The sequence below is a fragment of the Leptinotarsa decemlineata genome, unplaced genomic scaffold (genome assembly GCF_025532065.1).
Source record: "Leptinotarsa decemlineata unplaced genomic scaffold, Ldec_3_MD MMD2_tig00078422_RagTag_RagTag, whole genome shotgun sequence".
NCBI lineage: Eukaryota > Metazoa > Arthropoda > Insecta > Coleoptera > Chrysomelidae > Leptinotarsa > Leptinotarsa decemlineata.
This window is the reverse complement of record NW_027412747.1, coordinates 7,842,360-7,914,448: the sequence shown is the minus strand read 5'-3', so window position 1 is coordinate 7,914,448 and position 72,089 is coordinate 7,842,360. Positions and strand designations below refer to the sequence as shown.

Genomic DNA, 72,089 nt, shown 5'->3' with positions numbered 1-72,089 from the left:
CTTGGAACAGGTTGGACATGCCCTGGTCCGAATGCAGCTCCAATGGGACACCGAATCGACATATCCATTCCTTTACCAGGTCGTCAGCGACGGTAAAAGCTTCCTGGTTGGGGCGGTTGCTGAAGTAGTCCATGGCTACCAGGATGTATTTGTTTCCATGGTCGGACTCTGGGAACGGGCCGGCGATGTCGATGGCGATTCTCTCGAAAGGACTACTCACGTTATACGGAGCTTTCGGTCGTATCCTAGGTCCGTTACTGGCAGCGCATACAGTACACTTTCTGAACCAGTCCTCGACGTCGGCTTGCTAATTAACCTAGTAAAACCGTTGTCTTACTTTCTGGAGCTACTCCTAGATGTCCTCCAGTGAGTCATCAGGGATTCCTTTGAGCACCTCCCATCGTCTGCTCCTGGGTACCACTGTCTGGCGCCTTTCTTCTCCACCGTCTTTAGACTTCAACACACGCTTCAGGACCCCGTTTTCCAAGGTAAGGTAGTTTCAGTGTGCCCAGTAGGACCTTTTCTTCTGCTCGTCGGCAATGTGAGCAGTCATCGAGGCATGGTCTCCGTGATAGGGCATCTGCGTTTTTAAGACTAGTCCCAGCTCGATGTTCTATTTCGAAGTCAAATTCTTGTAGTCTCTCAATCCAGGGCGCTACTTGGCCTTCAGGATTTTTGAACTGCAGAAGACATTTGAGAGCCGCATGGTCCGTTCTTAACAGAAATCTTCTTCCATACATTTATTTGTAGGAATGTTCTACACCTTTGACAACAGCTCTCGCCTGGTGACACAATAATTGCGCTCTGGTTTACTGAGCGTTTTGGTGAAGTAACCAATAACTTTCTCGTGCCCATCCTGGATCTGCCCATCCACGTGCCCATCCACGTTGCTGGCGTCCGTATCTAAAATGAACTTTCCGTCCGGTAGGGGATAGCTCGAAACAGGATCGTTGATCAAAACTCTTTTCAACTTCTTGAATGAGTCTTGGCATTCCTCAGACCACTGGAACTGGATCTGCCCTTCTGTGAGTCGGGTCAAAGGTTTGGCGATGTTGGCAAACCCCAGCACGTACCTGCGGTAGTAGGTGCATAAACCAAGGAAGCTCCGAAGCTCTTTTGGAATAGACCAATCCTTAACTGCTTTGATCTTCTGTTCGTCCACTGCCACTCCTTCCCCAGAGACAACGTGGCCAAGGTAACGGACTTCTTTCTGGAACAGATGGCATTTCTTGGGACTAAGTTTCAATCCAGAACTCCTCAGAAGCATGAATACCTCCTCCAGATTTTTCAAGTGATCGTCGAAGGATTTTCCGACCACGATTATATCGTCGAGATACACTAGACACGTCTTCCATGAGAGCCCCTTGAGAACCATCTCCATCAATCTCTGGAAGATTGCTGGAGCATTACAAAGCCCGAATGGCATAACCGTGAACTGCCACAATCCTGAGCCGATGGTGAAAGCTGTATTTTCTCGATCTTCTGGGGCCAATTCAACTTGCCAATATCCGCTCTCCAAATCCAAGGTCGAGAAAATTATGGAGCCGGCTAGCGTGTCTACGTTGTCGTCGATTCTTGGAAGAGGGTAGCTGTCTTTCTTTGTCACGTGATTTAGTTAGCGATAATCCACGCAGAACCTTGTCGAGCCGTCCTTCTTCTTCACTAACACGACTGGGGAAGACCAGGGGCTGTCAGAAGGTTCGATGACTCCTTCTTTTCCCATATCGCTGACTATCTTGTCTGCATCTTCTCTCTTGACAAGAGGGAGTCTTCTAGCTGATTGCCGGATTGGTCGGGCATTCCCAGTGTCGATTCTATGCTGAACCACATTCGTTCTGCCGCCTTTTCCGTCTCCAATGTCAAAGATTTTCTGGTACTTCTTGACTAACTCCCTCAGTTTTGATCGGTGAGATGGTGGTATGTCCTTGGAGAAAATGTCAATTAACTTCTCCAACTCTTCAGACAAGTTGTTGGCTTGGCTAACCGAACTGCGTACACTCCATATCACCGAGGAAATGGACGAACAGTGCTCCAGCATCGTTCCTTTCTTCAAGGTCACGGGAAAGTAGTTGAAATTCATGACCCTGACCGGCACAACTTTATCAACACGCAACAGGATCTTCCCCAGTGCGATTCCTCTTCCAATTTTCTCATCGTGTACCTTGGGCTCGAACATTACCGCCTTGCCGCTGCTCGCACTTCCGTCCAAGCGAGCCTTCAGGAGATTTCAGCCCTTTCAGGTACGCACACATCTTCAGCCAATAGGACACTAATCATCTCTTCGCTTCTTCCATGAAGCACCAGCTCTTCTCCGCCGACACGTAGGACGCCGTCTTGAAAATTCAGCTCGAAGCCTCTGGAATTCATTATGTCCATTCCAATGATCGCACCGTCCTCGATGTCCGCCACCAATGCATGATGTTTCAATTTTGTGCTGCACAACACCAATTCAATTGGCAGTTCTCCAAGTACATTGGCTGGCTCCCCTGTTGCAGTGCGTAGCTTCCAGTTCGACGGTTCAATTCTTGCCGGTGTTTTGGCAAAGGTTGGCCCAAGAATGGTTCTCGTCGCACCTGTATCTAGCAGCATGGTGCAAGGCTCGTTGATGATGAGGCCGTCTACAAAAACACCTTTGTCTTGTCGTTGGAGAACGGCAACATATGCGTTTGTTACGGGGGCTTGCTGGGTACAGGTCGTCGATTGCCCCTTCTCATCGACCCCCTCTAGTTTTCCTGATTTGGTGTCGATTCTTTGAAACCTGGACATTTGCTACGCACATGTCCAATTTTCCCACAGTTCCAGCATCTTATATTTTTCCTCTCAGGCAAAACTTCTTTCATTACTTTTCTGATGGTGGCCTCAATATCTGCAGGCACTTGTCCATCTTCCTCGATAGCTCGAACTTTGATCTGGCTCTTGCAGGATTGTTTTGCAGCCTCGAACTCCAGAGCGCTTGCCAATGCTTCCACGAGATGTTTAGGATGAGCTAGCATCAAGGCCTGCCTCGTTTCTTGGTCGCGAAGTCCGTCTAAGAATGCCTGAACTGCTAACCGCTCCATTACATTTTCGGGTGTAGTTTATCCCGTTATTTTCGAATTCTTGGGATACTTATGCTCCGGTTGCTCTCGTCTGGTGACTGGGTCGTGAGTAAGTCTAGGAAAATGTCATGAAAAATCAGTTCTCCAATTCAGAATTCTTTTAGTTTCTTTTTTTGTTTTTATGGGCGCCACCCAGCTTGTTTTCTCTAAACTGGGAAATATAAAAAAACACTTTCACGGACTTTCGGAGAAGGCAATAAAGCCACAATAAATATTATATTGTGTATTAATAATTGATATATAAAAAAATATCGGTACCCGGAGTAACGTTACCCTTGGCTTACACTTCAAAATTAACACTTATTTTCTTTCGAACGACCCCAAGGGTCACAATAATAGTACGTATATGTGGGAACTAAATATTTGTTAGGATTATCTTTTCTAATCCAGAGCTAGCCTTTTGCAAAATCAGGGAGGGAAGGGATATATGCTGGAATTCTAACGGTACACGGGGAAATTTCTCCTACGACCTTGCACAATTTCCATATGAAATAAAAAATAGATTCGGTCTGACCTTAGGATCCAACTGATTGAAGTCCAAGGTGAAAATTATTCATTCATCATTTCCTATCCAACTGCACCAATGAATTATTGTGATTAATAGTAATCTCCGTGTTACCAATTTATATGTAAAAACGGCGTTATTGATATGATAAGGTATGGAGGCCTGACAGATCTTCTTCCCAGAACAGCCTCCAAAATTCCTTTACATATCAACAGGTACAGGAATGTGATTTCGCTTCTTTAGATAAACCAACGAAAAATTTTGTACCAGCTAATCTTCTCGACTCCTTCGTTCTCGATCTCTTTACCGTTCTGTTAGTCGGGACATGCGCAAATTTGAATTCCAATATTTAAATCAATTAATCTTTGAATTAGCATATGGTATGCAACCTTCCTTACCCTAGTAAATATGTTTATTCCAAATATCTACCGCGTTACTTGTTGATTTAGTAAGGTCATTTCGATTCTCTCTGAGGGATCTAAACCCAGGTTAACAAAATTATCCCAACGTTTCTGAAGTGTTCAAATTTTTCATTACAAGTTGGATATGCCAGACGGACCAATCGAGCTATGTTGGCTTCAAACTTCTTTAGGGATTCTCCTGATTTCTGGCAGCGGTTCTTCAGCTATGAATGGTTAACGTGCTCTAGGTGGGCGTGTCCATACCGCAGCTCCAGATGCTTTATGCGTTGGTCATAATCTTCCTGCTCTTGCGCTGTGAGGGTTTGCAAAATATTCGTTGCTTCTCCACGCAACGCCAATGTTAATGCTACCGCCTTTTCTCCTGCATTCCATCCATTCGCTCTGGCCGCAGCTTCAAATTGTCGGCGATAATTTGCCCAAGGAGTTTTTTCGTCGAACTGGGGCGGCTTCATGGAGAGCTTTCCTGGTTCAGAACTGAGTTTGACATATTTCAGTTCCGGAATTGAGTTTTCAGTAACCGTTTCTATGGGGTGGGCAGAATTAACGATTTGGTTTTGCAACTTGCTAATTGTTTCCTTTATCTCGCTGATTTCTGCCTCGAATCCACCTTTGATTTCATTGCCTAACTTTTTTTCCATTTACTTCATTTTTGCTTCGATTTCATCTTTGATCTCCCCTTTGATTTCCTCTCTGATTTTGTCTATCTCTGTCTCGATGGTTCCTATCCTTTCTTCGAGTAGGCTTGCCACACTACAAAGCTTTTTCTTCAAGCCTTCTGCATTTTCTAGAAGTTCTTCCTTCAAGCTATTTAAATTCTTTAGAAATTTATCTTCCAAACTCTTCGAGTTTTGTTGAACTTCATCTTTCAAACTCTTCGAATTTTCCAAAAGCTTCTCCTTCAGGCACTTCGAATTTTCAAGAAACTTCTCCTCCAGACTTACCGAATTTTGTTGAAATTCATCTTTCAAACTCTTCGAATTTTGTTGAAGTTCATCTTTCAGCGATTTGGTGTTCTCCTCGAGTTTGCTCATTATTGAACTCAAATCACCCCCAAAAACTTATAATATGTTTCGAATAAATATGTTTCGGGATCTTCTCCTGATTCAATCAAGTTATCCCGTAGTCTCTTCTAGAATACAGATTTCTTTCCGGAAGAATCTAGCTCTCTCTCCTCCAATTCTTGCTTCAACTCAGCAACTTTGAAGTCCACTAGGCGCACTTTCTTTGAACACTTTGTGTCTTATACTGTCTGTTGTCCACAAAACTGAATATGTCCACTTATTTCAATCGAGTCCGAAACTCTTATTTATTTTCACAAGTCTATTTTTCGCGAGAAAGGTCTATCAGTTTATGTTTCCGTAGTCCGGTACTGTCCACTTCGCGAAACACAACGAATCACCAGTCTATCTGCGGGAAAGTTTTATAGTCAATTTCACCGTTATACAAAATTTGTCCACCAAGCGCTCACAAATTTATTTTAAAAATTCACTTCTGATCACCACTTGTAACGAATTAAAGAATTAACTGTCCTTAACAAATTTATTTTTAACAATATTTCACTTTCACAACTAATTTTTATACAACACTTAGCAACTAAAGCTTAATTTATCTTTACTGTTTGTTAACCGCTCGATTCGCTTTCTTGGTACAGACTCCCTCTATGGACGGAAAGCAGGGCTTATATACCGCTAACGAGCTTTCTAGATTTATCTAGAGGTCTCTGCACTCGCCTAGTATTTTCCCGGCTAGTCAGACCGCTTCCTTCGCGGTGATGTCATGCGTTTGGTGTCTGAGGTAACGGTCAGGGCCGGCTTCAGATTCATTACAATATACATATAATATCCCTCCGATTATCAACTAAACCAACCGCCACTGTTTCATGGTCCAACTTACTTCCCGTAAACAAACAAAGGTATGTTGCCTTCGATGTAAGGATGGAAAAGGCCTCTCTATTGTCTTTTGTTACTCTGAGATAAAACCATTCGAAAAAGAAGTATGTCACTCTCCATCTGACTCATTGGAGGATGGTGGAGAATGGTATGTGAAAAATATTCTCAACGTATGTTATGAAGTGAATCTTGAAGGGTTCTAAAATGTACGATAACTTTTTGAAGATAACCTGTATCATTTTATGGAGTTTATAGGAAAACATTTCAGCATTGACTTGAATTATTCCGAAAATGTATTGTTGACAAATATTATGAAATGGACATTTTCAATAAAATATTATTTACTTCCATTTTCGATGGTTTTCAGATCAAAACTTGTCCTCCTTACAAAAAAATTGACATGCTTTAGGTTGCAAAAAGCACCCTATGCCTTGCAGTATGTATCTGCATATCAAAACAATACCTTTGGAGTCACAGTTCACTAAGGCTACTACTAAAGTAGAAACCTAAAATAAAACAAAACAAATTTAATTTTTATGACGCCGGTTTATTCGAAATGATCCACTGAATGTAGAAGTGTATTTTTTCTAGTCCTATGAAAAACAATAGCCACAAATACTGCGCAATATAAAAATTTAAATTATCCCTGGGGCAACGGATAATTGGAGTTTTAATCTGCTATATCGGGTGTTACAAATTAGATGAAAATATAAACGAGGTAATGGCCAGCTTGTTTATTCAGCTGAAGAATAATTAAATTTTTTCATGTCTAGGGATGTTTAATTTACATCACAATTCTTTTTCCTCCCTGAATACTCTTATATATCTGTTTAAAAGTAGAACCATTAACATTTCTAGCGTTTCTTACATGATAATCCGATATTCAAATCGAAACATAATTATCCCTTAGGCCAAATGAGTTATGAACGGTCGAGAGGTTATACTGAAACAATCAGAAAATTAGCACGCCAGAAATGCGGCATATTCCTATTATGTAAGTCTATTTGGGTCAGAGTGTCGGAGAGGGCGAAACCTTAATTTAATTCCGGCAGCCCTATATGACGTTTAATTATTTTATTACGGTTACAGTTTATTACAAGGTTGTCACCAGAGTCCTGTGGCACTTGAATAGTTCACAATCCAACTAAATAAAACTCAACGTGGAAAATATTTCAATCGAGAATTCGAAAAATAATCATGTTTTTCAAGTGAGCGTGTCTGTGTCTATTTCAACGGCATGACTGACTATCAATAAACTATTTTGAAATTCGATTAGTTTGATTGCCCAGTGTTCCATGTATTTCAATCAAATCTATTATTACCTGTCTTCGAAAAGGTTATCAATTCAACCATACAAAAGCTTGAGGCAATGTCATCAATATCACAAAGTACAATTTTTTTTCTTATCATAGTCCTGTTAATTTAGCGATTAACCTCGGAACGAGAGGTAATGAACTAAAGATTTGTATATACCTTAATTATGGCGTTCTAAAAGCTGTCTCAAAAGTCTCGTATAATCTCGTGTCTGCACCGGAAGTTATACGAGGTCAAAGGTAAAAAATAACAGTTTTTCGTGGTTATCTCAGTTTCTATTGTTCCAATGATGTTAACATCCATAATAAAAATTGTATGACATTAAATTTAGGGTAGATTTTATTTGAACTTTTTTTCATGCGTTCAACCGTTTTTGAGATAGAGGGCGGTAAACGCGCACCGTTTTTGAATGATTCGTATTATTTATCAGCTGATATATTATATTTAACAACATTTTACAATTCACATATATTAATATAATAATACTTACCTATTTTGTGTGATTAAACACTCATTATGAAATAATTATTGTACTTTTTAATGTATTATTAAAAATACATTTAAAATATAAAAATTATTAGGTATTTTATCTTAGAAAGGTATATATTTTTTGATGTTAAATAATATATCTTACATTTATATTAATTTATTCAAAGGAAATTTTAAAAAAGTAAAGTGAGTTAATATATTTTGTTTTAATCTGTTTTCAACTGCTGTACATTTCTGACAATAAAAATGAAATTTTTGTGAAAATCTTCAAATTTTTAATAACGTAAAAAAGAATGCTATTAGTTTTCTTCTTCTTCTGGACGTTCAGGAATTTCTGTTTCATCGTCATCATCTTCGTTGTCCTGAATCGTTGTTTTCAGACCTTCCAGAATTTCAGGGTCAAATGTACTCTCTTCTTTACTGTCACTTTGCAATGATACAGCATTGAGGCAAGCTTGTCCATTATACTGACCACAAGCTAAAGTGCATTGCAAACCCGATTTTCTATATCCGCACCATGGACCACATCCATTTTTACAATTACAAAATAAAGTATTAAATGTTTTTGAATATAATATATTGGCATTATCGAAGTGCCAGCTATTCTCCTAAAATCACATCACGCCAAATTGGATACTTTTGAAGGGAAACTCCTGTTTTCAAACTAGATAGATAAAAACTGATGGCTGTGTCTGAGGGTCAAATTTTATGAAAAACTTGATGGAGAAAACCGCATATCGATATCTATCATCATTTCCGAGTTTCAGCATGTTTTTCGAAAATGTGCATTTTTGAAAAGTTGCTGTGACTTTTTTCCTGTCGAAAATTTATTGTTTTTATGAAAACATTTCCAGAGAATTTTTTTACGTAGAAATGAATGTTGTAAAAAACTGATTTTTTCAAATGAGATATTAAAAGTTATACATGGAAAACTAATTTTCTAACGAAACACCCTGTGTATTCCTGCATATTTCAATAGAACTTAAAATTACCTTTCCATTAATGTAGCACAGTTGATGTTTTGCTAGAGTCATCTTTGAAATACAAAGCTTTTAGGTTTTTTCATGTAGACTTTGCAACACACACTTTGATCAAAAGTAGGCTTGGACGACGCGGCGATAAAACAATGAAATTATTCAGTAGTAGCTATCAAATATTGAGAAAGCTTTTCACAGCAGATATTAAAACGCGTAGTTTCAATTAAACTGATAACAATTTATGCTATATTTACTACTAATAAATGAAACTTCAACAATAATAATAATGATAAAGAACAAACAATGTATTATATTTCTTCAGAGAAGGTGTTCGAAATAACAACCAGCTTCTCCCACAAACAGGCTACACCTTTCTGAACGTTTTTTGCTGAATTAATTAGTTCACTGTCGCATTCAATTTGTATCTAGAATTGGTCGGCAATTTGAAAAAAAGATCTTCCAATCCTCCCTACAGGTGACGACTGGTCCGGTAACGTGGCCGGCCAATGGTTGGGATCTTGGTTGGTTATCCAATTATTACCAAAATTTGCACTCAAAAAATTGGTGGCAATTGCAGTGTTATGAGGCAAAGCCCCGTCTTGTTGAAAATATATTTTTCTGAGCTCCATGAGTGGCAATTCATCAACAAAAAATTCAATATTTTGTCTTGAATAAATTGATGGATGTAGCCGTTACTACGTGATAGGAAATCACGATGAAAAAAAGAGAATTGAAACTTTCTATGTTTTTACGTGTTTTTATGTGGTAAAAAAACATTTAAGTTTCAATTCTCTTTCTTTCATTCTGTCTTGGAATTTATAAATACCTCTCAGATGTGAGAGTGTCATTAAAAATAAACGGGCTGATAATTCTACCCCTGAAAACACATGCTCACCCACTAAATCCAAATCTCCCTCGACTTCTCTACTCCACAGTAGAATGAGTATTATGTTGTGTCCAAGTATAAGAATTGTTGCAGTTGAAAATGATGGCACTGCTCACATAGGCTTCGTCTGCCCAAATACAATTCAATGAAAAATCGCGCACTTGGATACAACTCTCCAGGAACCACTGGCAAAAAGCCATGCGGCGTTCAAAATCTCCTGGTCTGAGTTGATGAACTCTTCTGATCCTATATGGCTTGAATTTGTGGTTTTTCAAAATCCTCCAAACGTTAGTTTTTGGTAGGTCTGTTGATATTTTCAAATTTCGCGTTGACGTTTTTGGATTATTTTCAACAGGTCCTAAATCGACAATTTCTTCCAACTCCTCATGCCTATTTGTTTCATATGATTTTGCCTTTTCTTTTCAAAATGACCACCATCAATTAGGTTGTGTTCCAATCTTGCAAAAATGTTGTTGCAAGGTTGTCTTCTCTCTGGTTACCTCTCTTGATACAACTTGCTTGCTGCTTCTGTATTTTCCGCGGTCTGTATAATTGTCCTACTTTGAGTTTTTTACACCAATGAATTCTACGTGAGAAAGTGCTCTGAAAATGTTTTCATTTCGAAAATGCACATTTTCGAAAAACATTTTCCACAACGGGTTCAATATCCCTCAGAGCATATAGCAACACCAGTGTCTCGTGAATACCGTATGAGTGCCGAAGATGGTAATATAGCACTCATAATCCTGCGTTATGTCGATAGATATAGGGTGATATGGCATAAGCTGAATAAGCCAATAGAAACGACATAAGGGTCTGGAGCACCTCGGGTAAGGCTCTGCATCTGTTTTCAGGGACCTCTATTTTCATCACGCAATCACGAGAGACTGAGATGTTGAAGAAACCATCTTGGCAGTCCACAAGCAACATTCAGTTTCCGGCACTAGGCCATATGACATAGGGAAAGCAAAGGTCAGATGCTTTGATGAGCCAAGGTCTTCAATCTTGTTGAAGAAGATACGCACGCATCGGCTTATTTTTGTGTGGCTGCAAAAGTAAAATGATCTCTGCGGCTTTTATGAGGACCATCTGCTGAACGGGTTCAAACTTGGTGAAAGTTGTTATCACTTCCTTTAGTGTCAAAAACTGATGCAAATTCTTTAGTCGTTCGGGCAGCTGCTTTGAAAAGGAGTGCAATAATTTTTGCACTTTCATAGTCGTAGACCATGCAGTGAAGGTGATCCGAACTCCTGATGACTTCACTGGCTCTATCCAGTACCATTCTGTCATGGAGACATTCCAAATTCAAGAGTCACAAAATCTTCCAAGTCCATTACCTACTCCAAAAGAGAAGAGTAGTAACATCAACTTTGTTCTTCCCCGACAGTTCCAATGACCTGATCTGTTGGAATTTGTGTCGATTCCTGTCACTGAGAAAGTTTTTCACTGAGGTTACCGCTGTGACATCTCCCCGGCATCCAGATGATGCAGGCTGCTTCCGTTTACGAGCTGTACATCCTATTCGTGATCTCTGCTTCGGCCTCTTTTGAGATGAGACGTTACATTTTTTTCTATTCCCCATTCAATACCGATAGCATGTGTCTACTGTCTCACCATTGTTCAGAACTGATGGAGATCCTTTTTTCTTGAGGCATGAAGTTCAAGATTATCTATATGAAACAAAAATAGGTAACTGTATGCCTCAGGTTTTCGTAGCTGTCACAGTTGCATCCATGAGTATTTCTGAGCGCAACGGACAATAGCAATAGTGCCTTACAGAGAAAAAGGGGAACATCGCCGCTGTCTGTGAGATTGTGCAGGAGAAACCGTGGCAGTCGATTTCGCGTCACTCACAGGATATAGGCCTTTTGCAGACCACAACTTGACGAATATTGCGACGTGATTTGGCCTGCTCTCGAACAAAATTCTTCAGGAACTGAAGGTAAACGACTATAGACAACGACGTTTGTTTATTGAATAGGCTCTGAAGCAGTTGACAACTGACAACAATTTTCATTGAAAAATCATCTTCAGCGATGAGGCCAATTTCTGGATGAATGGGTACATGAACCAACAAAATTGTCGAATTTGGGTCAATACCAATTCACATGAGATCCAAAAGCGTTCAAGGCATCCCAAAAAAGTAATAATTTGGTGTGGATTTTGGGCTGGCTGTTACACTTTTTCTTGAGGGGTTTTCTCAAGTTACAGATCTATGTGAATAAGCCACACACCACAGCGGTCCTTAAAGCCAACATTACTCATGTCATCGGTCAAATTCAGCCTGATTTATGTGCCAGAGTCATGGAAAATTGGACTCCTTGGATGCTCTACATCCAGAGAAGCCGTAGTATATATAAGTATTTCGAAAATGAATTACAGTCACAGGTATGAAAATTGGGTATCATACTCCTTTGCTCAGAAACTTCAAAGTTTGGCAATCATCTTTGGTATAAGACTTGTTTTTGCATTTGTGATAGTCACGTTTTACGGTACGTTTTTGTTAGCCTACTCTGTAATTGTCAATTTCGGGACTATTTGATCAGCGTTTATTTTGAGTGAATATCTCATAGTTTCGCGCTACAAGAGCTGTTGGAATAATTAATAGCCACTAGCGTTCTTCCCTGATCTTCAAAACATCGATATTCAGATGCTACACTTATTGCCTATTATGATAAGTCGAATTGATTTCAATTGCTTTAATTAAAAGATCATAGCAATTCTACTGGTACCGTTTCTATTGAGATTGTAGGATGAGTTCAGCGGAGTGCCACGTAGCGAAACGACGTTGCGAAAGGTAATTTTCCGTTGTTTTGTGCACAGCCGAGTGAACACAGATCATGTTTTGCCGGCAACTTTAGCAATTAAACGCTTCACTATTACATGAGCTCTGAAATATGTAACCAACTTTATTAAGTAGTATCAGCCATTTGTTGTGTTCTAAGAGATCAGTAGCTGAATGTATCCAAGCAACACCAGAGGAGGATTACGAGAAATTCCACGTGGGAACGGTTGAAATAAATATCAGAATTCAATACAGTATTTATAACTCTTTGTTTCATCCTATTGAAGATGAATTGAAGGGGTTATATTTTTAGGAGTGATTAATTTTTTGGGAAAGAAAGTTTTTGGCTTTCTACTACTCCATCTGATACAAAAAAAGGGGATGAGAGAATCTTCCAAAGAAAGGAAGGAAGTAATCAATTTGAAACTCTATACATGAATGTGTAGATCATGCATGATCTACACATTCACATCTACACATATGTAGATCATGCATGATCTACACATTCATGTATAGAGTTTCAAATTGATTACACATACACATTCACATCCACACATGTGTAGATCATGCATGATCTACACATTCATGTATAGAGTTTCAAATTGATTACTTCCTTCCTTTCTTTGGAGGATTCTCTCATCCCTTTTTTTTGTATTTGCATGATCTACACATTCATGTATAGAGTTTCAAATTGATTACTTCCTTCCTTTCTTTGGAAGATTCTCTCATCCCTTTTTTTGTATCAGATGGAGTAGTAGAAAGCCAAAAACTATTGAAGATGTTTGGCACTCAAAAATGAGCTTTGGAAGGTTGGAAATATCGAGGCTTTCTCTAGGTCATATGACTGCAATCCTGATAATTCTTTTCGCGAATCATGAGTGAATGCATTCACGGACTATTCATTTGCTTCAGATACAGGTTGTTCGACAAAACCGATTCGATGGCACCATTTTGCCCCCATCGGAACCTAGGAATTTATCATACCTATCGTTAGTAATGCTCTTTTTTACAGGGACAACACACCGCAGAAAAATCCTTAGGGCACTCTAAGAGCCTGTGCGAAAATAGCAATACACGTTAGATTTGAGACGCTGAAGAATGAATTCATTTGGAAAAGCGTTCTCGAGAAGTATATTCCACATAATCGCGGTTCTCCAAATGAAAGAGTTCTTAAACAGTGAAGTTCGAGATGCAATGAGTTGAACCTCAAAACGACGAACAGCCACAGTGCATCGAGTATTTCTGATATGTACCCCTCTTGGTGGAATCAAATGTGCCAAGTCACAACACCTCCCGTGAAAGTATACATAAAAGAGAAACAAATCCCAAATTTTTCTTCGCTGTTCCAGACGATCAAGGTTGTAAGTGATGCTCGTGTCTTCAATCACTCGGATGGCTCTTTTTTGTATGGAATCCAGCAGCTTAAGGGTATGTTTGGGGGCGGAGCTCCATACATGAGAACAATACTCCAAAGAAGGTCTGATCTGAGTTTAATAAAACATTAAAAGTTGCTGAGGTGTGTACAGTTTTCTGGTTCGGAACAGTGTTCTAAGCTTTTGCGAACCAGCCTTTGCAATTCCAGTGACATGATCGTGCCAAGACATATTGCTGTCCATTTTAACCCCCAACAAACTTAGCACTTCCCAAAGGCCAAAACTCACCAAAAAAAGACCATGTCTACTCTATGGTGATCAGCGGCTGGTGTGATTTACTGTCATTATCTAGAACCGGGCCGAACCCTCACAGCAGAGTCCTTTGGTGAGGACATAAACAAATCATAAAGAAAATTGCGTTATAATAGGGATTAGTAAAAAAAATTGATTAGCAGAAATTCTGGAGCGCGTCAGATTGAGTTAGGGTGAGTTAATTACCTGCTAAAAAGTGTATTCCAGTAATCTGACAATTTGAGAGTAATGTAAAGAAATGGGAGGGCAGCAAAGTTGTAAAAAAACGTCACTTTGACATGCTCAAGCGTAGCTACTTTTTTTTTGAAGGAAATAATTCAAGGATAACGAAAAACATATAATATCACTATTTCCGCAAGCCGAAATAACAAAAATTCGTTGATGAAGTTCAATGCGTGCAGCTGTGTGATATCTATATTTTCCACTCCGAGTTTGTATTCTTCTATTCTCTATTCACTTTTTCTCTATCTATTACTCTCTCACTCCGTGCCCACTCTGAATTCTGTTGCCATGACGCCATTACAGCTGATCACAGAGACTCGTTGGTGATAAAGATGATGATTAATTAATCAATTAATTGATGGATGTAACCGTTAATACGTGGTAGGAAATCATAATGAAGAAAAGAGAAATTAAACTTTCTATATTTTTTACCACTTTCATTTGTAACTACCGTTACTGCAGTTTCGTCCTATAACGTCATTTTCAAACTTATGGAATATATGACGACATTTTCAAACTTATACAATATATAAGTTTGAAAATGTCCTCATAGGACTAAACTGCAGTAAGGTTAGTTACAAATAAAAGTGGTAAAAAACATAGAAAGTTTCATTTCTCTTTTCTCCATTAATTAATCAATTGATTATAAAAAATTAAATTTTTTTGAGCATTTAAAAAAATATTTTTTTTATAAATACATGTATTCTACTTAAAAAATATACACTTATTTATTTGCATGCTATTTCCTGAGCTTTCCAAGTAATTAAGTTCGATGAATTAAAAAAAAAAACTTAAAAAAATATTGTTTATGTCTGATTAAGCGAATCCCTCTAGATAATCGTCAGATTATGAGACAGCACGTCTAAAACATAAAGATGAACCATATATATCTTAATCTGACGCGCTTTAGTATTTCAAAATGACGATTTTTTTTGCACATTATAATAATGGCCGCGAGTTTGCGTCAGATCGAAATTGTCAGATTATTGAATGAGAGCTTTTTTTTGTTGCACTCAACACCCCCTTAGAAAATCTGACGAGCTGGAATGAATTTTTTTTCTTTTCACTTTCAACCCTTACGTACAACCACCCACATCATGCAAACGATCAGATTAACATACCAACATTATCAAAAATACGTAGGACATTGATGCTATCAATATGTGACGCGCTCGAGTATGTTCATGCAACAGTATTTTTTACATATTTAAAAGGCTATAGCCGCTTCCCTCACCGATGAAAAGGTATATATATATTATATAACATTTTTTTCTTCTTATCATCTTAGCTTTGCAACCTAATATGTCTAAATGACGCTCGAGTGAATCCCCATTTCGTATCGGGGGCTCCCCTGCTATTAGCAGCACCCGACACTGGCCAACAGAAAAGGTTCGATCCTGCAGTGATTCAAATGACACTTGTTTCGATTAAATTGAATGAGCATTCACTAAGATATAGAAATTTAAAATAGACCCACAATAACGGACAAAACTTTTGCAATTAAATTTAATGAAGTTTTCAATATATGCCTGCAGACTTGTAAAACGTTATTACAAAATCACGTTGAGCAAGTAGAGAAATATACCAACAAGGTAATGAATTCATAAGTTGCTTTCATTGCTTGAGACGATAACTCAGGCAATGAATGAATGTCAGAAATGGAAATAATTGCAATTGAAACTATAGCAATATCTACCAAAATAAATTCTTCAATAATGTACTAGTCATTAAGAGCACTAAAATTAGTCAATTTTCATGATATCACCTATAATGGTTAAATTGGAAATCAATGCATAATGGAATGATATTTGATAATATGTGATAGGTATCCCAATCATTCAGAAACATATTTTCAAAAATTGAATATTGAAGAGTTAATTCAATTTTCTGAATATAAGTGATCAATGCCAGATAGCGCAGAAGTCTACTATATTTCGAATAATCATTCCTATGTACATTTTTCCTACATTGCATTCCTATTTGATTATTTGATATGTAGTAGAACTCATATACAGTGCATTTCCTTAATGCTCCCCCTTTTTATTTTTAAACGGGTCAACTCAACAAATTTGAATTTGGGATAATTAAATTAATGCATGAATACTTTATTTTGAAGTGAAATTGACAGATGAAACTTTCAAGATGGCGACTGGGCGCAACTGGGATAAAAATTTAATGGAAAGGGGGGGGTCTGGTGACACATCTTTTTAAAGTTCTTGACAAATGTTTCACAACCTTAGAATATAATGTCAATATCTTCAACTACTACAAAATGGCGGAACTTTTAATAATTGCCTGGACACATTGACATTTAACTACATAATATGTACTTTTTGACATATGAACAGCCTATCTGATATTTCACGCCGAACATTTTAGATTTCAGTAACGTTAATATTTCTACAAATATTTATTATTCTCTGCCGTATATCCAATATTGAAGCAGGTTCAGTTTCGTACACCTTTTGCTTCAAATAGCCCCATAAAAAAGTCCAAGGGTGTAAAATCTGGCGAGCTGGCTGGCCATTCTGTAGGACCTCGACGGCCAATCCAACGACCGGGAAAAGTAGTGTCCAAATCGTTTCTTACTTGTCTAGAGTACCTAATATGGTGGTGCTTCATCTTGTTAGAATACAATATCCATATCGAATTCATTGGGATTCGCTTCGACGATTTAAGTGATGAGAGGGTCAACAATAGTTGCATATTCAAATACATTTCCTCTGTTGAATTTCAATCAATAAATGGAGGTCCTACAATATGGTTTCTCAATATTCCTGCCCAAACGTTATTTTTTTTTGGTATTGCTTATATTTTTTCCAGAAAACGTGAGGGTTGGTGTCACTCTGATAACGGCAATATTGTCTGTGAACATTGCCGTTTAAAAAAAAGTACATTCGTCACTAAAACAAATATTGTGGAAAATGGTAGGATGCCTTGCAATGGTTTCCGTCATTACTTTGCAGAATTCTTTTCTTCGATCCGGGTCATATTCAGTTAATTGGTGTACCATTTTAATTTTGTATGGATGATACATATTCCTCTTCAAAAGTCTCCACACAATAGAAGGAGAAACCTCATAAATATTCGCGACGGAATAAGTAGACTGTTCAGGATTTACTACCATCTCACCAATTATTTGCACTTGCTGTTCCTCCGGAATGGACGGATGACCTGGGGGCTTTTTGTTATGTACACTACCGGTAGTTGTGAATTTGGATACAAGTTCCCTCAAATATTTTCTATAGATAGGACGATTCGTTAAACGTTCATTGAAAATCCTTTGGGTCTTGTGAAAGTTACACGTCCCACCGTAAATAAAAATCGGTTCAATTTTTCTTCCAATGGACGAGAATTGACAATTTTAGAAATTGTTGACGTGGTACCATTCTACTAGTAAAACCGAAAACTAAATGAGAATATTCCAACTGAACAATGATGTTCATTGTCGTACTGATATTTTTTGTCGTTTTTATAAACAAAAAAAAACTTTACAAATCTCATCGGTTTGTTGGAATTGCCATGTGGCAGATAAAAAGGAATATTTTTAGAAATATCGATATTAATGTGATTGTCTTCAGGAAATTATTAAATGTTCTGCCATTTTGTAGTAGTTGAAGATATTGACTTTCATATTCTAGGGTTGTGAAGTATTCGTCACGAGCTTCAAAATGATGTGTCACAAGACTCCACTTTCCATTTAATTTTTTTCCCAGATGACGCCCAGTCGCCAACTTGAAAGTTTCATCTGTCAATTTCATTTCAAAATAAAGTATTCATGAATTAATTTCATTATCCCAAATCTCAAGTTTTTGAGTTGACCCGTTCAAAAAATAAAAATGGGGGGGGGGCATTAACGAAATGCACTATATAACGAATTCGCTTTTAACGACTAACCGTTTTTAGTGATGATAATGTTTACTCAACTTGAATTTCATGCTTAGGTATTGAGAAAATATAACTGTTTAGTGCGACTCCGGTTTGAGCGACCAACTGCTTTTAGCGACCATTTTTGATGATAATACGTCAGGCTAAAACGTCGCGCAATGTTTTGTTTACACAAGCTACGCAACAATACCAATACAGTTGAAAAAAAGTGCAATATTACACCGATTAGAAGCCAGTGAATCAAATGCAGCCCTCTCATTCTACAATATGCACAATTAAACATATTAAAGATCGAGACACTGTTCAATGCCAAAGTATTTGAAATGCAAATGTGTAAGGACCTCCACTCATGGAAAGTTGGATAAGGCATTTTACAGTGGTTCAAGCTTCAGCGCGACCAGGGAATACCCGTTAAAGGACCTCTGCTACAAGAGAAAACAAAATTCTTTGCTAGACAGTTAGACATGCAATTTTTTACATGTTCCATGAGTTGGATAAACCTTTTTAAAGTAAGACACAGCATTGTCAGTGGTAAGATTGCTGGCGAGTCTTTGTCAGTTCAACAGAGTGATGTAATCACTTGGTTAGAAAGAGTTCGGCCAACTCATGCAGATGAAACCGGTCTGTTTTATAAATTAACCCCGGACAAGACGTTAAAATGATCCAGTTTCTAGACGGCTGCGGAAGCAATAATAAGGAGTATCCAAAGACTGTTCTTGATGCTCTTCTAATCAATCAACATGACTGGAACCAACTCAAGCATGAGACAATTTTTAACTGTTACAAATACGCTGATTTTGCGCAAAACAATGTAGAATGTAGCATAACTGCAAACGAATATGATTTTAACAAAGAAGACGACATACCGCTGAGCATTTGGGAGAGGGCTATTGATAGGCATCAGTTACCCATAACAGTCAAGGACATTGAACAATACGCGTGTGTCGATGATGGCCGATAATGTCAATCCAAACAGCTAAATACAAGACTAATGAACTAATGTACTCTTTACTACTAATAACAACAAATAAAAATAAAATTAATTACGAAAAAAAATCAAGTCACGCCGCCCATGCCATACATTGTAACCGCCGACATTCAGTAACAAATCAGTTTTAATGTCATTTGAATTGACTTCTAATATCCTACTATACTTGAGAAATAATCTTGTCGTGTTGTGCGTCGACTGGTTAGTACGACATAGTATATTCAGTCCCTTGAAGGTCGTAATATCAAGATTCTACTGTACTATACAGGGTGGGGCACCGAAAACGAAACAGATCGAATATCTTCAAAACACATGTTTTTGATACAAATGCAAAAACACGTCGATTTCATACTTCATTTGCGAACTAATTGGACATAAATTCGATGACAATGTATTTTGGAATTTTCCTAAGGGAAAAACTGAATGGCGGCTTCACAATGGCGGACAAGATTTACAAATATGGTCCGATTTGATTCAAAATTGATGAGTGGTAGTTTTCAGGGTCGGAAATTATGATTTGTTCGTCATTGCAAAAAAACAATATGGTGGCTCCAATATGGCGGACGAAATTTGTAATTATGGTCCGATTCGAATCAAAATCAGCATGTGGGGATTTTCAGGGTAGGAAATTATGATTGTTTGGTCGATGCAGAAAACAAAATGGCGGACGATATTTGTAATTGAGGTTCGACTCGATTTAAAATTGGCATATGGGGTTTTACAAGTTTCCAGTATGACTAGTGAGACATAGGTTATTCTTTGTGCAACAGAATCAAAATTTTACCACCCAAGAATACCTATTTTGTACTCGTGCAAGTTTTTCTTTTTCTTCTCATCGCATTTAAAAGCTTTTTATTCAATTTCATTCAATTCATTTCAGTCATGCTGAAAATCTGTATCCAAAATCCCCACAATCCAATCTCATCCGCCATCCTGGAGCTGCTATTTTATTGTTTTTTCTCTCATAAAATTTCCATAATGCATTGTTATCGCAATGATGGACATCTACCAAACATTAAGTCTCTGTTTAAGTTGATCGGACAATTAGAAGTGGGTTAAAAGTCAGCTGCAAGATCTTTCACACACATATACAGGGTGTTCCTTAAACACATGCTAATATTTAAGGAGGTAATTCTTAGACCTATTTTAAGAAAAACACTTTCCATGGACGTATGTCCTAAATGCCTTAACTTTTGAGATACAGGGTGGCAAAGTTTTCAAAAATAATCAGTTTTTTAATAATAACTGAGATAATTTTGTAGAAATCTTTGGCATATTTGGTACATATGTTCCATGCCTCAAGGCGCATTTTCTCATGTACACAAATTTGTATTTTTTCAAACAGTGGCATCCCTACGGGTTTCGCATTGAATATTTTTGGGGAAAAAGTACTACGCCAATGCTTTCTTTTCAAAATAAAATCATTTTTAAAATCCTCATTTATTTTTGAGAAAATTTGATCTCCTGGTATTTTTTTGTCCGACGCATGATTTTCACTCAAAAAAATAAAAATAGACAGAAAGCAAATTGAGAAATTAGATCAATTCTAAAATGAATGAGAATCTGAAAATTGCTTCATAACGCATTACCAATTCCCTAATAATATTTGAAAACAGAATCTGCAAAAAAATAAATTTTTCACAAAAACGAGTTTTATTTTATTTTGTGACAGTAAGTCTAAACGAATAGCACAAATTTGTTAATTAGAAATAATACCAAAACTGATTATAAAAATTGTTGGAAGTGGCCACCTGCACTTAGTATGCATGCTTCCGCCCTTCTACGCATGGAATTACGGACCCGTTCAAATATTCCCGGCGTATTTCGTATAGTTTCACACGAGGCAACTATTCGCTCTCTTAAATCTTTTAAAGTATTAACGGGAGTTTTATACACAAGAGTTTTAAGGTGAGCCCATAAAAAAAATCTAAACTGTTGAGATCGGGGGATCTTGCTGGCCATTGCTGATCTCCTCCGCGACCTATCCAACGATTAGGATAAACTGTATTTAAATGGTTTCGGACAATTACACTGAAATGAGTAGGGGCACCATCGTGCATGTACCATATTCGATTCCTTAACGCAAGTGGCACATCTTCCAATAACCCAGGTGAGTCTTCTTCGAGAAAGTGTAAATAAGAACGACCATCAAGGCGTCCTGGTAGAAAAAATGGGCCTATTAGATGATCACCTATAATTCCTGCCCATACATTAACCGAAAATTGGTGTTGGAAATGGGTTTCGGTTATTGCATGGGGATTTTCTTCAGCCCACACATGATTGTTATGGAAATTTTGAATGACATTCCGAGAAAAAATTTGCTTCGTCTGTGAACAAAATTTGTGTCTCAAACTGCGTGCAATACTTTGTAGATACCACTGACTGAAGTTCACACGCTGTGGAAAATCTCTGGGGAGTAATGCCTGCACTCTTGAAATATGGTATGGGTATAACAAAAAATCAACCAAAATACGCCAAACAATTTGATGAAAAATATCCAGAGTTCTAGCGATCCTCCTCGTACTCGTCTCAGGATGTTCCTCAATTTCTTGCAGCACCGCTTCCTCAATTTCAGGAGTTCTTACTACACGAGGTCTACCTTCCGGAGCCCCTTTCTTGAAACTACCACTTTCCCCAAGTCGACGATGAATATTTGAAAAGGTTCGGCTATCTGGTAAGGCACGATTAGGATATCTTTCCTGATAAATGCGCCTGGCTTCTGTTGCATTACCATCGGCAAGGCCATAAACGTAATGCATTTGCGCCATTTTCGCATTCGTATAATTTACCATATTAACTGATATTCAGAAAAACAGCGGACTACCAAAATAACTTCAATAACACTTCAAAATCAATCAAAACGCGCTGTGACAGTTTTTAACACCAATACCTTACTTTAAACCAACATCAATATTAGCTACTGACGTTTGTACATACAGAGAATTCGTTTTTTATTGCTATGGTGGGTACGCTGTTTTTTCTGCTTTTAATCTTTAAAAGAAATCACATATCGACAAACTCCATATTTCCAAGAGGTGCAGTAAATAAATTCTGCTACACGTCATTTATTCCAGGATAACTAAATTTATCGTTTGTTTGAAGGTGATTGACAATGTTTCGTGATGAATTTCACTAGTTCGGACTTCCATTGTCTATTATATAAAATGATTTGAAATCCCTGAAACAAGTAAAAAAGAATAATTAAAAAGAGAATAGTTGAAAATAACAATTATATTAAGCAACAATAAACCTGAAATGAAATGATAGTGAAATAACCTACAAGTAAAAATATAATAATTGAATAAATAAAAATTAAAGGAATGCAAAAAGAAAATAATGAAAAATAAAAAATAAAAAAGTGTAGAGATTCCAAGTCACGTTAGTTCACGACGTTTCGATTGTTGGTATCTACAATCGTCTTCTGGTGATGACTGGACTGATTCCTCCGAGAGATGACTATTTTATAGGTCGTTGAAATACTTTCAAAGTAGAGGAAGTGAAAGTAGAGGAAGTGAAAGTATTTCACTACTTTCAAAGTAGAGGAAGTGAAAGTAGAGGAAGTGAAAGTATTTCAACGACCTATAAAATAGTCATCTCTCGGAGGAATCAGTCCAGTCATCACCAGAAGACGATTGTAGATACCAACAATCGAAACGTCGTGAACTAACGTGACTTGGAATCTCTACACTTTTTTATTTTTTATTTTTCATTATTTTCTTTTTGCATTCCTTTAATTTTTATTTATTCAATTATTATATTTTTACTTGTAGGTTATTTCACTATCATTTCATTTCAGGTTTATTGTTGCTTAATATAATTGTTATTTTCAACTATTCTCTTTTTAATTATTCTTTTTTACTTGTTTCAGGGATTTCAAATCATTTTATATAATAGACAATGGAAGTCCGAACTAGTGAAATTCAACTAAATTTATGTTTTCAATAATTATTAAGCGGTGCTGCGTTATGACGTAATTTTAATTGAGAACAGTGCATCTGATAACAAACAAATACCTTTTAGATCCTCAATCATTTTGCAACAAATCTGATCTCTTAGTTTGCTTTCAGTCGATGCACGATACCGCATCAGATTTTTAAGGAATGTATCCTTAAGTAAAGCGATTTTTAATTTTTTGAGCGAAAACCATGCGTCGGACAAAGAAAACCCAGCAAATCAAATGTGCTCAAAAATGTATGGAGATTTTTTTTTTAATTCAAGATAAAGCAGTGGCGTAGAATTTTTTTCGCCAAAAATATACATTTCAAAACTCGTACGTAAGCCACTGGCAGAGAAAATTTAGAAAATTGTACATCAGAAAATGCGCCTTGAGGCATGGAACATATGTACCAAATATGCCAAAGATGTCTACAAAATTATCTCAGTTATTATTAAAAAACTGATTATTTTTGAAAATTTTGCCACCCTGTATCTCAAAAGTTAAGGCGATTAGGACATACGTCCATAGGAGGTTTTTTCCTTAAAATGGGTCTAAGAATTACCTCCTTAAATATTAGCATGTGTTTAAGGAACACCCTGTATACATACTTACTATCCGGGAGCAGTTTGAATTGAAAATTTTGGAGAAAAAAGGAAAACCTTGCATGAATTCAAATCCAATCATCCCAAACTACATTAACTCACAGTAGATGCTCAAAGAGTTCGCTATGAACTGCCATAAATGAGTATAAGTTATTCTCGAAACGCCGTCTGACGTTTTTGTGCATTTCTGCAGTTATTTGGCGACATTCGTACCTTTGGAATAAAATCTGACTTTCAACGCCTATTTATGTATTGGTATAATAAGAAACCTTTGGTTTCACTGCTTATGTGTGTTAGTTTCTTGTCAGTAGTACTTCAGGTCCATTAACGAGTAAAATAAAACAATGGTTCATTCTATTCAGGATAGGGTAGAAATATTATTTTAAAAATAATGAATGTGCCAACACAGCCAGTATAATTTTCAATGTGCAACACCCAAACAAAAACGTAAATGGTAAATACGTTTTGGAACTAATTTCAAAATTTTGACGAACGGGATCTGTGGCAAATAAAAAACGTCAAATTGAAAAAGAAACGAAGCTGTGGAGGTAGCCGTTTTAGGACAGGTTGCTGTGGATCCAACTCTTGGTACACGAAAGTTTGCCGAATCATCTGGAATAAGTCGACATACCGTCGGTCACAGATTCCATCCATATAAAATTAAACTGGTTCAGGAACTTAACGAAGATGAATTTGACCGTCGCATACAATTTTGTGAAACCATGAGTGAACGTGCCAAATTTCGTTTTCAACATTTGTTTTTCGAATGAATGTAGTTTTTATCTCAATAGGATTGTCAATCGACATAATTATCAGTACTGGTCAGATTGTAATCCAAGAGTGTTTCACCAAGTACATACGCAGTACCCACAAAAGTTAAACGTTTGGGCTGGAATATTTGGCGATCATATTATTGTTCCATTTTTCCACCAGGTAATCTGACTGGGGACATGCATTTGGAATTACTCGAAGATACCGTTGATCCAACGTTAACGGATATAATAGGAAATGATAACCGATACCTTGAGGATCACGTAATATTCCAACAGGACGAAGTTCCTCCACATTTTGCTCTACCAGTACCTGAATGAAGGATTTCCTACACACGGGATTGGAAGGAGAGAATGCATTGAATGGCCTCCCGATCTTTAGATTAATGCCCTTGGATTATTTTTCGTGGGGTCATTTAAAAAGTAAAATATATGCCACTCAGCTAGGTTCGTTAGAAGAGTTACGTCAACGTATTGAAACCGAATGTCGTCAAAAAACCCTAGACATGCTCCAAAATGTCAGACAACGTTTTAAGACGAACTTAAACTCATGTATGGCAGTGAATGAAGCATTTCGAGCATTTACGGTGAATTAATGTAGTTTGGATTGATCTTAAATAAATTTATGCACAATTTTACAATTTTCAAATTCATGCAATGTTAATTTTTTCAATGTTTGTTCTTTCCTCTTGAATTGTCCACATTACCTTTCAAAAACAACATTATAAGTTGGAATACGAAACAGTTGTTTTTCCCGCAATAGGGCGCCAAAATGAAAAGTCAGGTAGCGAACACTCACATGTCTGAATGCCTTTTGGAATTACCTTTTCAATGCTCTGTCGCACTTAGTATTTTTCCCTTCAAATTGTATGAGTGACCAAGGCTTGGGGAGAGAGGTATAATAGTTGAGGTTGTGACGAGAAGATGTATTGTACTAATCTTGATTCGAATCAGACCATAATTACAAATTTCGTCCGCCATAATGGAGCCATCATATTGTGTTTTGGCATCGACAAATAAATCATAATTTTTGACCCTGAGAACGGCACTTATCAATTTTGAACAAATTGGACCATAATTGCAAATCTTATCCGCCATTCTTGAACCCATTTTGTTTTTCCCCGAGAAAGTTAGGTAGCGGAAATTGACATGGCCGGATTCCTTATGAAAGTACGTTTTAAATGATGAAGATATTCGATCTGTTTCGTTTTCGGTGCCCCACCGTGAATATTACTGATAGAAAGTACACTCTTGATTTTAAAATGAGAATAAGAGAGCAAATATTGGGATATTTCACATTCTGATGACGAAAATGAGTTTTTGTTCCCAAATAGTTCAATGATTTTTGAAATATTTAGCTTCTACTTTTATAGGCAAAATTGAATTTAGGGTACTGATAAATAGTATTATGAATAGTCTGACCCGTTACTTGATGAAGCTACCGTGTAGCGAAACGCGTTTTAAATGAAATTTATCGTGAAAATTCTTTAATTATTATTATGGATAGATAAATAGTATATTTTTCATTGAGACGCGTATACTGGAATTTGAGCAATAATTTACCATATTGAATTGAAAGTTTGCCTTTCTATACCACGTTTTTTCCATATTATAGAAGATAAAAGTTGCCGATATCAGTCGAAATTCGAGACAACTAAGCATGAAACGAAATGAATGGATTTTCAACATACTTCTGTTCACAATCTGTTAGTGATTAATCAACTTTTTATTTTCATTTCGTAGAAAATTACCGGACGATATCAAATAGTATAATGGAAATGAAATTATAAAATAATGAAGAACTGAAAAAATAATTCATATGAGAAAATATGAATACGGATAATTCCTCATTATTAATAAAGCAAGCGATGTTGAAAAATTATTCCGAGTCTGGTATTTCCTCAATGCTGATTACAAGTAGAAAACCCAAGAAAAAAATCATCAAGACTATATTTGCCGAAGAGTTGTTCACCGTAAACGAAAATTTATTTTGCCTTCTTCCAACAGGAGCAGAAATATCTGACGTAATGGATTCATTTGAAAATTCTAAGTCAATAGACGTTTACAAATGAATTAAAAATCACTGAAGCCATAAATATTACATCAAAAATAATAAAATCCTTGGGTGTAGTATTTACATATTGATTCAGGTTACGCTATGCCCTACGATTTTATTATTTATTTATCTGATTAATTTTCATCAATTATTCAAATCACTTGAGAAAGCTACTGTGCTAGCGAAACAGGTTGTGATATATTTTTCAAATAAAGTTTGTGGAGATCAAATCGTAAGGTGTAGTTTTTGAAAAAAAAATCTGATTAATGCCGTAGATTGATGAGGCGAGTGGTGTGATGACTGCTACCTAGGACTTAACAAATTATTTTTCAGCTGTACATCATCTACATCATTATTTCTGTTTTTTTTAATAATCTAAAAGAACAATTTTTTCAGGCCAGTCTCAACTCCCTATACTGTACGTTGAGGACTGACACCCAGCAGAAAACAACTACTCCCCTGGCTAATACCACGAAGGACATTGGATTATATCCGACAAGTGTCAGTGCAGGATTCTTGACTGAAGTTATTCCTGCATATGATGTTGGCGATACAACTGCCGTAACCGGGCCAAACAGCCCGGCTACGGGCTGTTTGGCCACTCGTCAGTGCAAGGTAGTGTCTATCATCAACATAAAGTCGATGATTTCCGATAATTGAAAATCGAATTCCTTCAGAGTATCATTCCTCAAACTAGACTGAAGTGGACATCAAACGACAGGTTTGTCATCGCCCCATCTGCTTGTGAAGGAGGTAACCAACCGCATATCCAAAATTTGCCAATACCTCGTATAAGAAAAAATACTTTTCATATATAGTCACTGGGCACACTTGAGAACTGGCTATACATCAAATTATCTAAAGGAACAATTCGTTCAGGCCAGTCTCAACTCTCTACACTGTATGTTAATGGACTGACACCCTTCGAAAAATAAGGCTCTTCGTGGTATTAGCCAGGGGAGTAGTTGTTTTCTGATGGTTGACAGTCCATTAACCTACAGTGTAGGGAGTTGAGACTGGTCTGAACGAATTGTTCCTTTAGATGATTTGATTTATAGCCAGTCTTCAAGTATGCCCACTGACTATATGTAGAAAGTCTTTTTCACATTTTTCTACCTATGTTATTTTCGAGTTTATCATAGTGTTCTACTATAGCACTAGTCGAGCCCTGTCATTTGATACCGATAGTGAGGTGGTTGTGAAATAATATGTAATCCGCCATTTTGTAGATGCGGCCATCTTAAATTTGCATCTTTTTCAAAGTGTACTACTTTTCTACTAGTCAATCCCTGTCAGTGGATACCCATATTGAGGTAGTTGTGGCAAAATATGCAATCTGCCATTTTGTAGCTGCGGCCATCTTGGATTTACAATGATACAGAATGTATTGAATTGTATTGTCATCAGAACTAAATGTGTGTACCAAATCACAACACAACAAAAAAATATTTTTTGAATGTTTCCTACACTAAATTAGTCAATTTCTACTAATTTTGGGGTGATAAAAACGAAAATAACAATGAAAAATTTTTATTAGCTCTGGTTTTCGAGATACACAGTACTTAATCTTAAAGAGTAGTTATACTATACGTGAAAAGTGAAAGTACATAAAACAATATTGTTATGTTTCTTTTAGAGTATTTTAAGTACAAAATTAATAAAAAAACATTATTCTTAGTGTTTTGACAAATAAAAGAAGTTTGTACCACCAAATTTCAATTAAGTCCATCCGATTCATTGCAAGATCGCTGTCGTTTAGCTTGTCTTTTATAAAACACTTCTGGAGCATCCCTACACACAGACCAGCAGTAGTCTGCAAGCATTGCTTCATTCCAACGGCCCTGATATCTCTGTTCCATTAAGGCAATGTCTTGATGGAATCTTTCTCCATGTTCGTCACTCACAGCTCCACAGTTTTGTGGGAAGAAATTAAGATGAGAGTGAAGAAAATGAATTTTTAAGGACATGTTGCATCCAAGTTGGTGGTAAGCTTGAAGAAGCTCTTTTACCAATGCTGTGAAGTTATCATCTCTTTTGTTACCTAAAAACCCATGTACAACCCCCTTAAAGGCTTCCCAGGCCCTTTTTTCATTTCCTGTTAAAATCATGTCAAAAGCAGGATCATTTACGATTTCACGGATTTGAGGCCCAATAAAGATGCCTTCCTTGACTTTAGAATCACTCAACCTGGGAAACTTTGCTCTCAAGTACTTAAAAGCTTGTCCTTCCTGGTCCATGGCCTTCACAAAGTTTTTCATTAGTCCCAACTTAATATGTAATGGGGGAAGGAGAACATCCTTAGGATCTACAAGAGGCTCGTAAACTACATTTTTCTCATTAGGGTTTAGGTCTCGTGTAGGCCAGTTCATTTTTTTATAGTGAGATTTTCTATCCCGACTGTCCCACAGACACAAAAAAAAACAGTACTTGGTGAACCCTAATTGCATTCCTAGGAGTATAGCAATGACTTTCAGATCACCACAGATGTGCCACTTGTGTTGTTCATATTTGATTGATTGGAGAAGTGTTTTCATATTTATATACGTTTCCTTCATGTGAACTGCATGACCTATAGGAATAGAGGGTAGCTGATTTCCATTATGCAGAAGTACAGCTTTTAAGCTTAGTTTTGAAGAGTCTATAAACAGTCTCCATTCAGATGGAGTGTGATCCAAATTCAAGCAGTCCATCAAACCATTAACATCAGAACAAACTACGAGGTTTTTTTTTTCTCAAAAAAAGGAAGCAAATCTTTTTGACGCTGTCTGTACTGAGATATTTTCACATCATGTTTTAGAAGATTCCACTGTTGTAGTCTTGACCCTAACAGCTCAGCCTTTTCCTTAGACAAGCGAAGATCTCTTATAAGGTCACTCAACTCTGCTTGACTAATTCTGTGCGGATCACTAGACCTATCGCTTACCTCAAAATCAGGGTCATAGGATGTAGAAGGATGGGTTGCTCCTTCTAAACAGTCTTCATCACCTTCCTCTAAAATTTCATAGTTTTGGGGTGGAGAAGGGACTGGCAAATTGTCTGTGTGTGGTACAGGCCGAAGAGCATATGGGAGATTAGGGTATTTAACCGTTCCTCTTTTCTTCATAGATAAACGTTGCTTAATGGGAGGAGTTAAGCAGAAATAACAGTCGTCTGTATGATTGGTAGGCTCACGCCAAACCATAGGTACTGCAAAAGCCATTGCCCGGTTTTTATTTTTCAGCCACTCTCGCAATATGACGGAACAAGAATTACAACATATATGAGGAGCCCATGATTTATCTTGGTCCCCAACTTTCACACCAAAATAATGTTCATAGGCTGTCTTAACGATAGGTATCATTTTACGTTTCTGAGCCTTAAATGTTATTTCACCACATATATAGCAAAAGCTATCGACAGAATTCACACACTTTCGAGGCATTTCAGATCAGCACTTAAATTAATTTGAAAATCAACTTCACACGATAATTTCAATAGCAACCACGTGCGTACAATTGACAAACTCACATAGGTTATGTTTACTACTTAAGAACAGCTGATGAGAGGGGTGTTATGTAAACAAACATGTGTACCAACTGTTGGTGATGAAATATTTCATTTGTTGAAAACTCAATATACATATATATAATATAATGATACTATATCTGGAAAACAAGAGCTAATATATAATTTTTATGGTCACTTTCGGTTTTAACACGTGGAAATACATTAAAATCATCTAATTTCAACCCCGAAACAAAAACTTTGTTGTGTTGTGATATCAGATCGATGTGTTAACAGGAAGGAGGTTAAACTTCAAATACTAAATTTGACCCAAACGAACAAGGCAAGCTAAATAAAACCATTTATTAATAATAAGAGCAATTGTAGGTCTGAACAAATTGGAAAATTATGAACATAGTTGACAACTCAATTGAGAGATACACATTTGAATTTACTTGAGAATAAACCAACGAAAATACTGTTGAAGGGAACCTATTATGGCATGAATGATTTCAAGTTGACCTGAATTGAATTATTCAATTCTAATTTCATTTTGAACTGTTTGATTTGTTTTACATTGTGTTTTATTAACTAGTTTTGTATTTTATTCATACATTTCTTATAAAAGTGTCACATATTGAACGAAAGGCCTTTCTGTGGAGGAAATCAAGATTTATTATCGACCAAATTTTTTATTTATTTCAGATTATGGAAAGTGAGAATACCCAAACCGAGTTTCACTTTGTGAATAATTCGTATTAATATATATATTCGTGTGACTTGCTTCAACATCAATGTACAATTGTGTTTATTGAATAATAGTAATTAATATCAATATAACTATTGCCAGGCGTCCAAAAGATTCAAAACACCCTAAACATTCATATGATTTTATTTACTCCAGTATCCAGCAGTCTCCATTGCTGATGCCGAGTTCAATACACCCCATTTCCATAATTTCTCTTGATACAAAGTCGGAAAACATTTAGAAACTAAGAAAATATACATATAAAAGAAAAGTTACATAATATATGGCTGGGGATCGCTCGGACGATTCTTTGCTCTGAAAAGGGGTAGCATGCCGCTTTGGCAACTCATCTCGGCACCCCGTCTCTTCGGCATTGGAGCCGTTTTGGCGCCAGTAACGTTCCAATCGATTGCGGACTCGTTTCAATTTCCACCCTCCGAGATGACTGCGGTGCGGGGGGTGGTTCGATTGGGATAGGTCTTCTTTTCGGCTCTATTGAGAGATTACGAAAATATTGAATGCAGGTTTTCCCAAATCAGGGCAAGTTGGATGATACATTCCATAAATTTGGAGAGTTTCAAATACGGATAAGAAAATTAATATGGAAATATTTTGCTGCAATGAAAATTTAATTTGAATTGAAAGGGATATATTTTTAGGAGAGATTTTAGAAAAAAAAAATGTTTTGGATTTCTACTTCTCCATCTTGATACAAAAAAATACGGTAAAGAAAGAAAGCAATCAATTTCAAAAAAGTATCTCTATATGAAGATGTGTAGATCGTGCGAAGAAGTAACTTTCAGACACAAACTGGAAGGAGAAAACACTCTCAAAACAGCTACTTCCATATAAACATTGAATTACACGAAAGAAAAATACTTTTATATGAATACTGAATAATAACTATGAATATATTGACGAAACAAGGTACATGCAAGAACTTAACAAAAAAAATAAATAATAGTTGTACAAAGAAACTTTTCCTCGGTTAGCTTAAAGGTGCAATTTTGTTCCATCCTTTACATAAAAGAGGACGTATGTTTCTCCACTCACAAGCGATTTTGGTGAAATTCGTGACACGTGTGAATCGTTGTATTTGTGCCACGCGCCAGTATACGGGTGTCTACAGTATGCTGTATAATGCCCTCTGTTAGTTGTCCCACTGTGATTTGAAAGTGCATATAGATTATAACAACAAGTAGCTACATTTTCTGCTGCATATCCAATATCCATATCCAATCCTTCTATATCGATGACATCATTCAATTTGCCTCTACTTTTCGTTAGAGATAATCTTTTAAAATGTGTTACTGAAATATAGGGAAACTTGTGGATTGATGGGGACTTTGTGCATTTTCTCTTTTCCTTGCATTTCGAACACGTCGGTTTTTCATTTCCATCCAAAGTTTCTTCTCTTGTAAACGAATCCAAGCATTGCCACGAACTCAATTGGTCGGTTCTTTGTGGTATGGAGAGAGACAAATCCCAGAAAGGATCAAATGTTACTGATGAGTGTCCACAGTGTGTGCTTTTCATCGTGGATTTCACTTGACCAACGAAATTATCTGCAATCTTAGAGTTATGCATCCTCAAATATGTGACCCATAACTCTTGTGCATTTCCGCTGTCGCTCAATTTTTCGTCAATCTCTGTTAAAATTGGTTTAGGTTTCTCGTGAATTATATTAACGTCTTCATGTAAACCTTCTGAAAGATAACGAAGAAACTTCTGGGTGCCTTGATAGGAATTACTCATGAATCGAGGAGCAAAAGTTTGAATCTGATTTTTTAAGGAGGCTGTATTTACTACTTTATCAAATGAATCTTCTGACCACAACTCCTTGATGACTTCTGCAATCGTTTTGATCAAAGCACCCTTCATACTAGAAATACTAGTAACCTTCTTCCGGTTTTTTCCCTTTTCTTATTACCTCTCTCTTTCCTTTCCCTCATTTTCATTTTTAAAATTCTTATTCATTTTTTTACTATTATTTTTTCTATCTTCACGGTCCAAAATTTCCCAACTTTTTCCTAAGTCAAAAAAGCAGGGGGGAGCTCCCCCCATCCCCCACACGGCGACGGCCCTGCTGGTACACTCAACTGCTCACAGGTTGCTTTGCCTACAGAAGGAACCGAAATAATGTACAATGTCCTCAAGTTGTTGTTGACTACTGAATATTGCACAATGCACTCTTCTAAGCAGTCTTCCGAGGAAATGTTCAAAGTTGCGATAACAGTTTTAACAAATCTTCCAACTATACCACTTGGAAATCTAGCGCTGTCAAGTTTATCAGGTGTGAACGAGCACGTCAGGAATTTCCAAAACGTGAAAAACCGAAAACCAAATTTATTATTAGCCTCTCAGGATAATAATAAAGCAGATTCTAACGTTGCACTTGGAACCAATTCTTCTTATCCTTTTTGACAATCCTCTGACGTAGGGAAGTTCAAGCACTGGTTGTGACGGCTTCTCTTCCTTGCGAAGCTCGTGCTTGTGAAGGAGTTGCTAATGTGTATTGACACAAATGTGCATTTATGATAAGTTGGCAACACTGAAATAAAACAGTATGAAATTGACCTTTGTTTACTTGACAGTGCTGTCTTCTAGCCAAAGTCTGTTCCAACATCACTTTGGAGTAACTATTCCGCTAAAGATCTTTTTTGATAATGCCTAAATCCTTCTCGAGAACTTCCTTCGTATTACCGCACCCGAAAGCACGATCCACTAGAGTTTTGATGATTTCTCTTTTGATAGATTGATTATAATGTTTGATATTATAATTATGATGTTAGTTTTTTTTATTTATTCATTTTTTTTAAATATTGAACATTTTATTAAAACAACGATAAAAATAAAATAAAAACAATAATAAAAATTAATTGGCAGTCCGGGGCGACTTCATTGATTCCAGTGGCGCATTTGCTTTTTCAGCTGCAGGAAAACCCGGAAAAATCTGCAGCACCACATCATCTGAAGATCTTGATCTAACAATGTCCTCTCTCTTATAAAACAAAATGTAGGGTGTCTCCAGAGGCTCCAATAAATTCAATGCATCGCCAGAACACTTCGTGACACGACTATCGTCAAACTTAAACCAATCCGTTTCTTCTTTGACCAAGGCGTAATAATGACCAAATTCAACGCCAGAACCACAGTGAACAATGACTGCATGAATATTATAATAGTGGTCTGCTAGGTTGAAATGTTCATCTATTTCGAACCTTCCAAAGAGTTTTTTGCTTCCGTTAGAGGTTGAGTCTTGTTTGAAAATCATCAGTGTTATTATTAGATTGCCTCAGATATACTTGTTTCCTTATTATATTTATTTACTGTGTTAGTATTATGTCGTGGTTTATATGATCGATAGAGAATTTTGAAGTCTATAAATCCCGAGCACTCAATTTTCATGCTGACGGAATTAATCGACTTGTGTTGCGTTGGCAGAAGTGCACTGATTCAAATGACTCCTATTTTGAATGAATTGAATAATCAAACTGAGACATTAAAGTTTGAATCAGACTCGTAAAAATTGACAGAACTTTTGAAACAACCTAATAAAATAATCATTTCTTTCGAAGTGATCTTCCAGTGTCTTTAGAGATATTTTCAAATTAATACACTAATTGTTTATGATGTTTCATGGAAGGTGACTCTGTATATTCCCCTTTATCTATGAAACCACTCAGAATTCATCACAAAAAATAATTAATCTGTATAACATGAACTGTCCTTGAAATTTACATTGAGGTGTGTAAAATAGAACAGAAATAATGAACTATCTTTGACTCTGCATAATCAGATTTCAATACTAGGTGCCTTATCTTTTACCAGTTATACAAAAGAAGAGAATAAACCGTTATAAAGTTCAATATGTCGGGAACTAATGGAGTGTAACTTGATAAATCTTTGAAAAAAGTGCATATAAAAGATTTATAATCACTGCAATAGTTTCTTAACGACATTATTGGAATACATTTGAAACATTTGTTTGTGTGCCGAAGATTCATGTTGACTCCAGTCAAGAGTAGTAAAATTTTGTTTTGTTTGGAAGCGAATCTTAGTCAGTGTATATTTCGTTAAAGGTAATATTCATATCAAAGTTTGTTTTTCTACATAAGAAATATCGGTTATGATAGAGCATAAGACGAACTCCTTATGCTCATTAACGCAAAGACGAATCAAACACGGTCCCAACGAAAACGGCAGCATTTATTTTTGCGTTACTGATAATTAAATATGAAAAAGGCATAATAAACTAATTGTTATTATTCAGGAATGATGTAAAATTCAAAATTTATTATTGTGAATCACTTCCTTAGAAACTGACATCAAGTGATGCTTTTGAAAAATATTTATATTTACATAAAAGTGAGGTTAACTATTTTTGTACGAAACTATAAAATGGAAATGTATCTAAATTCAAGAGCCAATGTTAAATTAGTAGAATAGATAATTTTCCTGAAAAAGAAGTTGAAAATTTGTATATGTGAATATTGATAGATGGTAACTAGGGGAACGAGATAGATTTTCAATTTTTTTATCAACAACGGGATTCTTCTTGAGGCAACGAAAGAGACGCCACGCTAAATTTTTCTCTCCTTAAAATTCGAAATATATAGTGTATAAATTAAGAAGTAAAAATAGTAGTCAATACTGATTTGTAATAATAAATTCAGTGAAAAAACCTACCTGTCCAGCCAAGTCTAGTAAGATATCCATGAGTTCCAGCTTCGCAGAAAGGTATTTACCTATACCATTTCTAAATAATATATGCATATTTTAACGAAAGTATCCAAGAACTGAACAAGACCCTCAAAATTAAATTCTGAATCAAAAACTCGAGTCTGCAGAAATACAGTGACCTGCAATAGTAAATTGACATTCCAACATAAGAGTCGAGCCGAGTAAAATTTTCATCACAAGTAATAATAATAATAATAAAAATTAAAAATTTAGATTTTTCAAAACCCAAATCAAACTTTAAAATCATTTAACAACATCATCATCTTATAATAATATATATATATATATATATATATATATATATATATATATATATATATATATTTTGATTGATGCAACTAATTTTCCTTTATTTATTAATTATCTGCGAGCGCTTTCGACAGTTGCTAGTACTGTCATCTTCTGGCACTCCTCAAACTACTCTGAATCTGAACCTGAAACTAGAGCCAAGAACGGGTAGTCTGGTTTTCGCGTGCGGTACGTCAATCTGACACATAAAAAAAATTAAACATATTAAATATAAAAATTAATGAATCCAAAAATTTATGTAGTTTTAGAATACATCAATGAAAAATAATACGTGATTGAAAAATTTTTATCTCAATTTATTAATTGATAATTTTTTATAAAGTCAACATAAAAACCCTGATAATTAACAAACTAGAACTCTAGAATTTTTTTCACTTCGTGTAGTTATTCTCGATAGACTAATGAATAGATCGCCATTATAAAAACTACAATATTTTCATTTCTCACTTTTTTATTAACAATTGAAAATTAGAAATTGAAGAAAGTAGAATCTTGATTGTTTCTATGTCTAACGGTTAAAAGTTATTCGAAAATATGTTTTAATTTTTTTTACTGTGATTGTTAAAAATTGTTATGAACAAATACATTGTTTCTGAGTGAATCTAAGTTTTTTTCTGCAATATACTCAACAACTTAGGCATACAAATTGAGAATAACAAATATAAAAGTTCAGTTTCAGAAAAATCGGGAGTGTATAAATTATCGTGTGGGTCATGTCCTATGTTTTATATAGGTCAAACTGGAAGAACGTTCAAAGACCGCAAAAAGGAACACAAATATGGTTTCCAGAATGGAAAAAATAAATTCCACATATTCCACTCACTTGATCACAGAAGGACATGAGTTCAACCATGAATACAGCCCCTCCATTTCCAGAAGAAAGGTTTGAAACTTAACCTGTTGGAAAGTATGGAAATAAACAAATTTAAAAACTCTCAACATCTAATGAACGATCAAACTGACTTGAATAATTCGCCATTATTTAATCTGTTCATTTTAATTTTTAATCTATTGTTGACAAATTAATTTGCATGTAGTGGTTCCACTAGTTAATTACCGAAAAATCAATTAGGATAATCATCATTCAACAAACAAAGTCCACATCGGACCAAAAAACTTTAGGAATATAAACAGCTAACCCTTGTCTTTAGATTCAGTATTAATTTGCTTCTCCTGAAGATGCTAACCATGTTAGCGAAACGCGCGTCGAGTGCAAAAATATCAGTTTGGTGTTAGGGTGATTGATCTCTAGAAAAAGTTTTCAAAAATCGGTTTGCAAAACCACTCACTACCTCACCTAACTCCACGAACACACGGCACTGATAAAGAAATATTGTGAAACGGACAAAAAATTAGTATTCAGCCAGTCCAGCTAGCCGAGCCTTTATTCCTCGACTACATTTGATAGCATGTTCACTAACTATCTGGGAGACTAGGGGCCACAGGCAAGAAATGTTTATGACTGTACTCTTATTTTTATTGCCGTTCCAATTGGGAATGGATAGACTATACTTCTTGCATGGTTTTTTTTTCTGGAGTACCTCAACTTTGTTTAGATGACAAGTAGGAATGCTCGTTTTTCTAGAATGACAGTGAGCTACTTTCAATTGAAACCTGTGTTTCTCATCCGTAAAATTTGATGAAAACTCTTAGAAGGTAGGCAACCAGGAATACATCGCATAGCAGAGCTGTTGCCATCATCGATGAAACGAGAAAACTTTTCGTTTTGTAGCGATTTGAAATTATCGGGTAAAAAAAATGGAGATTTTTTTTCAGAAACTGGCTCGATTGTCTTGAACGCTGAAGTCTGTCGATTGAATATTTTACGCTACAGGCGGATTTAATTAATCAGTGTTCTTCTCGACAGTGATATTCTGTTGGTTAATTCGTTGAGTTACATTATCAACTGTCGCTTTGTCTCTCCGGAGGATTTTAGATATCGGTCTTTTTTTAGGAAAAATTAAGTTAACGTCTCGCGATTATTAGGGAATCGGTATTCGGAGGTGAGTTCTTACAATTCCACAATTTCTATATTTCCTGCAGCTCATATTTCTCTAATAAGATCCCAACAATCATAATAGTTATTTATGTATCAAGGGAATTAGGAGGGCCTTAATTACCGATGGCAAAGTTTGCGTCCCGAGGGCCTCTGGCCCGAGGGACAGCAATTGCCTGAGGTTATTAAGGCTCATTAATTCCCGTGGTACATAGATAATTTTATTTCTGACCGATTTCAATAAAATTTTGTTCATTTTTGAAACGGAAAAATGTACCAATTCATTAACTTCCCGGTATATTTGAATCAGGTACCGTTGATTATAGTAGAGTTTTCTTGTTGCTAGGTTGATGCTATGTTACTTGTTTATAAACAGAACTATGTTATCAAGCTGTGTTTGCGGTGAAAACGTGTTTTCTACCCCAAATATAATGGAGGATATTTTGAAAAAAGCTGAACAAGCAAGAGAATCATTAATTCCATCGAAAAGTGAAGCCGTATACCAAAAAGAATACAAGATATATCTGGACTGGCTGACACGGAAAAATGTTATGCCAAAAGATGTCACTGAAACTGTATTTCTGGCATATTTTCAAGAACTGGTAAGGAATTTTCTATGATTTAGGTAGATTTGGTAGTAATTGTGTTTATTCGTTTCAGTCAGAAACGTATAGTCCGAATTCTTTATGGACTAAATGGTCAATGCTAAAATCGATGGTGACTATACATGAGAAACGAGATATCACCAAGTTCAATGAACTACAGGCTTTTTTGAAACGGAAGAGTAAGAGTTATAAGCCGAAAAAGTCTGCTGTTTTATCTCCGAAAGTAATTTTCAGGGAACATTTCAAAATTGTACATTTATTATTTGTAATGACGTGAATAAATAAAATATGGTTCAGTTTTCATTTCTATTTATTTTTACTTGTGAAAGGTAGAGGGAATTATAAAATCTATAATGTCCCAAGGGAGTTATGACCCTCTTTATTGATAGCGTAACTATGACGATATAAGCTTATAATATCCCGGTCAGAAATAAATATGTTTTTTTAGTCGCAATTTTATAATATAAATGATCGGATCCTAGTAGTGAAGACCCGTTTCAGGAAGTGTATTACTCCGTACAATCCAGCAGCCGGGCTAAGTATAGCATATCGGAATTTGTTTTTGGTCATTTCTTTTGCTTTCCGTAACTTCCACGGGCCAATATCTAATCGAAGTGATCAGAATTGTGAGTCACTATCAGCAAATATTGTTTACCTCAAGTGTTTTCTGTCCTTAGTAACTATACGTTATATGTTTGGCGTAATATATGTCTTTAGAGAACTGAACAAAGACCTCCAATACAGTTCTCATCCACTCGTCCTCCTCCCTCTCATGAGATTTTAAGAAGTGCATGAAACCCCCAATCATTTCATTTTTTTTGTGATGATATTCAACGTTATATATCAATAAATAAGTTAGTATATAATAGATTTCTATTAAATTGATACAGCGGTCTCCCATATCGTTACCTACCAAAGTTAACTATCAATTGGTTACCTATTTATTCGACGAATCCCATACAATGTATGTTGTCAAGTGGATAATGAAATATTACTATTATTATGCTCAGAGTAGATTTTATAGATTCAATTTCTCTAATTTCATTATTTTAAGTCAGGGTTAAATATTTGAATCTAATGACGCCCGTAAGAGTAACACCCAGTATTTGTGGAACTTACCTCTCCCTGTTCAGGCTAGCTGTGAGCATAACCCTTCACTTCACCTTGTTAACGTAACCACTCAATATAGTTTTTTTGTATTTTACAACACTGCTAAATTTATCAAGTAACAACTATACTTTCACGGTCTCAGCGGGCTGCAAATCGTTGTAGGTACATAAAAAAACAGTTGAATGAAGCAAGCATCCGAATTAAAACTTCGTCCATCCAACAAAAAAGTAACTTAAACAATGATAGATGCGTGGGCAAAGCATGATCACCATGGACATTTGCATGTATTGGATAAAATAAACAAGCCTTCTCACGCTGGCCAATCAGATTTAACTGCAATAGGCTGCCAGAATTCATCGTTCCATACCTAGATGAAACGTGATTAAACGCTGGCCACACGAAACCAGATCCAAAATTTTTGTTGATGAATCAATAACTTTACAGATTGCTACTCAACTGGTTTGAACAACCCTTCAAGTAAGAATCACATTATTATACTCTCAAGAAACCGTGTATGATTGTGAATGAGATAATTTGCTATTGTTATATGATGTTCATATGAAAAGAAACGCTTCTCCTGTTTCAATTAAAACAAAATGAATCTCTCTTCTTGAAGCGAAACCGGTTTTTTCCCCGACGCCTTGTGGGCCGAAATGGATGGCATATCTTTTGATAATTGGTTCAGGAACATAGTTCCGAAACTAGAAGAGAACTGTGAAATTGTTTTAGACCACATAAAAGCTGAAAAAATTTCTACTACACCCATAAAAATAGCTGTAATTCAAGACTGGTTGCGTTTGAAAAGTATACCATTTGAGGATAACATGGTAAAAGCAGAACTTTAAATATAATATATATAATAAAACCAAATATAATGAAAACATTGTTGATGAAATTGCGAAAGCACATAATAGAGTAGTATAACATCTTCCCACTTACCACTGCGATTTCAACCCAATAGAGATTATTTGGGCGGACCTAAGAAACTATTTTACCAGAAAAAAAACCATTCTTGAATTTCATAATCTTAAAAATATTTTTAGTGAATCTGTTTTCGTCTATTCCCGCAGAAAAATGAAATAATTGCGTAGTACATGTGAAAGATAAAGTAGAAATATAAATGCTCAGTAATACCGTTTATCGTATGATTTACACTATAAAGGGTTTTACAAAAACCGCGACACGTGTTTTGCTATTCAATAGCTTTTTCAAGCATGAAATAATAAGTTATTTTTAAATCACAACTATTTCATACACTTAAATATTACCTACCTGAGGACAGGTATAAATTCATTAACTATATAAATAAATTAAATTTCTGAAAGTACCTTGATTATACTTAACGTTTCTTACCTGGAAATAAACAGATTTAATAATGGCGAATTATTCAGTTCAGTTCTATCGTTCATACGATATTAAAAGTTATTAAATTTGTTTATTTCCATACTCTCCTCTTTAAACCCTTCTTCTGGAAACGGAGGGGGCTGAATTCATGGTTGAATTATTCATGTCTCTCTGTTATTGAATGAGTGGTATATGTGGAGTTTATTTTTCCATTCTGTGTTCCTTTATGCGGGCTTTGAATATTCTTCCATTTTGACCTATATATGAAACATCGGACATGACCCACATGATAATTTATATACTCCCGTCTTTTCGGAAACTGAACTTTGATTTTTGTTATTCTCAATGTGCATGCCTAAGTTTTTGTTGATTTTGAAAGCAATATTTACACCTCTGCTGTGCAGAAAATTTTAAATATTCGTAGTGGGTTGGCCTAAGTAGGTTAATGTTCTATAACTTTTATCCTCATCTTTTCGAATTGGGTAAACTCCCTTCAAAGCGTGGCTCGCATGAAAACAATGTTATTTGCTGCCGATTTGTCTTTTATGGATTTAACTCGCGAGTTGATGAAGGCAATACGGTCATAGCCATGAACAAAGAATACGTAGAGCAGACTATAGACTTTCTAAATGCTGGCATGTACGATAGTTTCAGAAACGACCCTACCCATTTAAATAAAAAAGAAGTCAAGGAAACGTTGAAAAATATTCATTGTGTCATGGATGAAACAGAAAAATTCAGATCGTTAGTCATGAACCCACAACCACCTGAACTTTATTCGTTGATTAAATTACACGAAGATAATTACCCGATTAGACTGGTGGTTTCTTTTGTCACAGCTCCTTCAGTTGAACTACACCAATTTAAAATCAAAATTCAGTTTGAGGAAAAGATACTATTTGATCAATGAAATCCATGATTACACTTCCGAATAATGCCAAATCGATATCATTCGATGTACAGAATCTGTTTCCCAGTATTCCTCCGAATGAAACGATTACTCTTGTAGATAATTTATTGGACGAAAGGTCTATCAATCCTGTAGTGAAACAGGAATTATTAGACCTACTTACGGTTTGTTAGTCACAGAATTACTTTCAATTCAATGAAATATTTTAATCATCCTGCAAAGGCCTCACAATGGAAAACCCACTTAGTCTCATTCTGGCAGAAATTTTCATTACCGATTTGGAGAGAAAAATACACAGTAACCCACTTTTAAGAAGTTTTGTGTATTGGTATAGATATGTAGAAGATATCCTGGTATGTTTCACAGGAACGAACAGACAATTGACTAAGTTCATGAATTTCATTAATTCTCTCCATCCTTCTATCATATTCACCATAGAGATGGAAAAGGACGACTTTATAAATTGTTCAACAGTATGATTCACAGACTGAAATTTCCCTTGTCAGATGTGAATTTCAATAAAGAACTGAACATAATAAAACAAATAGCCGTCAACAATAATTACGATAGCATGCTCAATTATCAAAAAAGTTATACAGCCAAGCTTTGAAGGAAGTTTACCCAATTCAAGGAGATGCGGATGAAAGTTAAAGAACCTTTACCTACTTAGGCCAACCCACTACGAATATTCAAAATTATCAAAAAAGTTATATATTCAAGCTTTGAAGGAAGTTTATCCAATTCGAAAAGATGCGCATAAAAGTTACAGAATCTTTACTTACTTAGGCCAACCCACTAAGAATATTCCAAATTTTCTGCACATCAATATTGCGTTCAAAACTAACAAAAACCTACAGATTGAGAATGACAAAGATAAAAGTTCAGTTTCAGAAAAATCAGGAGTGTATAAATTATCGTGTGGGTCATGCCCGATATTGTAGATAAGCCAAATTGGAAGAATGTTCAAAGTCCGCATAAAGGAAGACAGAAATACTTTTCAGAATGAAAAACTTCACATATGCCATTCATTCAATCAAAGAGGGACATGAGTCCAACAATGAATTCAAGCCCCTTCAATTCAGAAGATAGGTTTCAAACTTAACCTGTTGAAGAGTATGGAAATGAATAAATTTAAAAACTTTCAATATCTTATGAACGAACAAACTGAACTGAATAATTTGCCATCATTAAATCTGTTTATTTCCAGGCGAAAAAAGTATAATCACGGAAATTAAATTTATTCATATAATTAGGAAATGCATACTTGACCATTTCAGGTAGATTCATTCATTAGAACATAGGCAAACAAGTACGTATGTTAGAGTATAAAATAGTTGTAATTTAGAAGTAATTTATTATTTTACGCTTGAGAAAGTTGATAATTAATCTTATTGACCATTTTTTGTAGCAGGTTTTCAGCATTTGAGTAATCGGTCTAAAACGACAAAAGGATTCATTTGTGTACGAAGATAGGTGCGTGATCAAAGCATGATCACCACGTACATTCGTATCTATTGGGAAAAATAAGCAAGCCTCCTGACGCTGGCCAATCAGATTTAACTGCAATCGGCTGGCGAAATTCACTGTTACAGTATCGGAGTGGTCGGTTACGTTTTAATGCTTGTGGTGTGTACATATTCGGTATTTTGAAGATTGAAGTTTTTGAAAAAGCAAGTACTGATACGGCTGAAGAAACTGCTAGTTTGTGTCCCGATACTCCACCTGAAAAAGTATCCTACACCCAGCCGCATATTATTGGGATCACGGCACTATGCATGATAATGTTTTATAGCATTCCCTTGCTTGGATAGACAGAGTATAGATACATATTTTTCCAGCTTGTTTGTGAATTGAATTAGAATTTTTTGTATTTTGGTTAGAAAATGTTTTGAACCTTGTTATAGAAACTGTTGATTCATAGTGAATAGAAAGTGTTTAAGTTTTCAATGACACATTGTCGAAAGGACCACTTTTACGTAAGTGTTTGATGTAATTTGATGTCTGATTAATTACACTTTGATATATTTAAGAGGTAACTGTTTTATCGCTAGTGAAATTTTGCGATAAATTTTGAATTTTCAACAACGATTTAGATTCATTAATTGGAAAAATATGGTAGAATTAGCCGCCTTCTGAGTTGCTATTCATGACTTTCTGGCGAATACATGATCAATTCCAAAGGTATATAGAATTTACAACTTAGTCAAAAAAGGGCTGAAATTGAATCGATAGAAATTGTTCTATCTACTCATTATATGGTTTAGGCACTCACAATGATCATGCCAAGACAATCTTTTGTGATATCAGATGTCAAAAATTGTTATTCGCTTAGTAAGCAAAACGGTATTGATTCAATGTGAAAAAATGTAAAATTTATTGAAAGGTACATACATTAAAACCGAAAACTTGGTTTCTGCGAAAAAATAACAATAAAAAGCACACAACGTGTATTCTAATATGAATTAACAAAACAATATGTGTCAATTATGTCATCTATTCAGCAGTAGCACAATTAATGTATAGTACAGCACTCAGGCGGATGTCTAAGGAAGTGAACAAAAAAGGTGAAAATTTGTCAAGATATCCATCTAAACGTTGTTGTTGTAACAAAACACATTCTGTTTTAAAATATGTTTTTCCGTTAATCAGCTGTCGCCCCCATAGGAACGACAACTCTCAGAAGTTGAGAAACTTGTGCGAGCTAAGGACTAACGAGGTCTTATCTTTTGACGTGTGATTGGATTTTCTCAACTGCCCCCCACTTTTGAACTGCTGGAAATACAGCTTTTGCCTGAGTAACTTCCGTACCATTTTCAAACTGAGAAACTTCAATCAACTGTCCTTCAGCCCCACAACTAATCAAAAGCGTCCTTGCAAACTCTTTTTATATTTTCTTCACTCAAAATATCTGGAAGTGATTTTCCGTCCCAGTGCACAACAGCTCCTTCTGAATAGAAGTTTTTGAATCTGTTTGATAAGCACAGTTCTTTGTTTTCGCAATAGTTGCCTTCGAAGTCGTATTACACTTTTACTTACACTTAAATTCTGTGAGTGAAAACGTAAAGGTGCGTTTAGACTTGAGCATGCAGGAACTGATCCACCGCGAATGAGTGTGGGTTCTCGCTCGCATCAGTGTTTAGATTATTCGAGCATCCACGCATGAATGTCCTATTCGCAGTGATCCATTTGTGCGCGATGATGAAGGAAGAAAATACGGCTGCTGCGTTTATTGTCATTTATAAACTTATTTAACAAAAGGAAACCAAGAAACGTCGGAGTCGTCGCTGGTGGAAAACGCAGTTGTTTCGGGATAGAACTGATGTGCTATGCGATTCAAGTTCTGAACTTCGATGTGATCAAGTTGAGAATTTTACACGGATGTCGAATGCCGACTTTGAGTACGTAATGACTGACGTTGGTGGCACCAAAGATTGCTAGAAAGGATACGCAGTTGAGAAAAGCAGTAACACCACGGGAACGTTTGACGATAACTTTACGTTTTTTGGCGACCGGAGATTCTTATGGTAGCCTTGTTGTTTAAAGTATCCAAAGCCTCGATTAGTAACATTATCCCAGAAGTATGCTTGGCACTTATAGAGGTACTACGTGATTACATGAAGATGAGTAACGCTTTTAGAAATCTTTATTACATATTTTTGGCATAGAATACATATACGTATTAAAGAGTTAATCCCTCTATGAGTTCTCGGGTGAAGTTCCCGGGTGAAGTATTGGCTTGTAGCCGAATCAGTGGATGATGGATTACCATAATAGGAGGCGGATGTAGATGCGGTAGAAGTTTCGTCGCTGACAGGAGATGGAGCTGGTATGCTAGGAGTTGGAGTGGTGTACTGTGGAGATGGAGCTGCTGTGCTGATGGTTAGAGTGGTGTACTGTGGAAATGAAGGTGGTGTGCTACTGGTAAGATTGGTGTACTGTAGGGATGAAGCTGGTGTGCTACTGGTAAGATTGGCGTTCTGTGGAGATGGAGCTGGTGTGCTAGGAGTTGTGTAGGTGTAATGCGGAGACGGTCGAAAGTTATGCAGTATAGCAGCAGGATATTCTGGCAAGGCAGTTACAGTGGAAGGGGGATTTGGTACTATCTGTCTCATAGTTATAGTACAAGCAGGACTATCGTCACAATAACCCATATCGGCTCTAAATAGCACAGTGTTTATCTCGCGCTCTACTAATGCTCGCGTTCTGACGGAATAACCTATAAGTTTTTGTGCAATGTGCTGTGCACTTCTCCGACGGTTTGAGGCGGATTCCATGATCTCGAAGGCCCTCTGTAATCTTGGATCCTCTGCTGGTTGTTTTTGCTTCTTGTTTCTCTTTAAGGTTGGTAGCGATGCAGAACTGGGCTGAGAATGAAAACTTTGTATAGATGGAGCCGGACTTCTCATGTCTACCCCCTCATCCTCCAACTGCGCCTGCTCTTTGTTGCTTTCACGAGAAACCTCTAGGTCATCCAATTCTGCTTCGTCCTACAGAATATTTAAACATCAATAATTTGCAATTAGTAAATTATAATAAATTGAATAGAATATTCCATTGTTTCAGATGACAAAAACCCCAGACGAATGGAAACGAATATCAGAGCAATTCCACACGTTATGGAATTTTCCAAATTGCCTGGGAGACATGGGTGGTTAACACGTCGTACTGCAAGCTCCAATTAAGAGTGGAAGCGAATTTTTTAATTATAAGTCTTCACATAGTATTTCGATGTTTGCATTGGTAGATGCCGATCATAACATAATCTTTCTTGACGTTGGCACTCAAGGTCGAATCTCGGATGGGAGAATTTTCAAGAAAACAGATCTACATCAGCACCTTATGCGACGAACTGAAGTTCCGTATGTCATTGTAGCAGATGAAGCGTTTCCTCTGGAGGAATATATACTCTGGAAATCACCCTGGCGATCGACAAAGAGGATTTTCAACTATCGGCTTAGCAGGGCACGCAGAATTGTTGAAAACGTTGTCGGAATTATGTCAGCACGGTTCAGAGTATTGCGTAAGCCCTTGTTATAAGAACCGGAAAAGGCACAAATTGTGATTATGGCAATTGCCTATCTTTACAATTTTTTACGGCGCCATAGTTCACTCCTCACAATTTTTTGGATACTGAAAGTGATGGCTTACTAGTGGAAGGCCAATGGCATCGTGAAATATCCAATCAAACTGCGTTGCTGCCAATTACAGTAATTCCTCGAAGATCTACTTGTACAGCACAAGCAATTCGTGACGAGTTTGCACAGTATTTTGTTACCACAGGAGCCCTCGCTTAGCAAAATACATATGCATAACTATTCTGTAGAGATATATATTTCTAGGAATAAAGTCTTGCATTTTCACAGTGCTAGGGCTGGTATTTTTACATGTTTATTAAATTGTATCAATACTCAATATAATATATTCATAACTATATATATTTTCGTAAATTACTTACATTCTCGGTGTTTAATCCTTTCCTTGGCTCATCCCTATTCATTAAAAATTGAATGCTGTCAAACGCAAACCATTTAGATTTGTAAATATCCATTGCACCTACAACAATTAACAATTTAGGCAAACAACCCTATACTTTTTGTGTTCAATTTACCTTTTCTGGTTCCTTCGCTTCTCTTTGTTTTGGCTTTCTCACGTCGAAACGAGCCCAGTGAACTTTCCTTTTTTTTTGGGCCACAGACAACTGTGGCAAATTTATATTGCGAACAAGACTTTCCCAGGCATCATTTTTTTTTGTTTTTGAATAGTATGCAGGGTGCTTTGCATTCCAAAGTATTTTCAATTTTCTGTACTCTTCAATTGATATAAGGGCAGTAAGTATCGTTATTCCACTCCATATTTGCGAAAATACGACGCGCACATTCACCACCTCTCACAAACTAGTTCAAACTGAGCATTCGCCGGAACATTAATTCCTTTGAGCAGGGCCTCGGGACCGACAGCCGATGGATCTGTTCACGCACGGCAACGCACAGGATAAGCGTGCGCACACAACAGTTTACATTTGAGCATTCGCGGTGGATCAGTTCATACGTGCTCAAGTCTAAACGCACCTTAACGCTTCTGCAGTAGCTTATATTATTCAAACTGCATCTCTATCTGGAATACTTAATGTATCTAACAATAAAGACAATTTTTCGATAACAATCAATCGACTATCTCTAGCGTACTTCTTCTTCATTTCTGGTTCTCCATCGTCTGTGTCGAGAAAATTCACCTCCTTCTCTTCTTTTTTCTCTTCTTCTGATGTGCTGTTCGTTGAAGATTCCAGTTGTGCAATTGAATTTACATCTTCTAAAAAAAAAAAAATCTCACTATACTATAACAATTTTCAATTGAAGGTGATTCATTAGCAATGTCGCACTTGAAGTGACCAACGGATAATCGCTTTACCAACTCTGCAGAGGCGTACCAAAATAATATTTTCATTTATTTAAACACATAGGTAATTACGTAAAAATTGTTATAGTAGTTGGCGCTACCTGGTGTCAATGCTAAAACTGATTACATTTTTTCAATATGCCTAATAGAGTACTTAAAAAAACAGAAAAATTTACAAAATAATTATTAAGTTCCTTTTATATAGAAAGAGAACTACAAAGCAAAGAAATAATTACCTATGTTATGCTTATGAAGTTTCAGAATCCTTTGACTCGTCCGAAGAGAGAATCCCCAGTCACACTTTTAAATCTATTATTATTTGGTCGAAACCAGTGTCTACCCTCCCGTCCAATCTCTACATTTTCTCTTCTTCCTTGATCACATAGGCTACAGCATTAGGCCAATCTTCTTTTCGTATCTGTTCCATAAACGTTCTAATAAACGTTGGACATCAGAAATTTTATGTCTCGTTTCCACGAGCTACGTAACTCTTAATTTGAGCCCAGATTAATTCTATCTGGTTTAACTTGCAATGGTAAGGAGGAAGTCTCAAAATAGTTATGCCTTCAGCACGAGTTATTGGATCCACCACATTATATATTGTTCAATAATGCATAATGTTCAATGTTATTTATTTTTCAAAAATCCAGATCAACCTAATTCGATATATAATAACCATTAACTTCGAGTTGTCTTGTTGGAAATAAAGATAATTCACAAGCGAGGTTCCAACGATGAATGAGAACGAGAATGTTTCCTACTACCAACTACCAAATTCAAACAATTGTTCATGCAGTTGCAGTTTCCTAAGAATTTATCATCTTTCTGACCAACCGATTTCCTGGAGTCTTTGAAGCCTTCTAGATACTCGTAAGGACAACAAGAGGATTGCTCCGAATTCTTGGTTCTTGTTGAATACTCTTCGTGAGCAAAAAAATAGCAGAGTCAATACTCCTGACCGCTCTGGATTGAATAATTTCGCACAGTCTATCTCGTCTTGTCTTTGTAGATCTTTTGCTGGAAAAATCCTCACTTGTTTACTTTGAAGTACCTAAAGTTCAAGAGGTAACAAAAACGTATGTAATTTTCTGGATCCCAACTAGCGTATCTTAATTCCTAAAATGACTGATAACCAGTTCGTGCAAAGCTTGTTGTTGATTCATCTAAAAATGGAACATTTAACGGGTGATGATCAAGTGTATTGCCAAACATGCGCCAAACTAACTGACTATTTTGAGATACCCCACATTTTGTTTTATGAAAGAGAGGACATTGGTAAATCAAGATCTTCAGATGATGTGGTGCTGCAGGTTTTTCCGGTTTTTCCTGCAGCTGAAAAAGCAAATGCGCCACTGGAATGAAGTCGCACCGGAGCGCCAATTAACTGTTGTTGTTTCATAATTTCATGATTTGTATTAGTTTCTTCTTTGATATATTCAGAATACATTAAAAAAAATTAAGAAAGAGATAATTTACAAAGACATTTTCTAAAAATCATTGGTAATAAAAATGAATAATATGTAGAATGTAGAAAAACATATTCAATAATAATGATGAATAAGCTTCATTCATCGATAAAACAAATTACAGGATTGAAAAAAAATTAGAACGATGAAAGACGGAGTTCAGCTTATACTGTATTATATACAACTGAACCGTTGAAAAAAGGATGGAAATAATTCAAACAAACTAACAGAAAATAATGAATGAATAAGATGGAATATCCAACTAAAAGCGTTCAAATTTCCAATGAGGAAACACCTGAGAAATATTTCTCCAGTTTTAGAAAATCTCAATAATTGACACAAAATATTGTTTTATTTTCTTACTTAAATTAAAAATAGAACGTTGCTTTAATTCACTAGGTAGAGAGTTATATTCTTTGATTGATTATTCTCCTTAAAATTGAAAGCCAATTAAGGTATTTCAACAAATGATTATGTATTCTCGTATTTGGAATTCATTTCTATATGACTGGACATTCCATAACTGAAAGTTATCGTCTATTAATTATTGGAGTCGGAGTGAGAGAAACTTGTCCGATTGAATACCAAATGTTCAAGAATTATTCTGCAGCATTGTTGTTTGGAAATTTGTGAATGAACGAAAGTTGACCTAAACTCTGAACAAGATTGTGTTTTGCAAGCTAGTTTGGTTCAGAACTGGTGCAGATAAAGGGTGGCATTGTTTTGAAATTTCACGTTATACTGGGTATGTTAAAATACTCGAGAAAATTGATTAGATTCAGGGATTCACTACTGGACAACTCCTGCATTTGATTCTCAATTGAAACAGTATGGAGGTTCCTTGAGATATACAGGGTGTAACATAAGTACGTTAAAATATTCAAGTGACGTATTCCTGAGACAATTTTAAGCAAAAAGTCTATACGAACTTGTGTCCGAAAATGTTTTGTTTCGGAAATACGGGGTGTTGAAATTGAATTTTTTTGTTTGCTTTTCGAAAATGACTCTTGCAAAAAATAAGTTATTTGCACGAAATTTGGTACCCGGTTTTTTTTTGACGTGGGAAATTATTATTTTTTCATTAATTGTCATGTAAAATCTAGAGGGCGCTGCGTACGCTGTCATTATTTATTTAAAATTGTCCTAACTTTTTTTACAGTAAACTTTTGGTACTTTTTATGAAAAAACATAATTCCCACACCTTTTCCAAGTAAAAAAGTATACCTCCTCAACACGACTCGAGGTGATCGTTTTCGAGATTTACAATTTTCTATATCGATGCATATTACTTTATAGCCAAATTTGATTTCAATAATTTTTGTCACTCTCCGCTTGCAAATTAAGTTAATTGAATCGAGTAGGCTATGAAAGTTTGTTTATAAAAACAGAAGTTCGCTGTCACATTTTTAACTAATAGTTGACAAATTCTCAGTTCGGAGTTTATAAAGTGATTTTTTGGTACCATGCCCGACTTTACGATATGCTGATATGGCTTTTGCATACGGCTTGGCTGACGGAAATTCAAGCGAGGCCAGACGGACGCATCTATCAGGAAAGGTATCCCCAACGCATGACTCCTTGTGCAGCGACATTTGCGAATCTTTTCCGGTGACTTTTCGAATCTGGAAGCTTTGAAACAAATTCTGCAGCAGGACGGCCACGGACTACAAGGACTGTAGAATTGGAGGAGTCGGTTAGTGAACATCCAGAGACAAGTGAAAGAAAAATTAGTCAAACTTTAAATCTGAGTCACATGACAGTTTACAGAATTTTAAAGAAACAGCAATTATGTCCTTATCATATTCAGCGTGTCCAGGCACTTACGCTACGTGATTTCCAAACACATATCGAATTTGCTTATGGCTTCAAAGAAAAGTCGAACAACATCCGCAAATTTTATCGAAACTCCTCTTCACAGATGAGGCTAATTTTTCAAGAAATGGTATCATGAACTTCCATAAAAACCGCATCTGGTGGAAGATAACCCATATGCGATAACGCAAACTCATTTCTAGGACATATTCTCTTTTAATGTATGGGTAGGCATAATTGGGGATTATTTAATTGGGCCCTATTTTCTGCCCTCACGTTTAAATGGAGATGCTTACCTACATTTTTTGGAACACGGGCTTCCCCAACCTATGGAAGATGTTCCCATTGGTCTCCGAAATCACTCTTGGTTTATGTACGATAGAGCTCCTGCTCATTTTAGTGTGATAGCAAGACATTTTTCAGATGTAGCATATCCCCAACAATAGATAGGAAGAGAAGGCACTGAGCATTGGCCCCCGAGGTCACCGAATCTCAATCCCGTCGATTTTTTCTTTTGGGAACACATAAAATCACTAGTTTATACTTGCCCCATTGAAAACGACGAAATGTGAGGGATCGCATCATAGCTTGCTGCGAAACATAAGAAACACTCCGGGCATTTTTTAACGGGTGCGGAATTCTTTGATGAGGAGAGCAGAATCTTGTATTACTGTTGGGGGTTGTCACTTTGAACAGTTGTTGTAATAGTTGTCCTCGGGGGTGTCTTAATTAAGACAATTTTGAAAACTTTCAACAATCTTCATTTCGAAAACGAATCATTCTTCCTTAAATATTTTATAGGAAAAAGTTGTTTATTTTGACGAGATCCACCACATATTTAGTTTTTGTAATGTTCTCATCAACTTCACTTAGCCCCCTAGGAGCTAAGTAATATGCATCGATATAGAAAATTGTAAATATCTCGAAAATGATCACCTCCAGCGTTGTTGAGGAAGTCTACCTTTTTTACTTGGAAAAGGTGTGGGAATTAGGTTTTTTCATGAGAAGCACCAAAAGTTTACTGTCGAAAAAGTTAGGGCAATTTGAAATAAATAATGACAGCGTACGCAGCGTACGCAGCGCCCTCGTTCAATTCATGAAATATGATGAAATATGTGCTTATGTGAATATAGATGAAATATGTGCTTATGAACGATCCTGAAAACATTCATACGACTGATTCCTGATTCTCGAGATAACATAGTAAGATATTGCGAATTTTCCATCAGTCCAACGCCCATAAAACTTCAGTACAAATAGCTTCATCGTTGACAAATCCTGAGCGGTTATGCTTTTTATTGTTAACAGATCCAGTTTCTATAAATTTGTTCAATAATTCCAAAACGTATTTATGTCGTACGTTTCTTCCTGGATGATCATCATTGAACATATGGGCAGCAGCTCCACTACTATTTCCATTCTGGTAGTACAAACTCACTATTTCAATCCGGCCTCGAAGCGTATAAACCATTGCTTCTTAAGGAGTCACAAAAACAGAAACTCCAATTGTAACTTCATCTGGAAATCATTATTGTAGAATGAGACAAATACAAAATGAAGAGAAAATCGAATTCAAACTTAACTAGGCAAAATAAGACTTTTTTGAAGTATACTTTACAAAAACACCTATGAAACCTAGGTAACAGATTGTACAGAGGTTCACTCGGGGTGGCTCGTTTTCAACTCAAATAATTTTCAGCTTCCAAACTATGAGCTTCACAGCATAATGTATTCTACTTTGATGAAATCATGGAACATCTGATAATGCAAAATAATTGATCCATTTAAAAAAATTGGTGCTCTGGGGGTGCGATAGGGAAAGTTAGAACAAATGTGAATATGTTAAAATATGTCCCCTGTATCCTAATGTTGAGGTGTTTTTTTATTTTTCTTGAAAATCATTGTTCCAAAAGTTATTCAGGGTGTCTCCTTTTCAACTCAATTAATTTGTAGGTCCCGAACCATAAGTTTCAGATCATATGTTTTACTTTGTTGAAATCTGCTCATCACGGAGCATCTGATAATGCGAAACAATATAGGGTAATCCATTTAAAAAAAAATTGGTCACATGCTCTGGGGGTGCGATATGGGAAGTAACATCAAATGGGAATATGTCAAAATATGTCCCCCTGTATACTATGGTTGACGTGTTTTTTTATTTTTCCTCTAAGTTATTGTACCGAAAGTTATTCAGGATGGCTCGTTTTAAATGGATTTCTCTGTATATCATATCCAATAACGAATGTCATGGAGGTTACGATCGTCTCGACATCTCTATATATATAAAAATGGATGTTTGTTGGTTGGTTGGTTGGTAAGTGATAAACTTCTACATAGCTCAACCGATCGTGATGAAACTTGACATCTATAAGTAATTTTTCATAGAGGTTTTTAGACTATCAATTTTTCTGTAACCCGCTACCAGATGGCGCTGTAGAACAATTTTTTGAAAGCACTGTTCTATACCGCTGCGTACGCCTAAGTTCGTTGATTCCGATTCTGTCAAAACATTGGAACAGCAGCGATACAGCAACATAGTACTAGTCTAATATATAAAAATGGATGTTTGTTGGTTGGTTGGTTGGTAAGTGAAAAACTTCCACATCGCTCAACCGATCGTGATGAAACTTGACATGTATAAGTAATTTTTCATAGAGAAGGTTTCAAGGCTATCAATTTTTCTGTAACTCGGCACTAGATGGCGCTGTAGAACAATTTTTTGAAAGCACTGTTCTATAACGCTGCACACGCCTAAGTTCGTTGATTCTGATTATGTCGAAACATTGGAACAGCAGCGATGCAATAACATAGTACTAGTTATAAATCAATTCTATGAGCATTTCATTACGAACGTATTTGTTGAAATATTTTGATCTACTTACAGACATAGGGGAAAGTTGGATAACACTGTGCGGCCGTAAATTCCGTTTCAGTTCCGTATAGTTTCAAAAACTATACAGTACGGAAACATCAAAGTCCGACATTTTTACACCTTACCCCGTGCCGCGCCAGTTTGGCCCGCGCGACGTCGGAGCGACTATGCGTTGTAGAAGTTTTTTCGTCACTTCCTATAATTTTGTGTGTATTATCGAAAAGAGGTAAGTTGTACTGTATTTATATTATAATACATTGAAACTATACACTTTTAATGCTAATATACTGTAGAAGTAATGTCGGAATAATTTTTAACATACAATTTACGTTTCGATATCATTTTGAGTTTATAAAATGAAATGATGAATATTACTGGAGTTTCATGTCAACACCACAAACCGTTATTTTTAACACCTCAACACGTGTTTCGATCACCAAGTGATCATCTTCAAGAGAAAGATTAAACTCAGTTGAACTCACTTGGTGATAGAAACACGTATCGAGGTGTTGAAAATAACTGTTTGTATCGGGATAAAATTTCAGTAATATTCATTACTACACCGAAGGTTTCAAACAGTGCATCACAAGTAAAATGATGAATTTTGACAATTTCGCGCCAAGAGCGCGGTATTATCTGACAAGGCGGGAAATGGTAAACTATAAAAATTATATTTCATTCACATTGGCTTTTCATTAGTTCGGACTTCCATTATCTAATATGATATATTATCACCCGAAGACGATTGTGGATACTAACAATCGAAACGTCGTGAAGTAACTTGGTTTGGATTATTTTAGTTTTTAATTTTCATTTCTGTCAATGATTCTTGTTAATGTTTTTTTGCTCGATATAATTGCTATTTTCAGCTGATATTTTTTTATTTTTTTACAGATTCTTTCAGGGATTTCAAATCAATTTATATCATATTAGGCAATGGAAGTCTGAACTAATGAAATGCACCACGAAACATTGTCAACCACCTTCAAACATACATTAACTTGTTTTAAACACACAACAAAAAAGTTCTGTTTGTCTGTGAGTCTGAGTATGCGCCTGATAATTGTATTTTCGTTTTAGATGAATGCATCTGTGCCAAAAAAGGAGGTCGTGGATTTTAGAAAATATGAAGGTGTACTTGAGGCTATACGAAACGGAAGTAACATAAAAACAGCTGCTGAAAACTGTAATATCCTGAATAAACAATTGGAGATTGACTCAAATTGGGAGACAATTATGACCCCCCATTGGGGAGAAAGGCCACATTTCCGAAAGACGAAGAGAAAAAAATGGTCTCATTTATTACTCTAATGGCATATAAGTTTTATGGGATGAATCAGAAACAGTTGTGTAAATTGGCATATGACTTTGCCGTTGCATAAAATATCAATCATAATTTTTCCTCCGAGAAAAAAATGACTGTGAAATGTTGTATCCATTTTTGGAAAAAAATCCCGGAATTTCTTCAATGCTCCGCAAGCTCGTACATTCAATTCAAAGAGTTACTAAGACTTCTAGTTATTGAGAAAGTTTTATATGCAGAAATTCATCCACGTTTCCACGGGGGTACACCGTATACCATGCACCTGCGGAAAAGTTTATATCGGTACCACCTAAAGATCCATGGGTACAAGGCTGAATGAACATCGGAGAAACTGTAGATTAGTTCAAATAGAAAAATCGGCAGTAGCGGAACACGCGTTTAGTGAAGGAGATCATACGATACTGTTTGAAGATGTGAAACTACTTGCACCAGATTATGGACATCACAGTCGGCTTGTACGGGAAGCCATAGAAATCCATATACATACAGAAAACTACAACAGAAAAGAGTAGGCGATAACGATTAACCGGATTTGGAATCCCACACTGAAAGATGCTAAGGTGGCAGCAGTGTAACAGGTAATAACACTTCAGCCAAAGATGTAACAGGTAATAACACTTCGACCAATAACAACGAACTAATTAGAAAGGCGGGCTACCTATGTTAACATAAACACAGCTTACGAATTAGAAATCACGAGTCATCGGTGAACCACCAGGATCAATAGACCTCTGAAGAAGCCAGCCACTCGTGCTAGCGAAACGTTGGGATAGAGTTCCAAACCACGACGGCCTTCAAACCCGAACGAAGATCGTAACACTGACAATCTTGGCCGCGAAAGCCTCAATCAGTTTTTAGAACTATGAGTAAATATAACGTTCTGATGTTAAAATCTTGAAAAAAAAATCACTATAAAATTAGACGAAGCGAAAACAGTGTCAGCGTTTAACGTGAAAACGGACAATGTAATTCACATAAAACAGAAGTAATATTATATTTCAGTTGAAATTGATAATTGAGTTTATATAAATAATGAACAAAATACTGGTTTTGAAGACGATGGTGGCGTTAAACATTTTGAGAATCCAACAGAATCCAAAAGTATAATTGAATCTGACGATGAACCAAAGACGCAAACATAATTGATGATTGATTGCATTTTCAACAACTGTGATGATATAAAAATATAGTTAGAATGAAAACACTTTCTATGAGTATAAGTATTCAGTTTGAGGTTTTTAGCAGAAAAATATTTATTGATAGCTTCCTTATTCATATTTTCATGTATGATTATTTTGAATTCGAATTTAATTATAAAATAACTATATTATTTATTATAAGGTTTTCTATTTCATTAATTTCACTTGAATCTATTGAATAATATTTTTCACATTGAGAAATATCGAAAAATATGTTTTTTGACTGAAATCATCAGTAATCTCCTATTAAATCATGGTGGACGTGCCGATAATGTTCGCCTACAAAGAAGGTACGTGGATGCCATGTGCTATCGCTAGGTTTTTTGTATAGTGATCGTCTGCCAATGAAAGTAACCTATATGTGAAATGTTTAAGTTTTATCAAAGGAGAAGTTAGGACTCCCTTTATTCACGCCGGTATCCAGGGTGGGGTGATTCGGATATCCACGTGAAGGGGGCTATGTATGTGGAAAAACAGTCGAAATGTTTCGCGAGGAGCAGGCGAATTTGCAAAATTTGATATTATTAAATGAACGAGAAGTGTGTAAAAAACTAGGGGATGGCAGCATTGCTTCGACAAGACTGCTACGCCTCTCCACAAAAACTTCAGTCAACTGTTGACAGGAAGAAATTGGTTAAATGCGCCCATACAAAGGGAGAGAGTAATCTAAAATGAAATTCCATTTTTCACTTTAATTTTAATGAATATAATCAAATATTTCAAAATCACATTTGTTTAGTTCTTCATGCTTTTGTCAACTTTTCTCTTGTATCATCTGAAAGTGGGTGTTTAATGGAAAAAAAAACACAACTAATTCAAAGAGAGCAATCCATGGATATTTTTGGTTGATGAAGAGGTATTGTTTCAGGTTTTAAACTGAAATGGTAGAATTCCGGATAGGTTGTAAAAATCTTAATCGTGAATTGGAACGAGATTTCAAATTTATTGGAAGGGAGGAAAAAATTATATCTCCGTGTTTGCTAGAATGATACTTTGTACTAATTGCAATGAAGAAAGGGAATTGAATGACGATAATTTGCTGTACAGATGTAACAGAAACGAACAGTTAAAGTATTGAAGAAAAAAGCCAAAATAATTAGCTGTGATAATACTTAAACTGTCGGAAAGAACACCTTTTTTGAATGCCTTCTGAAATTGGAAGGAGTAATACTGTTCAAAGCATATTTTTGTTTATTTCACATCCCAGAGCAAATAGTGAAGAGAATTGGAATAGCTCTTAATATCTGTGATGTGTACATCAAATATCATTTTAGGCTTGTTTGAAATGACACGGAAAGAACTTTTACAAATTGGGCGGAATAGGCAAAATAATAGTTGTCCCTGTGCCACATGGGGCCATCAGGAACGTGTCCCTCTGCCATGTTGGGCTCTCGAGAACGTGTCCATGTGCCTTGTTGGGCCGTCAGGAACGTCTTTATCCCATGTTGGGCCGTCGAGATCGTGTTCCTGTGCCGTGTTGGGCCATCGGAATTGTATCCGTGTGCCGTGTTAGACCGTTGGGAACGTGTCCCTGTGCCGTGTTTAGTCGTCGAGAACGTGTCCCTGTGCCATGTTGTTCCGTCGGGAACGTGTCCCTGTGCTATGTTGGGTCGTCGGGAACGTTTACATGTGCCATGTTGGGCTGAAGTTTCGAATTATTTTTTAGTTTGCGTTGCTATTGAAGCCTGTTTTTTTAGTTTTTTGAACTATTATTTTTATCAATGATGATATTCCACCACATAGTAACGGATACATCCCTCAAATTATTTTCAAAACTCATTACTAAAATGAACTATAAAAATTATTCCGCAATGTATACTCACTTGGTTCATTTTGCGGCGTAAAAGCCAATATTAATGTATTTCTTGAGTCCGTTTTTTACCTAATATAGCGCTAAAAACAATTTCTGATTTGACGTAAGCATTCAATACAAATGACAAATATAAATATGAATTGAGTTGAGAACCGCTTTTAGCCAAATTTTCACCAGTATTTAACCTAAATATAAAGAGACGTCACCACAAAACGAATTCATTAGTGAATCGAGTTTTTTATAAGATAAATGCCCATTTTCAAACTGGAAAATATTAAAAAAGATGAAATGAGATGAGAAAGTTAGGTAGTAAATAGATACTTGCGTTTTTCTGTAGTTTGTATTGTACAAAGAGAAGGCTGAAAAATTTTGATTTTTGGTATTTTTTAAGGTTTTACCTTTGGAAATAATGGAGAACGTCGACTTTAAATCTTAGATTCGTAATCTACACGTCAAAAAACGTGAGTACACCCAAAATTTCAATCAAAACACAAAATTTTAACCGTCAAATGAAACGTTGAACTTGATATTCTGATTCAAAATAAACACAGCTTTAGGTCATACGGAAAAATATAACTCTTATGAATGCATTTTTTTGATGGTAGGTCTACTTTCTCTTTGAATCGTAAGAAACTGTGAATCGTAAATCGAATCGACTTCAATTTATCTTTACTTTCATCAGCTCAATATTCTTTTTCTTTCCTAATGGTTTCCATGCCGTATTTAACAAAAAAAAACTTGCCCAGACTATATGAGCAAAATGATATTGGAAATTGAACTAAGGTACAGAATTTATGAATGGAAATTTATTGGTATTATGAAATCACAAACTTACGGGAGCGTGGAAGGGCTATACCGATAATTTTTTTGACTTTTCGAAATGTAAACTCCAAATCACGTTTCTCACACTTTCAACTCGGAAATGTCAACCTATATGAAAACGATTGAATTGAGTTAGGCAGTCAAATGTCTGAATTTTGAGTGTAAAGCCTGAATTTGAGCTCTGTTACGCCAGCGACGCAAAGTACTGAAATCGCATTTAGAAAATACCACAATTAGGTACTTTTTAGGTACCGAAGTCAAAAATTAGGTGCTCTGTAACTTACACCGCAACTCAATACTCAAAGTTGCGTTGCTAGCATTATGTAATGCTAGCAACGCAATGAAAATAACAATAAAATAATGAATGTTAAGGAAACACTATTAGGTGCTAATTGAGTGCTAAACGGTGAGGAACGTAACATTTTCTCATTAATAAACGAAAGCTTTCAATTTCGCTAAACAACAGATCTAAGAATCAGGTCTCTCGAAAACGAGGACGAATGCTCAATCAGATATAAACTAAGCGTGGTAATGAAGTCCTAATTAGGTGCTTGCAAGAAATTAAGATGAAAACGACCGTCAATAAGCGGAAAAAAATTCGAGATACCTGATTTGAGAAAAAAATTAACAATATGCAATAAAGTCTGGAGATGCTCGCTACATAAAGTGCTAATTGAGTGCTCACTAGATATTTATAGTAAAACTGGATTCTATAATGCGTATGGAGCTCATGGACCTGAAAACCACCACGACTGATGTACTGAGTTTTTATATAACTTTTCTCGATAAATAATGGCAAGAGAATAAAATGGTAATTAGGTGCTCCATAGATATTTAGATTCCATAATTGCTATGGGGCTCATGGACCTGAAAACCACCGTGACTAATGTACTGAGTTCCTATAGAACGTTCCCCAATAAATAAGGGCAAGAGAATAAAGTGCTAATTAGGTGCTCACTAGATATTCATAGTAAACCTAGATTCTATAATGCCTATGGGGCTCATGGACCTGAAAACCACCATGACTGATCTACTGAGTTTTTATAGTACTTTTCTTAATACATAATGGCAAAAAAATGAAGTGCTAATTAGGTGCTCATTAGATATTTATGGTAAACCTATATTCCATAATTGCTATGGGGCTCATGGACCTGAAAACCACCATGACTGATGTACTGAGTTCTTATAGTACGTTCCCCAATAAATAAGGACAAGATAATAAAGTCCTTATTAGGTGCTCACTAGATATTTATAGTACAACTAGATTCCATAATGCCTGTGAGGCTTATGGATCTGAAAACCACTATGACTGATGAACTGAGTTCTTACAGTACGTTGAGAATCAGCATGAGAATAAAATGCTGATTAGGTGCTCATTAGATATTTATAGTAAATCTAGATTCCATAATTCCTATGGGGCTTATGGACCCGATAACCACCATGGACCCGATAACCACCATTTGATTTAACATAAGGAGTGTGAGATATTATCTTAAACAGACTGAAGAGAAGATTTCGAATTTTTATTTTTTCACTATAATAAATGCAAATCTTCGCAGGTTTTCAGTTTGAGTCGACATAAAAGAATCAGAGCTTCTTTAATGAGAATTGAATTGCCGACAAGAACAGAAGCTTCGAAATTTGATTCAAAATCATTTTCGTAGTTCTACTGAAAGAAAACGAAAAAAAAAGTTTTTCGTGTTATTTAGAAAGAACGTTATAAATTCAGTGACCTTGAGATATCGAGCTGCACTTCTGAAAGAATTTTTGTAACATTCTAAAAAAAAATGTAGACGGTAAGCGAAAGACTATTTTTATTGGATCACTCCATTCATATAGACGAGCCAGTTAAAAGTCATCTTGCAAACGCCCGCTAATAAAAAATAATATGTTTTTAAAATAAGGAAGTTATGACTCTCTTTCCCATTGTTTTTGTAAAAATTAGGATCAAAACGTTATTTTATTCAATTCTTGACATTTTCATAGAAATAGATTATTTTCAGTTTTCTCTGACGTGCACTAACGAAATGAATTGGATACCAATTCAATAAAGAACATAAACCACGGAAATTTTGAGCGCGAAAGTCAATAGGCATTATGGAACTCAGGTGTTCCATGAATATCTAATAAGTACCTAATTAGCACTTTATTCTCATCTTCTTATTTATTGAGGAACGTACTGTAAGAACTCAGTCCATCAGGCATGAAGGTTTTCAGATCCATAAGCCCCATGAACATTATGGAATCTAGGTTTACTATAAATATCTAGTGAGCACCTAATCATATTCTTTTGCCCTTATTTATTGAGGAACGTACTACATCAGTCATGGTGGTTTTTAGGTCCATGAGCCCCATAGCAATTATGGAATTTAGATTTACTATGAATATCTAATGAGCACCTAATTAGCACTTTATTCTCTTGCCTTTATTTATTGAGAAACGTACTATGAAAACTCAGACATCAGTCATGGTGGTTTTCAGGTCCATGAGTCCCATAGACTCGGTTTACTATGAATATCCAGTGAGCACTTAATTATAACTTTATTTCAATTGTTTATGTATGAGTTTTCGAGCAGTTCAAGATTTTATTGTATATTGTTAATCCCGGTATTCCGATTTTTTTTCCGCTTATTCACGGTCGTTTTTAACTTAATTTCTTGCAAGCACCTAATTAGCTCCTTATTACTACGCTTTGTGATAAAGATTTAAGTCACATATTTTACATTTCAAATAGTTTACCAAATTCGTATTATATTCAATTGTCTTTTCCACAATTCTACGTATAGAAACGTTGCAGGTTCATTAAACTCACCTCGACCTAATTATGTATTACTGCAACCTTTTCAGTACATTGAACTGTTTGCAGTTCAAATATATAACAATTAGATAATTAGTGATGAGCAACCAATTCTGTATAACCCCGATTCTGATGAATCATTAGTGTGCATATTCTCTTCGATGTAAGATGTTAACTTTGATACGAATAAAAACGAAACTCTTGGTAATGACTGGCTTCAATTAAACTACCTGGAAAATCCAACATTTCATGGCGATCCTGCCAGTCCAGTCCAACAAGTGTGAAGAGAAAAAACCAAATAGTTAAAAATGTGTGGATCAAAAGTTACAAACGAAGAAAGACTGCAGATACAAGCTACTGGCACGGGATCAAATAATGCAAATCAATCCAGTTCCACCGAATTTACACACACCGACGGAATGATAATTCCAATTTTAATATTCATCGCAATTGTTATTATTTATTTTATATGGAGGAAAATGCGAGATGGTATGAAAAAAATCAATGGAACGACAAATCGCGTTAAGCGAACTTCGAAGGTCTCGAGAAGGTATTAATTCCAACTGAAAAAGAGAATATTAGAATACGCTAGTATCCAGGGCTCATGAGCAGCAGGGATATTCTGAAGGAGTTCACAGGAGCTGAAGAACAATTGATGAAATTTGAAGAAAATCTTCGCAGATTCTTACGAAAAACGAAGTGAAGCAGCTACGCAGAGACGGTATCAGAGGTTAGAAAATATTAATTCACTTATTAATGAATTAGTTCATAAGTTTAATAATAGCGGGCCAACTGAGGATGAAATTGCTCAAGTAGAATTATATTTACATAGATTAGAGAAAGTATCTACTAGAGTGAAAAATATTTTGGATGATAGGATCAGTTCAGTTAGGAAAATAGATATTAGCACTAATATAGATACAGGTTTGATTACAGAGATAATCATGAGTGGAGACAAATTTGATTTCAAAACAGCAGCTAACTTACTGCCAAAATTAAATGGCACAACTGAAGGCGTGTATCAGTTAATAGAGGGAATTGAATTATATGAACCTACGTTAGACACGTTAGGCAAACAATCTTTAATAAATTATGTTCTTAAAGCTTGCATATCTCACAGAGATAAAATCCGAATGAAAAACAATTATACCACCGGCGCAAATTTATTAAAAGATTTAAAAACTAACTTTTTGCCAAAGCAATCAGCTCCAACACTTTCGGCTAAATTACAAAATATAAAACAAGGTAACTCAAGTATCGATGAATATGGAAGATCAATAGAAACACTAATGTCAGATCTTACTTTAGCTCAGGCAGGTGACAACACAGATTCTATTGAAATTTTCAGGAAAGAGAATGAAAAACTAGCAATTGACGTTTTCGCAAAAGGTATACAAAATACAGAACTTAGAACTATTATAAAAGCTCGGAATTACAACACACTGACAGACGCAATTAATGGAGCAAAAGACGAATTCACACAAGACAACCATCAACCACCGACTATGTTTCACATTCGAAATAAACAAAATCATCATTTCAAAAATTTTAACAATAGATATAGAGGACAAAACGGGAACAGGTATCAAAACAGTTCGAACAGACATAACAATACAAGGTACATCCCAAACAACAATTTTCGAGGGAGATTCAATAGTGTTAACAGACAAAACAACCCTATGAATAGAAATCGTTTCTCTCAAAACTCACCAAATTATCGTCCCCAACAAAATCAAAATATTAGAAGAGACAACAGAAGACAAAATATGTTTTCAGTAAATAGTGTAGAAAACGAGGAATCAAATCAAAACAGCTCACAAGAGCAAACATTTTTTCGAGGCCAATAGTCTGAAAAATTATGCTAACTTTGATATACACGATTTAAACTATGTCAGATTCAATTACAATAATCAGGAAATTTATTTACTTCTCGACTCAGGTGCATCGATTAGCGCACTTTTCCACAAACATGTAAACAGACACTTGTCTACAATAGATTATTCAGACACAATAAAAATCGACGGAATTTCAGGGTCAACAAATACGCTAGGGTCATTATACTTACCTTTACAAGCCGGCAAAAATGAGTTAACACATAAATTCTTTATAATAGAATCATTTGACAATAACATACAAGGGATTTTAGGTGCAGATTTTTTCAAAAAATACTCAGCAATCATAGATTATGAAAATTTTGAGTTTTCTTTCACAGTTTATGGGAATAAATTTACAATTCCAATAGAGTCCAACTTCAACAAAAATACTAGTATTCCCCCGCGCTGTGAAATAATCAAGTACTTCAAGATAAACAAAAATTTTGAATGCATAGTATTTCCACAAGGAATAGCCAGTGGTGTCTTTGTTGCCGGATCTATTTCAAAACCGGTAGACGGAAATGAAATTCCAGTAAAAATTCTGAACACGCGAGAAGAACCAGTAGAAATTAAGAATTTTTCACCGAAAATTGCTGACGCCAAATTGTTCGAAATTATTTCTTACAACGACATGAATGTTTCATCCGTTCAACGAGTGGAAGAAGTCTTAAAATCAATTTGTAAAGACGGACTAAATGGAGAGGAAAAACGAGCACTCGACCATATCTGTGCGAAATTCGCGGACGTTTTCCATTTACCCAATGATATACTTTCAGTAACTAACATTTATAACATTCATGGCGATCCTGCCAGTCCAGTCCAACAAGTGTGAAGAGAAAAAACCAAATAGTTAAAAATGTGTGGATCAAAAGTTACAAACGAAGAAAGACTGCAGATACAAGCTACTGGCACGGGATCAAATAATGCAAATCAATCCAGTTCCACCGAATTTACACACACCGACGGAATGATAATTCCAATTTCAATATTCATCGCAATTGTTATTATTTATTTTATATGGAGGAAAATGCGAGATGGTATGAAAAAATCAATGGAACGACAAATCGCGTTAAGCGAACTTCGAAGGTCTCGAGAAGGTATTAATTCCAACTGAAAAAGAGAATATTAGAATACGCTAGTATCCAGGGCTCATGAGCAGCAAAGATATTCTGAAGGAGTTCACAGGAGCTGAAGAACAACTGGTGAAATTTGAAGAAAATCTTCGCAAAGATTCTTACGAAAAACGAAGTGAAGCAGCTACGCAGAGACGGTATCAGAGGTTAGAAAATATTAATTCACTTATTAATTAATGAATTAGTTCATAAGTTTAATAATAGCGGGCCAACTAAGGATGAAATTGCTCAAGTAGAATTATATTTACATAGATTAGAGAACGATTGCTCAATATACCTTATTGAGCAATCGTCCTCGTTTTCGAAAGACATGTTTCTTAGATCTGTTCTTTAGCGAAATTGGAAGCTTTTGTTTATTAATTAGGAAATTTTTCGATCCTCACCGTTCAGCACTCAATTAGCACCTAATAGTGTTTCCCTAACATTAACTATTTCATTATTATTTTCATTGCGTTGCTAGCATTACATAATGCAACTTTGAGTATTGAGTTGCGGTGTAAGTTACAGAGCACCTAATTTTTGACTTCGGTACCTAAAAAGCACCTAAAAGTACCTAATTTTGGCATTTTGTAAATGCGATTTTCGTACTTTGTGTCACTGGCGTAACAGAGTTCGGAATTTGTGAGATGGAAATGAGAAAAATATAATTCTGCATTTGAAGTTGCAAATTGCGTGTTTCAAATAGGATTTTTCGAGTTGAACTTTGAAATAATATAAGTTCCAAATTGAACTCGAAGAAATGAAAAACTAATATCCTTTTACATACAGACAGGCTTAACGTGAGAAGAAATATTTGAATGGGCTCATGACAAATTCCATAAATATTTTAAGTACGCCCCATCACACATTCGACGAAATTTGTTATGATGCTCATATAAAACCAGCCATCAATATCTTTCATCTGAAGAAGGTCTTTAATCAGAAAAATATATAAAAACTGTTATACGTCGAGCATTCCCAAAACTATTAGCACAATCTGTTGCGGGATATCTAATCTAGCAGGCCTGAAAGACCGACAGTGATTGAGCTCCATTACAGCTGCTCAGAGGCGTATGCTGCAAGGATTTTGATTGGACTGATTTTAACAAATGTTAGTCCTTGATGCCTAAAATTACAATAAAACAATTTACATCGAATTTAGGTTTTATGCAGTATTTCAATACATATAGAAAAATCTACCGAAGCTTGATCGAAATATTAAAAAAACAATTACTAACACAATAAGAATTGAATCATCACAAAATACACATAGAGAAAAATGGGCAATTAATGAATTGCGGGGTATAGGAAGGCTATCTTCATCAGCAGTGATCAACATTGATCCGAATTCTTTGAATAATTTTTACTGCTCAAATTCAGTATCATGATAATTTCAACTTAACACCTACAAATGTTTACGAGATAAAACAAACTCTCAGGAAAATAAAAAATGATAACTTCGCTGTGTTGGATGGTATAACTAGAAGACTACTTGAGAACCTACCGATAGACGCTCTATTTGTACTAACTGAGGTAATTAACAAATCTTTTGTGACAGGAGTATTTCCCTCAGGGTTGAAGACATCAGTTGTTTTACCTCTCTATGAAGTTGGAGAGGTCACCAACCCCTCGAACTTCAGACCCATCTCATCATTATCAACTATCTCGAAATTAATCGAAAAACTAGTGAAGAAAAGATTGTTGAAATTTTTATCAGATGGAAAGATATTGAATGAATGTCAATATGGCTTCCAAAGCTCTAAAAACACTAATGATGCAATCTCATCATTTTTGGAAAAAATATACTTCAACTGTTATGCCGTAAGAGGGACATTTCGAATGGTTCAAATCGTACCTATAAGATAGATCTCATCTGAAGAAAGTCAATAATGCGTATTCCGACATTTCGGCTATAGATTGCGGAGGGCCTCAGGGATCTGTTATAGGGCCCATTTTATTTCTATTATACATCAACGATCTTGCTACAGTCGATATTGAAGGGTCATTCGCAATTTTTGCCGATGATACCACATTGTTATATGGTACAACTTGAAACAAATTATATCATTAGATTTAGAAAAAGTCAAACAGTGGTGTAATTTTAATTTACTCTCCTTCAACGTAGATAAGACCAAAATTATAAACTTCGAATTAAGCTATGACAACTTGCTATTAGATGGTAGGAAGATGGAAGAAACCACTTGCACAAAATTTCTTGGTCTGCATATTGACAATAAGTTAATTTTAAAAAACATATCACATTTTTATGCACAGAATTGGCTTCAGGATCATTTGCTGTCAGATTTGTCTCCAATGAACTTGATATATTCACTGATAGATCGACTTACTTTGCCCTAGTAGAGTGTCATCTAAGGTATGGCATTGCATTTTGGAGATTATGTAGTAAACAACTATTGAATCAAGTCTTCGTGTTGCAAAAGATATCTTTGCGGTTTTTACGTGGGGCAAACTATAGGGATAGTTGTAGACAACTTTTCGTTAAATACCGATTTTTCACTTTATTCAGCATCTTCATTCTCGAAGTTGTTTGCCTGATTCATGAAAGATATAACACTGATTCTCCAGATACACATAGAATCCACAACACAAGACAGAAAAATAGTAACAATATCCATCTGCCAATACCCAAATTGACTCTAACAAAACACTCTAACATCTACGAAAGAAAAAAAAGTTCAACCATTTACCACAGGTAGTTAGGGATATAATAGAGCAGAGACGTTTCAGGGAGTCGGTCAAAAATATACTGCTCATGAAAGCTTATTATAGCCTGCAGGAATATTATGGGCAAAGATAAGCTTAACAATATTATGTATTAACGATCATGTTTTTTTATTATCATAATACATAATATGTTTTTTTATTTCACATTAATATGTTTACTCGTATGTGTGAATTAAATTGTGATATAATTGTATTTAAATGAACATGCGAACTTTTTTTCTTGACAAATATGTTTTACATACTTTTTAACTTACTGTTTTACTTATTTATAGTTCTATATATATATATATATATATATATATATATATATATATATATATATATATATATATATATATATATATGTACATGGGGATCTCGTAAACGATAAGAGATAGATTGTCGGTTAAATTGTGGCAAAGTTGCGTATTTTAGAGACCTATTCAATGATGTGAAAAAATTAAATATAGTTCATTTGGTTCTGGAGGTATACAGGAAAAACCAAAAAATCCCAAATTATTTTTTTGCCTATATCTTCTTTATTCGCAGACATATTGAAAATATGTCCACATTTTGGTATTTGATGTGAGCTATCAGAATATGTTCATGAATCTTTTATATAAGGTATCATCTGACTTGGGCCACCCCCATCTTTGAATTTTTAAATACGGACCTGTATTTTTTGTTGTAGTTTTTGGATCGTTTTGGATCGTAGACGTTCACTTTATACTGAGAAATCAAATTTTATTTCATATTTCAGGATTTGATTATAATCAGGTGAATTATTTCCTTTTAAATTACGGCCCTGGAAATTGGTTGACTGAGTAAAATTAAAAACACAGTAGCAACTTTCACGTCTCCCTATGTACCGTAGAGTTTTTAGAGAGTTTTTTTTTTCATTTATAGGTACCTATTCATATTTTTTCATATTTCCATTGCTCTGAGCATTTTCTACAATTAACTTCGAATAAGAAAATCTTTTATGATTATCTGATTCATATTTACAATAAAAATATATCATATGTGTTTTTATGAGCAGAAAAAGAAATGATAGCAATAATAACATCCGAAACGAACACTATAATTGTCATTTCGAGACAAATAATTGGCCAATAAGATGGCCTGCAAGGTCACCAGGTCTTACTATTTTGGACTATTTTCTATGATGGACATTGAAAAATAGGATTTACGCAGGTAGAGAGATAGAAAATGTGGAAGACTCCAGATTATCGATTTTGAATGATTTTGCAACAATGCAGCAAATAAGTGTATTAAGGGCAATAAATAATATGAAAAACCGAGTTCAAAAATGTCTCGAAATGGACCGACTCCAATTCGAACATTTACGGCACCATTAATTTTTTGGTGTATATGAATTACTTCATTTTAATTTTCATTACAATTATAGTGTTCGTTTCGGATGTTATTATTGCTATTGTGTTTCCATTCAACTCAGTCAACCAATTTTCAGGGCCGTAATTCGAAAAGGAATAATTCACACAAGTATAATCAAATACTACCGAAACATCCCGGAATATAAAATTGAATTTAATTTCTCAGTATGAAGTGAACGTCGACGATACAAAAACTACAACAAAAAATACAGGTCCGTATTTAAAAATTCAAAGATATCGGTAGCCCAAGTCAGATGACACCCTGTATAAAAGATTCATGGACATATTCTGATAGCCCACATCGAGTGCCAATGCCAAAATGTTGACAGATTTTCAATATGTCTGCGAGTATAGAAGATATAGGCAAAAAAATAATATGGAATTTTTTGGTTTTTCCTGTAAATCTCTAGAACCAGACGAGCTATATTCGATTTTTTCGCATCATTGAATAGGTCTTTGAAATACGCAACTTTGCCACAATTTAAACGACACTCTAACTCTTATCGTTTACGATACAGGGTGTTCCTTAAACTGTGACTTACTGTCACAAAATAAAATAAAACTCGTTTTTGTGAAAACTTTATTTTTTTTGCAGATTATGTTTTCAAATATTATTAGGGAATTGGTAATGCGTTATGAAGCGATTTTCAGATTCTCATTCATTTTAGAATTGATCGGACAAAGAAATACCAAGAGATCAAATTTTCTCAAAAATAAATGAGGGTTTTAAAAATGATTTTATTTTGAAAAGAAAGCATTGGCGTAGTACTTTTTCCCCAAAAATATTCAATGCGAAACCCGTAGGGATGCCACTGTTTGAAAAAATACAAATTTGTGTACATCAGAAAATGCGCCTTGAGGCATGGAACATATGTACCAAATATGCCATAGATGTCTACAAAATTATCTCAGTTATTATTAAAAAACTGATTATTTTTGAAAACTTTGCCACCCTGTATCTCAAAAGTTAAGGCGTTTAGGACATACGTCCATAGGACGTTTTTTCCTTAAAATGGGTCTAAGAATTACCTCCTTAAATATTAGCATGTGTTTAAGGAACACCCTGTATATATACAGTGTGGCTCACTTCTCATGGAAACACCCCCGTATCTTCCGTAATATTCGAGTTAGAACGATGAAACTCTCTGGACTGATGGAACTGCTCAAAATGCACCTACCACCTGAATGGGGTTGGCCAAAGTGATATACACTGTCCGCCACTCGCGATGGAACACTTTTTACGGTGAAACATATTAGGGGGCAAAATAGACTCAAAATTTCTTCAGATTCGTGATCAGGACTACCAACATATCACGATTACACTTTTTTCCTGGAAAAATTTCAGTCTTGAAAAATCCGAATTTGTCTCACTTCTTATGGAAACACCCCCGTATCTTCCGTAATATTTGAGGTGGAACGATGAAACTCTCAGGACTGATGGAAATGCTCAAAATGCACCTACCACCTGAATGGGATTGGACAAAGTGATATACACTGCCACTCGCGATATAACACCCCATTTTTACGGTAAAACATATTAGGGGGCAAAAAAGGCTCAAAATTCCTTCAGATTCGTGATCAGGACAACCAACTTACTACGTTATAATTGAAGTAGATTTTTTTTTGGTTTTGACATCAAAACATGAACGAAATTGTTTAAGAGAAACTGGACTTTTGTTTTCACATAAATAATTTATTTTTTATTTTGTTGTCAGGAAAGTTATTCCTACTCAATAAGAGAGGAAATGGTAATTTTGTAAGAGGAACGAAAACATGTAATCAGTGAGGTTGTAGGATGGTTAATGTTAGTTCATATTCTCATTTTCCCATTATTTAAAAAAAAAACAAGAATATTTTGTGGCGAAAAATGTTATGTAGTTCAAAATTCTCTCGAAGTACTACTTTCAAAATCACATTTTCAATTGAAAAACAAAACAATCAATTTCAAATGATTTAACTGTTGACAATTTTATATTTTCGTGCCTTCTATGAAATTTCCCTCCAATCGAACACATTTTTCTATGCACCTTCTATTATTTCCTCCAACTCTTCTCAGTTCTATATATATATATATATATATATATATATATATATATATATATATATATATATATATATATATATATATATATATATATATACATAAATTCACATTTTTCATCACACTTTGTCAATGAGGATTCATTCTTGGACATTGTCATTTCTTCTTAAATAATTTGGGTTGTTCTTAAAATGTTTTCCTGTTTATTAGTACCGTACATTCGCATAAAGTATGAAAAATTTGCTGTTCCTTTGTTGCATTGTACTTCCCTCTCATTGGACGTACGAAATATTCCGGTACCCCCACAGCTGGTTCAGGGCCTATATTATGATTTCAATGAAATTACTGGATCAACATTTCCATGGGCAGTCAGGCAGCGGGGAATTGTCAAACACAAGAGTGACATCGATACTGGTCTGGAAGAATTTTTTTGGCTTCCTACTACTCCATCTTGATACAGAAAAATGTGGGAATCTTCCAAAGAAAGGAAGAAATTATTCAATTTTAAAAGGAGTAACTTTATACATAGATGTGTGGATTATGCAAAGAAGTAACTTTCTGCGAAAGAGAGATTTTGGCTTTTTACTTTCTCATATTTATACAAAAAAAAAGTAAGGAAGTAATCAATTTCAAAAAAGGTAACTATCAGTATCAGGTTTCGGTGTTATAGATATCTCCCACC

General features: G+C 35.6%; 1 protein-coding gene and 1 long non-coding RNA gene across 2 annotated transcripts; one reads left to right on the top strand and one right to left on the bottom strand.

The window, feature by feature from the left end:
* Window positions 1-37,872: 37,872 nt before the first annotated feature.
* Window positions 37,873-38,700, top strand: LOC141487320 (uncharacterized). The gene is made up of 2 exons (XR_012468327.1): window positions 37,873-38,394; window positions 38,453-38,700. It is a non-coding gene; the product is annotated as an uncharacterized lncRNA (long non-coding RNA).
* Window positions 38,701-44,616: 5,916 nt separating this feature from the next.
* LOC111508231 (uncharacterized) lies at window positions 44,617-48,334 on the bottom strand. The gene is made up of 4 exons (XM_023163669.2): window positions 47,370-48,334; window positions 47,217-47,314; window positions 45,438-46,248; window positions 44,617-44,708 (listed from the first exon to the last, which is right to left on the bottom strand). The coding sequence occupies exons 2-4, from the start codon at window positions 47,307-47,309 to the stop codon at window positions 44,617-44,619; spliced, it is 996 nt and encodes a 331-aa protein (XP_023019437.2). The 5' UTR covers window positions 47,310-47,314; window positions 47,370-48,334.
* Between the last annotated feature and the right edge of the window lie 23,755 nt (window positions 48,335-72,089).

What these genes read in the sequence shown, in the direction of transcription:
- LOC111508231 (XM_023163669.2), bottom strand. Translation starts at nt 47,309, where the DNA reads ATGGATATTTACAAATCTAAATGGTTTGCGTTTGACAGCATTCAATTT. An exon ending in AAGGATTAAACACCGAGAAT is followed by an intron (nt 46,249 to 47,216) that starts GTAAGTAATTTA and finishes AATATTCTGTAG; the next exon opens with GACGAAGCAGAATTGGATGA. An exon ending in AGGGATTAACTCTTTAATAC is followed by an intron (nt 44,709 to 45,437) that starts GTATATGTATTC and finishes ACTTCTATTCAG; the next exon opens with AAGGAGCTGTTGTGCACTGG.